This window comes from Salmo salar, chromosome 17 (genome assembly GCF_965601325.2).
Source record: "Salmo salar chromosome 17, fSalSal1, whole genome shotgun sequence".
NCBI classification, from domain to species: domain Eukaryota; kingdom Metazoa; phylum Chordata; class Actinopteri; order Salmoniformes; family Salmonidae; genus Salmo; species Salmo salar.
The window spans coordinates 52,999,274-53,067,975 of NC_138307.1; the positions used below are offsets into that span (position 1 = coordinate 52,999,274).

General features: G+C 43.1%; 1 protein-coding gene and 2 non-coding genes across 4 annotated transcripts; all 3 read right to left on the reverse strand.

The window, feature by feature from the left end:
* Positions 1–21,972: 21,972 nt before the first annotated feature.
* Positions 21,973–22,027, reverse strand: LOC123728338 (U7 small nuclear RNA). Its single transcript, XR_006760224.1, has one exon. It is a non-coding gene; the product is annotated as a U7 small nuclear RNA (small nuclear RNA).
* Positions 22,028–48,476: 26,449 nt separating this feature from the next.
* On the reverse strand, positions 48,477–48,607 carry LOC123728342 (small Cajal body-specific RNA 14). Its single transcript, XR_006760228.2, has one exon.
* A 123-nt stretch (positions 48,608–48,730) lies between these two features.
* LOC106576122 (zinc finger protein AEBP2) lies at positions 48,731–68,312 on the reverse strand. Of its 2 annotated transcripts, none has more exons than XM_014153020.3 (8): positions 67,680–68,312; positions 64,712–64,928; positions 64,089–64,196; positions 60,667–60,853; positions 60,030–60,154; positions 54,222–54,289; positions 52,201–52,314; positions 48,731–50,534 (listed from the first exon to the last, which is right to left on the reverse strand). In XM_014153020.3, exons 1-8 carry the CDS (start codon positions 68,186–68,188, stop codon positions 50,522–50,524), a joined length of 1,341 nt encoding a protein of 446 aa, XP_014008495.1. In that variant the 5' UTR covers positions 68,189–68,312; the 3' UTR covers positions 48,731–50,521. The 2 variants fall into 2 exon arrangements, with proteins under 2 accessions (XP_014008495.1, XP_014008494.1); XM_014153019.3 differs by having other exon boundaries at positions 60,030–60,172.
* Between the last annotated feature and the right edge of the window lie 390 nt (positions 68,313–68,702).

Sequence of the window (68,702 nt, forward strand, 5' to 3'; positions counted from 1 at the left end):
TCAAACGGTCAGAAACAGACTCCATGAGGGTGGTATGAGGGCCCGACGTCCACAGGTGGGGGTTGTGCTTACAGCCCAACAACGTGCAGGACGTTTGGCATTTGCCAGAGAACACCAAGATTGGCAAATTCGCCACTGGCGCCCTGTGCTCTTCACAGATGAAAGCAGGTTCACACTGAGCACGTGACAGACGTGACAGAGTCTGGAGATGCCGTGGAGAACGTTCTGCTGCCTGCAACATCCTCCAGCATGACCGGTTTGGCGGTGGGTCAGTCATGGTGTGGGGTGGCATTTCTTTGGGGGGCCGCACAGCCCTCCATGTGCTCGCCAGAGGTAGCCTGACTGCCATTAGGTACCGAGATGAGATCCTCAGACCCCTTGTGAGACCATATGCTGGTGCGGTTGGCCCTGGGTTCCTCCTAATGCAAGACAATGCTAGACCTCATGTGGCTGGAGTGTGTCAGCAGTTCCTGCAAGAGGAAGGCATTGATGCTATGGACTGGCCCGCCCGTTCCCCAGACCTGAATCCAATTGAGCACATCTGGGACATCATGTCTCGCTCCATCCACCAACGCCACGTTGCACCACAGACTGTCCAGGAGTTGGCGGATGCTTTAGTCCAGGTCTGGGAGGAGATCCCTCAGGAGACCATCCGCCACCTCAGGAGCATGCCCAGGCACTGTAGGGAGGTCATACAGGCACATGGAGGCCACACACACTACTGAGCCACATTTTGACTTGTTTTAAGGACATTACATCAAAGTTGGATCAGTGTTCCCTTAATTTTTTTGAGCAGTATATATAAATAAAGCCCTTTTGTCGGGGAAAGTTAATTCTGATTGGCTGGGCCAGCTCCCCAGTGGGTGGGCCTGGCTCCCAAGTGGGTGGGCCTATGCCCCTCCAGGCTCACCCATCGCTGCGCCCCTGACCAGTCATGTGAAATCCATTGATTGGAGCCTAATTAATTGTTTTCAACTGACTGATTTCCTTCTATGAACTGTAACACAGTAAAATCATTGGAATTGTTGCATGTTGCGTTTTTATTTTTTGTTCAGTATAGTTATGCCCCGGACAGCTTTGTCTTGTCCTTCAATCCAACAAATCCCCAAAATAAGAACGACAAAGTAGTCACTAAAAATGATGTAAACCTAGCACAGAGCAGTTTCAACATTGCTATAGATTTTAAATCTATACACTCTAAAGATTACCACCAGTAAATCCTGCTCTTTTCCCCAGGAGAGAGTAGAGATTTACATTCAAACTGGATTTGTCTTTTATTATCTTCCTTACTGCTCTGCTCTGCTCTTCTCCTTTGCTAATTGTTTCCTTACGATAGAGGGCTTGTTTATGCGTTGGTGGAGCAGAAAATTCTCCATTTCCTGTTTTCTCTCCTGTACTGCAGTGTAAATTACACAGACAGGCCTGTTCACACCAACAGTATGGTTAACATTGTAATGTGCAAGACTGTCCTCCACGGATTGCTGAAATACCTGTATCCCTTGATCCGTGATGTATATCTCTGTGTGCGTACTAGGGGCTTGTTAGAAAGGGAATGGAGTTATTTTAGACTACTTTAGATTATTGAGACATTACCCACGCTCATAATGATTTTGACCTCTGACCTCTAAAGTGTTACAGCTGGTAACAGGTCATTTCCTGCCCCACGTCCTCTATGTGCTGGCTTAGTTGCATTCTAGTCTTCTGCTCCTTTCCTTAGTGAGATGGATTAAGTTGTCCAAACTCCCTAGTCCCTAGACACTGATCTTAGGTCAGTTTAGTAGCCCCTCCCCTATTGGGTAAGCCAATCTGATCCTAGATCTGTGTATATATATGAGCAACCCCGACTATCCAAAGTGAGATAGGAGACTTCCATCCCACTCAGTCAGTGACGTCCATCTCCTCTCTCAGCCCAGACGTTTCAATCACTCTGTGATCTAATCTGCACAGCTGCAGGGAATCCAAGGAAAACCTATTATTCTCACTAGCTGGTCTAAATAGAAAAAACAGCCTTTCCTCCAGGCAGCGTTGCGGTGCGGACCTCTCTTGCGTCAACAGGAGATAAGCCAGGGCTGCTAACCATTTAAGAATCCAGGGATAAAAGGCTGGTTATCAGCAGCTGATTGGGGCTGCTCGCCCCACCCTCCCTCCCTGTCTGTGTCCCTGCTCAGAGACCACTACGTACAGATCAGGTGAGAGAGAGTCTGGAGTCTGGGAACGTGGCGGTGTGTGTGTATGTCTATATGTTTGCAGACACATACAAATGTCCCTGTCCATGTTTCTTTGTGACACACACACACACATGAACTCATCAGAGAGGTGAGAGAGAGTGAGAACAAGTTGGATCCTAGTGGACCCCATCCAATCACTCATTTTCCATCTCCTCCACATCAGTCTGCTGGTCACTCTTTCTCTTTACAGAGCAGATTTTCACCTGACCTTCATCACGACTATAGGGATCATTGAAATAGCCAGGGAGGGGTTCCTACCGCCTGCAAACACACAGAGGAAAGAAGCAGAATGTCATCCAGGATCTCTATACCAGGCGGTGTCAGAATAAGACCCTAAAATTGTTCAAAGACTCCAGCCACCCAAGTCATAGACTGTTCTCTCTGCTACCGCACAGCGAGCTGTACCAATGCACCAAGTCTGGAACCAACAGGAACCGGAACAGCTTCTACCCCAAGCCACAAGACTGCTAAATAGCTAATCAAATGGCTACCCGGACTACCTGCATTGACCCTTTTTGCACTAACTTTTTTGACACATACGCTGCTGCTACTGTTTACTATCAGTCACTTTATTCCTAGTTATATGTACAGTACCAGTCAAAAGTTTGAACACACCTACTCATTCCAGGGTTTTTCTTTATTTTTAGTATTTTCTTCATTGTATAATAATAGTGAAGATATCAAAACTATGAAATAACACATGGAATCACATAGTAACCAAAAAAGTGTTAAACAAATCAAAATATAATTAAATTGAGATTCTTCAAAGTAGCCACCCTTTGCCTTGATGACAGCTTTGCACACTCTTGGCATTCTCTCAACCAGCTTCATGAGGAATGCTTTTCCAACAGTCTTGAAAGAGTTACCACATCTGCTGAGCACTTGTTGGCTGCTTGTCCTTTACTCTGCGGTCCAACTCATCCCAAACCATCTCAATTGGGTTGAGGTTGGGTGATTGTGGAGGCCAGGTCATCTGATGCAGCACTCCATCACTCTCCTTCTTGGTCAAATAGCCCTTACACAGCCTGGAGGTGTGTTTTGGGTCATTGCCCTGTTGAAAAACAAAATTATAGTCCCACTAAGCGCAAACAAGATGGGATGGCGTATCGCTGCACAATCAAATCAAATTTTATGGGTCACATACACATGGTTAGCGGATGTTAATGCGAGTGTAGTGAAATGCTTGTGCTTCTAGTTCCGACAGTGCAATAACATCTAACAAGTAATCTAACAATTCCACAACAACTACCTAATACACACAGATCTAAGTAAAGGGATGGAATAAGAATATGTACATATAAATATATGGATGAGCTATGAACGAGAGGCAAAGGCAAGATGCAATAGATGGTATAGAATAAAGTATATACATATGAGATGAGTAATGTAAGAATGCTGTGGTAGTCATGCTGATTAAGTGTGCCTTGATTTTTCAATAAATCACTGACAGTGTCACCAACAAAACACCCCCACACCATCACACCTCCTCCTCCATGCTTCCCGGTGGGACCTACACACACGGATATCATCCGTTCACCTACTCTATGTCTCACAAAGACACAGCGGTTGGAACCAAAAATCTAAAATTTGGACTCATCAGACCAACAGACAGATTTCCACCGGTCTAATGTCCATTGCTCGTGTTTATTATCCCAAGCAAGTCACTTCTTCTTATTGGTGTCCTTTTGTAGTGGTTTCTTTGCAGCAATTTGACCACGAAGGCCTGATTCACGCAGCCTCCTCTGAACAGTTGATGTTGAAATGTGTCTGCTACTTGAACTCTGTGAAGCATTTATTTGGGCTGCAATTTCTGAGGCTTGTAAGTCTAATGAACTTATCCTCTGCAGCAGAAGTAACTCTGTGTCTTCCATTCCTGTCCTCATGAGATCCAGTTTAATGATGTCGCTTGATGGTTTTTGCGACTACACTTGAAGAAGTTCTTGACTGACCTGCATGTCTTAAAGTAATGCTGGACTGTCGTTTCTCTTTGCTAATTTGAGCTGTTCTTGCCATAATATGGACTTGGTCTTATACCAAATAAGGCTATATTCTGTTTACCATCCCTACCTTGTCACAACACAACTGATTGGCTCAAACTTATTAAGAATGAAGAAATTCCACAAATGAACTTTTAACAAGGCACACCTGTTCATTTTAATTAAAACATTTTTTTAGTTACTACGTGATTCCATGTGTTATTTCATAGTTTTGATGTCTTCACCATTATTCTACAATGTAGAAAATAGTAGATAATAAAGGAAAACTCTGGAATAAGTAGGTGTGTCCAAACTTTTGACTGGTACTGTACATATCTACCTCAATTACCTTGTACCCCTACACATTGACTCGATACTGGTACCCCTTGTAATTATATAGCCACGTTATCGTCACTCATTGTGTATTTATTATTACGTGTTTTACTTTTCTATTATTTCTCTATTTTCTTTCGCTCTGCATTGTTGGGAAGGGTCTGTAAGTAAGCCTTTCACTGTTAGTCCACACCTGTTGTTTTTGAAGCATGTGATTAATACACTTTTATTTGATATGTCACTTAGGTTTGCCATTTAAACTGGATAAATATTGAATAGCTGTGTTTCTTATTTTTGTGAATTTTAAAATCAGGCCTGAGCTGCTCTTGTATCCTTTACCAAATGCCAGTGAAATTGTGACTCAATTAATTAATATGACATAATCAAATCAAATTATATTGGTCACATACACATGGTTAGTAGATGTTAATGCGAGTGTAGTGAAATGCTTGTGCTTCTAGATCTGACCATGCAGTAATATCTAACAAGTAATCTAACAATTTCACAACCGCTACCTTATACACACAAGTGTAAAGGAATGAATAAGAATATGTACATATAAAAATATGGATGAGTGATGGCTGTGCGGCATAGGCAAGATGCAGTAGATGGTATAGAGTACAGTATATACATATGACATGAGTAATGTAGGGTATGTAAACATTATATAAAGTGGCATTGTATAAAGTGACTAGTAATACATTTATTACATCCGATTTTTAATTATTAAAGTGGCTAGAGATTTGAGTCAGTATGTTGGCAGCAGCCACTCAATGTTTGTGATGGCTGTTTAACAGTCTGATGGCCTTGAGATAGAAGCTGTTTTTCAGTCTCTCGGTCCCAGCTTTGATGCACCTGTACTGACCTCACCTTCTGGATGATAGCGGGGTGAACAGGCAGTGGCTCGGGTGGTTGTTGTCCTTGATGATCTTTTTGGCCTTCCTGTGACATCGGGTGGTGTAGGTGTCCTGGAGGGCAGGTAGTTTGCCCCCAGTGATGCGTTGTGCAGACCTCACTACCCTCTGGAGAGGCTTACGGTTGTGGGCGGAGCAGTTGCCGTACCAGGCGGTGATACAGCCCGACAGGATGCTCTCGATTGTGCATCTGTAAAAGTTTGTGAGTGTTTTCGGTGACAAGCCAAATTTCTTCAACCTCCTGGTTGAAGAGGCGCCGTTGCGCCTTCTTCACCACGCTGTCTGTGAGGGTGGACCATTTCAGTTTGTCAGTGATGTCTACGCTGAGGAATTTAAAACTTTCCACCTTCTCCACTACTGTCCCGTCGATGTGGATAGGGGGGTGCTCCCTCTGCTGTTTCCTGAGTCCACGATCATCTCCTTTGTTTTGTTGATGTTGAGTGTGAGGTTATATTTCTGACACCACACTCTGAGGGCCCTCACCTCCTCCTTGTAGGCCATCTCGTCATTGTTGGTTATCAAGCCTACCCCTGTAGTGTCGTCTGCAAACTTGATGATTGAGTTGGAGGCGTGCATGGCCACGCAGTCATGGGTGAACAGGTAGTACAGGAGAGGGCTGAGAACGCACCCTTGTTGTTGTTGATGTTGATTCCTACCCTCACCACTTGGGGGCGGCCCGTCAGTCCAGTCCAGGACCCAGTTGCACAGGGTGGGGTCGAGAGCTTAATGACGAGTTTGGAGGGTACTATGGTGTTAAATGCTGAGCTGTAATCGATGAACAGCATTCTTACATAGGTATTCCTCTTGTCCAGATGGATTAGGGCAGTGTGCAGTGTGATTGCGATTGCGTCATCTGTGGACCTATTGGGGCGGTAAGCAAATTGGAGTGGGTCTAGGGTGTCAGGTAGGGTGGAGGTGATATGATTTTTGACTAGTCTCTCAAAGCACTTCATGATGACGGAAGTGAGTTCTACGGGGTGATAGTCATTTAGCTCAGTTACCTTAGCTTTCTTGGGAACAGGAACAATGGTGGCCCTCTTGAAGCATGTGGGAACAGAAGACTGGGATAAGGATTGATTGAATATGTCCGTAAGCACAACAGCCAGCTGGTCTGCGCATGCTCTGAGGACGCGGCTCGGGATGCCATCTGGGCCGGCAGCCTTGCGAGGGTTAACACGTTTAAATGTTTTTCTCACGTTGGCTGCGGAGAAGGAGAGCCTGCAGGTTTTGGTAGCGGGCCGTGTCAGTGGCACTGTATTGTCCTCAATGCGAGCAAAGAAGTTGTTTAGTTTGTCTGGGAGCAAGATATCGGTGTCCACGACGGGGCTGGTTTTCTTTTTGTAATCCGTGATTGACTGTAGACCCTGCCACATACTTCTCGTGTCTGAGCCGTTGAATTGCGACTCTACTTTGTCTCTATACTGATGCTAAGCTTGTTTGATTGCCTTGCAGAGGGAATAGCTACACTGTTTGTATTCTGTCATGTTTCCGGTCGCCTTGCCATAATTAAAAGCAGTGGTTTACGCTTTCAGTTTTGTGCGAATGCTGCCATTAACCATAGTTTCTGGTTGGGGAAGGTTTTAATAGTCACCGTGGGTACAACATCACCAATACACTTGCTATTAAACTCACTCACCGAATCAGCATATACATCAATGTTGTTGTCTGAGGCTATTTGGAACATATCCCAGTCCACGTGATCAAAGCAATCTTGAAGCGTGTCATCAGATTGGTCGGACTAGCGTTGAACAGACCTGAGCACGGGCGTTTCCTGTTTAAGTTTCTGTCTATAGGCTGGGAGCAACAAAATGGAGTCGTGGTCAGATTTGCCCAAAAGGAGGGCGAGGGAGGGCTTTGTATGTGTCACGGAAGTTAGAGTAGCAATGATCCAGAAGGCTGCCAGCCCGGGTCGCGCATTCTATATGCTGATAAAATTTAGGGAGCTTTGTTTTCATATTAGCTTTACTAAAATCCCCAGCTACAATAAATTCAGCCTCAGGATGTGTGGTTTCCAGTTTACATATAGTCCAATGAAGTTCTTTCAGGGCCGTCGAGATGTCTGCTATGTGGGGGATATACACGGCTGTGATTATAATCAAAGAGAATTCTCTTGGTAGATAATGCGGTCGGCATTTTATTGTAAGGAATTCTAGGTCAGGTGAACAAAAGGACTTGAGTTCCTGTATGTTGTTATGATCACACCACGACTCGTTAATCATAAGGCATACACCCCCGCCCTTCTTCTTTCCAGAGAGATGTTTGTTTCTGTCGGCGCGATGCGTGAAGAAACCGGTAGGCTATACCGACTCTGATAACGTATCCCAAGTAGCCATGTTTCCGTGAAACAGAGAATGTTACAATCTCTGATGTCTCTGGAAGGCAACCCTTGCTCGAATTTCGTCTACCTTGTTGTCAACAGACTGGACATTGGCGAGTAGTATACTCGGGAGCGGTGAGCGATGTGCCCGTCTACGGAGCCTGACCAAAAGACCGCTCTGTCTGCCCCTTCTGCGGCGCCGTTGTTTTGGGTCGCCTACTGGGATCCGATCCATTGTCCTGGGTGGTGGTCCAAACAGAGGATCCGCTTCGGGAAAGTCATATTCCTGGTCGTAATGTTGTTAAGTTGACGTTGCTCTTATATCCAATAGTTCTTCCTGGCTGTATGTAATAAGACTTAACATTTCCTGGGGTAACAGTGTAAGAAATAATACATAAAAAACGAAATACTGCATAGTTTCCTAAGAACGCGAAGCGAGGCGACTATCTCTGTCGGCGCCATGACCCAAGACATATTGTCAGTGGAAGAGATAACTATGCACAAGCCAAGACGTCTGATTTTTATTATGGTGGACATTGGACAATAATGGCAGAAGTTGCACATGGGATGGAGGGTGGACACCTGTGAGTGAGTCTGCACTGAGTAAATCTGAAACTGAGAGTCAACTGCATATTTTCAATTATTTCATATGATGAACTGGAACATTTCAGATCTGGAGAGAACAAACTTGTTATTGAAGCTCAACATTAGAGAAGCCTGAGCAAGAAAACAGTCTATTCAAATCGCCGGTGTGTGTTCATAACCCCAAATGATCTGATTTTCATCACTCTGTGTTTCCAGCCAGAGGCCATTGCCAAGGGAGTGACGACCCAATCAGTTTTCCCATCAACCCATGAAATAAAGTCCCTAATAAGGGCAGTAGCCATCCATGCAGCAAGCATGCCGACTGATGAATAAAACACACACATACGTGCACATACATAACACACTCATGCACACGCACAAACACACACAACCTCAATATCCATCCATGCCTTTCGTCAATATGTAAATCAACACATTTGCATAACTGGCCAAAACAAAAACCCTTGAACATGGTTAGATTGGGGCCAACTGGTAGCATTAGTGTTCTGGATTAGGAGATAGGGGAGGTAGTAGGAAATGAGGGTAGAGCCCGGTTTAAAGACTGATCAGCATGTACACATACAGTATATGCTTATGCGCACACAGACACTAAACCAGACTGTACTTGAGAAGGGGGAGGGTGATACCAAGACTCATCAGCATTGTGTGTTTGACTAAGAGCCCTTATAGTCATCCTGGCATTGAGCCGCAGCATCATTCAACTCTCTGGTTGCTTTGAACATTATGCTAATTGAAATACCTGATTGATATTCAGGATTATTTGTTGTTTATCTCACAACAGCAAGACTAGATGACATGCTCTACAGTCAGGAGAACCATTGTTTTGCTAACCCTCTTACCTTGCCACAAAGAAAAGATGTGGCCTGCACTTTTATTCAATAGATTTACTAAATGTATTCACCTATATTCTTCTTCTTCTTAGACATTTCCCACTGGGCACGCACTGATCTAATCAACGTTGTTTCCACGTTCTTATCTAAAAGCATTCTAGAGACTTACATTATAGAAAAGGATGTAGCAATCACAGGAACATACTCTTGTCAGGGGTTCCATAAAACATCTGTTTTATGCCCAAAAGGCTAAATGTTAAGCTTACTGACACAGAATGAGATGGAATGTCAGCTGTTGGATTTGTTGCATTTGAAAAACTTATCCCAGAATACTTTGGGACAGAGAAAGCAGAGGTCAAAAGGACATGTAAGGATATGTATCTATTGTTATGTTCTTGATCTTTAGCTAAGAGGATTTATGAAGATTATCGCTCTCTCTAATGGCAGTTTAGGAACCACTGCATGTTGACTATAAACATCATGAGTTCAGAGGGCACTAGATAGATTTGTATTACTCTTAAAGTTAGCACTTCTGTGGAGGGATTACATCAAGTTCAGGTCCAAGTTACATAACAAAACAGCACATGACAAAAAGGCAACACAGCAAAATATCCCGACATCAGATGTATGGGAAAGTTGGTGCCTCTCTCTTTGTTCGGGCGGCGTTCGTTGGTCGACGTCACCGGCTTTCTAGTCGCCACCGATCTACGTTTCATTGTCCATTTGTTTTGTCTTGATTGTACACACCTAGTTCCAATTACATTATTATTTATTCCCTATTTACCCCTCTGGTTCCCACATGGTTTGTGAGTGTTTGTTCGTTGTTAAGTGTTCTCTATTTCTGTGAGTTGGAGTATTTTCCCTGCGTGGAATTATTTTGTGGTTTATTTGAGTAAAGTACATTTTTTTTACTCAGTTCTGTGTCCTGCGCCTGACTCAGTCCTACCCGCGGCACACTGACAATTGACAGGGACTTTCATCCATGCAATATCAAATAGAATAAGATAAGGAATAACAATATTTGATTGAATGAAGAAGAGATTGTCGTTTCAATGCTCAGTATGCCATTTCTGTAAGGACCGACGCTGGAGTAGAGAAGCAGGTACAGGGAGTCAAACATTTAATCAGGAACAGACATGAAATAGGACAGGAACAGCGTCAGCACACGGGCATACAAGGACATACAACAATAAATGCTGATGCGGGGAACAGAGCGGGGGACAGACAGATATAGGGGAGGTAATGACAGAGGTGATCGAGTCCAGGTGAGTCCAATAATCGCTGATGCATGTGACGGGGGGAAGGCAGGTGTGCGTAATGATGATGGCAGGAGTGTGTAATGTTGGGGAGCCTGGCACCCTCGAGTGCCAGGGGGGAAGAGCGGGAGCTGGCGTGACAATTTCATCCATTTGGAAAGTATAAACTTGTGTTGTTTTTTACTTTGTGAATATAAGAGTGAGTACCTGAGCAATTATAACTTCCTGGTGTGGGAATCCCAGCAAACAGCCAAGATAGATGTGCTGTATGTTGTCAAAATAAGTAGCAAATTGTAGTTATAAAGGCGTTTCAGTCCACGATTGTCTCAATGTGTCTTGAGAAAGTTTGGAAGAAAAAAAGCTTTGATCTGGTCCCATTTCTGCTGAACAGAGGACATGTTCAACGTTTCCCTTCCTTTCCCATCAACAGCCAACCAGGGTGTTTTTTCCACAGTCAGTCCCAGCCCCAGCCAGGATCAGTAAGAGAAGGTCCAGAAATGTCAGTGTTGTCTAGCTCTGGTGATGTCATTATCAGTTGACATGAAGATTGACGGTTTGGGACAGATAGAAACACTACAGACATTCCCTCAGGACGTTAATGGTCTAGTCCACAGGGAGACATCTGGGAATACGACTGGGACAGAGATTTCAGCTGCAGACACAGATCTGGCTGCTAAAGAGCCTGACACAATCAGACAAACATACTCACTTTACAATATGGCTCAGTTGGTAGAGTATGGTGCTTGCAATGCCAGGATTGTGGGTTTGATTCCCATGGGGGATCAGTACGAACATGTAGGCACTCACTACTGTAAGTTGCTCTGGATAAGAGTGTCTGCTAAATGACTAAAATGTAAAATCATTCAAGTGGAGTTCTATTGTCAATTCAGGAAATTAGTGTTGAATTCCATTTATTGAATAGGAATTTCAACATGTCCCTGAGCCTAAACAGACAGACATTCTATGAAGTCAAAAACATCCCATATCATCTCAGCTGAGGTGCCACTTGTGGACACATGCCATAAGGGTCTGGAGGGACATTTGTCATGCAATGTTCTGACCAAGCATCTCAATGGCTTCTCATGACAATAACCAAAAATGGACACCTCACACATACTGTAATTGGCAGTACTTATTGGCAGCTTCATTTCTGGGGTGTGGACATATTCTATATTTCACAATTTTAGGCACATTCAGTTTCCCATGGAGCTGGCAGACCCCCGATTAATTAGGTGATGTCCTCATTAATCAATGTTTGAGCTAATGAGAAGTGATCACAGTTGTGATTGGTTGACCCTAGAGCTGGCCAATTTAAACAGCTATTTCATGTCGATGTGACTCTAGAGTGAAAACTACTCAGAAACAGGGCGTGCTGATCTAGGATCATTTTTTCATTTTAGATCGTAATTAATAAGATGATTTTGAGCAGGGTGATCTGATCCTAGATCAGCAAACTTACTTTGAGATGCTTTTTGAATACTGTTGAACTATTGTGTCCCTTAGCACCTAATTGTTTTTTGGTGCAACCTGGTCTCACAGCATTTCAAATTATTCTGTACATAAATCCAAGATGCCCTTAGTATGATATGTTATGGTATGTATTAATTTGTGGATGTCCATGACCCATTTCGTATATGTTACGAACTACAATTCGTATTATGTTACAAATTTGCAAAACAGACAATATTTTACGAATTTGCTAAATGTAGTTTATTTCACGATTTGCAAAACGTATGATATGTTAAGAATTCTAGCTAGGTGGCTAACGTTAGCTAACTGGCTAACGTTAGCTAGGCTAGGGGTTAAGGTAAAATTTTGTAGTTAGGTTAAAAGGTTAAGATTCGGGGAAGGGTTAACTAAAAGGGTTCATGTTAGGGTTATGGGAATGGTTAGCTAACATGCTAACTAGTTATAAAGTAGATAAAAAGTAGTAAGTAGTTGAAAAGTTGCTAATTAACAAAAATGCTATAGTTGTCCATGATGAGATTAGAACTCACAACCTTTGGGTTGCTAGACATTCACATTATGCACACACCCATCCACCCTGACCAACTACACACTTTTGTTTTTGCTTTAAGTAACCATCTGCCTTATGCAACCCTACCAAACATAATGTATCAAATTCATTAGTGTCCCAGATTTACGTTTACTATGTTATGGCAAGTATATGAAACCAGGCTGTTTGGTGACACATATACAACACACTCTAAATCACCTTTTTCCCTGCATTTCCCAAAAGCAATAGCCTCATTTACTACCTCAGTAATCTTCAAATGGGGTGTTTGAAATGGCATCCTATAATGGCATCCTATAAGATCTTAATTTGAGATATTTTTCTAAAGCAGGAAAATAGTCCTGCAGCAACAGGAAATGTGAATTATTATTTGGATATGATTAATTATAATTAAATGTACAAGTTTGTAAGGGTTGATACTCCTACTCTGGCCAAAAGTAATGCACTGTATAGTCCAGCACTGTGAGAAAGTCCAGTCTACGGCCTGGATAGCAGTAGTAATGAGTTGATAAAGTTTATAACAGCCCCCAGGACGTTTACAGGCTCTTATGAAGCCGTAAAGACTTCATACCTAGCAGACAGCCTGTCCACCCAGGGTACTCATTAACCTCTAGACATACACAACACTCTACAGGGCTGGGATTGGCTCTGAGGCAAAGAGTTTGATTAGGTTAATGAACTGGCAAAACTCAGAGTCCTTGTATGAATCAGCTCAGAGAGGAGTTTCTACCTGCAGGAAGGGACTGTACCTGGAGGCCTATACAACACCTTTACTGAGCAGAGAGTGAGAGAGAGGGGGAGAGGGAGAGACAAGAAAGAGAGAAAGATAGAGACAAAAGAAGGAGAAAGAGAGAGGTAGAGAGAGGAAGAAAGAGGGAGACAACAAGAAAGAGTGAGGAAGAGTGTGAGAGAGAGAGAGGGAGAGAGATAAGAGACTATAGAGAGAGAGAGAGACAAGAGAAGGAGAGAGAGAGACAAGAAGGAGAGAGAGAGAGGGAGAGAAAGAGGGAGACAACAAAAGAATGAGGAAGTGAGAGAGAGAGAAAAAAAGCAAGAGAGAGAGTGAGAGAGAGCAAGCGAGAGAGCATGCGCGAGAGCGAGCACGAGCGTGAGGAAGAGAGCGCGAGAGAGAGGGAGAAAGAGGGAGACAACAAGAGAGAGTGAGGAAGAGAGTGAGCAAGAGAGAGAGTGAGAGAGTGAGAGTGAGAAAAAGCAAACGAGTCAATAGAACTGTGCCAGGCTTGATAAACTTCAAACCCAGCTCATCACCGCCAGTCATACAGCAACACAGTCATAAAGCTCTCAAAACAGTGTTCATTTGGTTCCCACAGAGGACCTCTCTCTCTGCACCTGCCATCTATCACCTCTCTGTGTACAGTGATCACTCTGAGAACCATATAAAACACTGCAGGCCAATGAACCATGGCACTAATCAAAGCTGCTAACGACACAAAGGCATCCAGCACCGGTACTCCCAGCTTCACTAGAATAGAATCGGAAAGCTTTGGGCCAAACAGTGACAGTGGAGGGAGAGTGAGCAGCAATATTACAAGTTAATTCATTAGCTATAGATTTGGACTTAGTTAAAACCCTGTAAATCACTCAGTATGTTCCAATTACGATAAATGGCTTAACAACTGATTGATATCTTCAACGAGTAGGACGGGAAGGATTTACTTCAGAAGCCCGACAAGGCCCTCATCCCAGTAACTCGCAGGAGAAAGAGACGGAGGTATCGTGGATGAAGATCCAGGTGTCGTGTGAGGATCCGTAAACGAGAGGGTAATCTACCATTACCATTGGTCCTATTAGCAAACGTACAATCAATCTATAATAAAAAAGACAAACTACGATCATGTATATCCTACCAACGGGACAGTCAAAGCTGTAATATCTTCTGTTTCACCGAGTCGTGGCTGAACGACGACATGAATAACATACAGCTGACGAGTTTTAAGCTTCTTCGGCAAGATAGAACAGCGGCCTCTGGTAAGACAAGTGGTTGCGGTCTATGTATATTTGTAAACAGCTGGTGCACGAAATCTAAGGAAGTCTCCAGATTTTGCTCATCTGAGGTAATCTCATGACAAGCTGTAGACCACACTATTTACCAACAGAGTTTTCATCTGTATTTTTCGTAGCTGTCTATATACTGAACCACCACAAACTGTTGCTGGCACTAAGACTGCACTCAATGAACTGTGTATGGCCATAAGTAAACAGGAAAATGCTCATCCAGAGGCGGCACTCCTAGTGGCCAGGGACTTTAAGCAGGGAAACTTAAATCTGTTTTACCTCATTTCTACCAGCATGTTAAATGTGCAACCAGAGGAGGAAAAAACCTCTAGACCACCTTTACTCCACACAGAGAGACGCTCTCCCTCGCCATCCATTCAGCAAATCTGACCATAATTCTATCCTCCTGATTCCTGCTAACAAACAAAAACTAAAGCAGGAAGCACCAGTGACTCGGTCAAAAAGAAAGTGGTCAGATGAAGCAGATGCTAAGCTACAGAACTGTTTTGCTAGCACAGACTGGAATATGTTCCGGGATTCTTCCGATGGCATTGAGGAGAACACCACATCAGTCACTGGCTTCATCAATAAGTGCATCGATGATGTCATCCGAACAGTGACCATACGTAGATACCCCAACCAGAAGCCATGGATTACAGTCAACATCTGCACTGAGCTAAAGGGTAGAGCTGCTGCTTTGAATGAGCGGGACTCTAACCCGGAAGCTTATAAGAAATCCCGCTATGCCCTCCAACGACCCATCAAAAAGGCAAAGCGTCAAATCATAACTAAGATTGAATCATACTACACAGGCTCTGAAGCTCGTCGGATGTGGCATAGCTTGCAAACTATTACAGACTACAAAGGGAAGCACAGCCGCGAGCTGCCCAGTGACACGAGCCTACCAGACAAGCTAAATTACTTCTGTCCTCGCTTCGAGGCAAATAACACTGAAGCATGCATGAGAGCATCAGCTGTTCCAGAAGATTGTGTGATCACGCTCTCAGCAGCCGATGTGAGTAAGACCTTTAAACAGGTCAACATTCACAAGGCCGCAGGACCATATGGATTACCAGGACGTGTACTCCGAGCATGCACTGACCAACTGGCAGGTGTCTTCACTGACATTTTCAACCTCTCCCTGTCTGAGTCTGTAATATCAACATGTTTCAAACAGACCACCATACTCCCTGTGCCCAAGAACACTATGTAACCTGCCTAAATGACTACCGACCCGTAGCACTCACATCTGTAGCCATGAAGCACTTTGAAAGGCTGGTCATGGCTCACATCAACACCATTATCCCAGAAACCCTAGACCCACCCAAATTTGCATACCGCCCAACAGATCCACAGATGAGTCAATCTCTATTGCACTCCACACTGCCCTTTCCCACCTGGACAAAAGGAACACCTATGTGTGAAGGCTATTCATTGACTACAGCTCAGCGTTCAACACCATAGTGCCCTCAAAGCTCATCACTAATCTAAGGATCCTGGGACTAAACACCTCCCTCTGCAACTGGATCCTGGACTTCCTGACGGGCTGCCCCCAGGTGGTAAGGGTAGGTAACAACACATCCACCACGCTGATCCTCAACATGGGGGCCCGTTAGGGGTGCATGCTCAGCCCCCTCCTGTACTCTGTGTTTACCCATGACTGCATGGCCAGGCACGACTCCAACACCATCATTAAGTTTGCCGATGACACAACAGGCCTGATCACCGACAACGACGAGACAACCTATCGGGAGGAGGTCAGAGACCTGGCTGTGTTGTGCCAGGACAACAATCTCTCCCTCAACGTGATTTAAGACAAAGGAGATGATCGTGGACTACAGGAAAAGGAGGACCGAGCACGACCCATTCTCATCGATGGGGCTGTAGTGGAGCAGGTTGAGAGCTTCAAGTTCCTTGGTGTCCACATCACCAACAAACTAACATGCTCCAAGCACACCAAGACAGTCGTGAAGAGGGCACGACAAAACCTATTCCCCCTCTGGAGACTGAAAAGATTTGTCATGTGTCCTCAGACCCTCAAAAGGTTCTACAGCTGCACCATCGAGAGCATCCTGACTGGTTGCATCACTGCCTGGTATGGCAACTGCTCGGCTTCTGACCGCAAGGCACTACACAGGGTATTGCGTACGGCCCATTACATCACTGGAGCCAAGCTTCCTGCTATCCAGGACCTCTATACCAGGTGGTGTCAGAGGAAGGTCCTAAACATTGTCTAAGAATCCAGCCACCCTAGTCATTGACTGTTCTCTCTGCTACCGCACGGCAAGCGGTACCAGAGCACCAAGTCTAGGTCGAAGATGCTTCTAAACAGCTTCTACCTCCAAGCCATAAGACTCCTGAACATCTAATCAAATGGCTACCCAGACTATTTGCATTGTCCCCCCCCCCTCTTTTACGCTGCTGCTACTCTCTGTTTATTATCTATTTATCTATGCATAGTCACTTTAATAACTCTACTTACATGTATATTACCTCAATTACCCCGACTAACCGGTGCCCCCGCACATTGACTCTGTACCAGTACCCCTGTATGTATCCTATGTATTGTTATTTTACTGCTGCTCTATAGCTACTTGTTACTTCTATTTATTTTTTAGGTATTTTTTTCTTAAAACTGTGTTGTTGGTTAAGGGCTTGTAAGTAAGCTTAGGGCTTGTAAGGTCTACACTGGTTGTATTTGGCGTATGTGACAAATAAAATGTTATTTCGATTTCATTAAATCTATTAGTTGACTGCGATTCACCATTCATGTTTAAAACAAGGTTGTTCTTGCATTTGTAGAACACACAGAGAGCATGCATCACAACACACACACCTGCGCACGCGCACACGCACACAAAAAGGAATGCAGATTCCTCCTGGCTCTTGTTATTAGGTCAGTGTATCCCCCAGGCAGTAGCTCCCGTATGTGGATGGGAAGAGAGGCGAAGAGAGGCAGGCAGAGCAGAGGACAGTAAACGGCTGTCTTTGACACTCATCATTATTGAAAGGGAGCATGTTCCCCAGACATCACAGCTTTGCTGACAGAGCTGCTCTCTCACCTCCCCTCTCTCCTCCTGTCCCTGACTGACCTTACCCAGCCTTATACATACAAAGCCATGCAGACACAAACGCACTAATGCATGCATGGACACACACACGCGCACGGACACACACACGCGCGTACTCGCACTCTGCCAAGCATCTTGTGTTGGTGGAAGGAGCTATTGGAGGATGGGCTCATTGTAATGACTGGAATGGAATAGATGGAACAGAGCCAAACATGTGGTTTCCATATGCTTGATGTTTTTGGATACTGTTCCATTTATTCCACTCCAGCCATTACAATGAGCCCATCCTCCAATAGCTCCTCAAACCAGCTTCCTCTGGTCCACACACTTCTCTCCCTTTTATTTTATATTTATTATTTTATTTCACCTTTATTTAACCAGGTAGGCCAGTTGAGAAGTTCTCATTTACAACTGCGACCTGGCCAAGACAGAGACCCTCCTTCCCTCCCCTCCACCCTTCCCCTATTTCCCCGGGTGCCTTCTTTGAAAGCATTCAGCACAGGAGGGAGAGTCCTATCAGTAGGTCCCACAGCATACAGAGTCCTATACACTGCTGTAAGGGTCCTTAGTAGTGCTCTGTCTTTGATGTGGGCTCTCTGGGCTAAATCTGTCCTGGGTGATTTTCAAATAAATGTTTTGAAATATTATAAAACATGCTTAAGGTGGTTTTATTTTGTTCTTCACACTAAAAGGTTGAATGTGAAACTTTAATTGTGAGATTGATTGTAAGAAAAATATGCTAATATTTTCAATAGCCGTTATGAATTTCCATAATATGTTATCATTGAAATGTGTATCAAACTGTTGAGGAGCAACTTTAAACATTTCAAACAATAAAATAATTATCCAAATCATCACTCAAAATAATTATGTTCCACAAAATGGATAATATTTTAGACCCATATAAATAAAACACAGATATTACATTATTGGGTCATTTTGACCTGGCATATGCATTCTTTGGGTGCCATGTTTACTATGCATCCTAGGGTTAAATATCTATCTGTATATTATTCATAATGTCTTCTAAATATAACTACACGGTCTCTGTGTCACGTGTACACCGGTCGCATGAGAATTAGACTACTGCATTGTAATGCAACACTGCTTGCGTGTGACTGCCTCTCTTCTCCTCTGTCAACAGAAATCGTTCTCACTGGAGGGATCACAGTCACACAAGTAAACAATTTCAACACCCATCTCATGAGCAGAGCCCTCCACACTCTGAAATCCAGAGAGACATTTTTGATGGAGGACCTGCAGCATTTATCTCACTCATGAGAGCGAAGGAGGATGAAGATGAAGAGAAGGAGGAAGAGGAAGTGGTGGAGGAAGGAGAAATATTAGGTGGTCTGAAGAGAGAGGTGCTGTGATTTGTTCGCTGTGGGTAGGGGGGGGGGGCATAATTATTTTGTGCTGCCTGCGCTACAGATTACTTATCGGTCTGTTAACACAGGACAAGTAAAGTTTTGTTATTTATAAAAATCTAGTCCCTTCGGAAAGTATTCAGACCCCTTGACTTTTTCTACATTTCATTACGGCCTTATTCTAAAATTGATTAAATCGTTTTTTTCCCTCATCAACCTACACACCTTTGAAAGCAGCTTTGGCAGCGATTATAACATCGAGTCTTCCTGGTTATGATACTACAAGCTTGGCACACCTGTATTTTATTCCATTCTTCTCTGCAGATCCTCTCAAGCTCTGTCAGTTTGGATAGGGAGCATTGCTGCACAGCTATTTTCAGATCTCTCCAGAGATCGGGTTCAAGTCCGGGCTCTGGCTGGGCCACTCAAGGACATTCAGAGACTTGTCCCAAAGCCACTCCTGCGTTGTCTTGGCTGTGTGCTTAGGGTCGCTGTTCTGTTGAAAGGTGAACCTTCACCCCAAGTCTGAGGTCCTAAAGGCTCTGGAGCAGATTTTCACAAGGCTCTCTGTACTTTTCTCCATTCATCTTTGCCTTGATCCTGACTAGTCTCCCATTCCCTGCCGCTGAAAAACAACCCCACAGCATGATGCTGCCACCACTATGCTTCACCGTAGGGATGGTGCCAGATTTCCTCCAGACATGACGCTTGGCATTCAGGCCAAAGAGTTCTATCTTGGTTTCATCAGACCAGAGGATTTTGTTTCTCATGGTCTGAGAGAGTTTAGGTGCCTTTTGGCAAACTCCAAGTGGGCTGTCATGTGCCTTTTACTGAGGAGTGACGTTCGTCTGGCCACTCTACCATAACGGCCTGATTGGTTGAGTGCTGCAGAGATGCTTGTCCTTCTGGAAGGTTCTCCCATCTCCACAGAGGAACTCTAGAGCTCTGTCGGAGTGACCATCGGGTTCTTGGTCACCTCCCTGAACAAAGCCCTTCTCCCCCGATTGCTCCGTTTGACCGGGCAGCCAGTTCTAGGATGAGTCTTGGTGGTTCCAATCTTCTTCCATTTAAGAATGATGTAGGCCACTGTGTTCTTGGGGAGCTTCAATGCTGCATTCTTTGGTACCCTTCCACCGATCTGTGCTTCGACACAATCCTGTCTCAGAGCTCTAAGAACAATTCCTTCGACCTCGTGGCTTGGTTTTTGCCCTGACATGCACTGTCAACTGCGGGACCTTATATAGACAGGTGTGTGCCTTTCAAAATCATGTCCAGTCAATTGAATTTACAACAGGTGGACTCCAATCAAGTTGTAAAAATATCTCTAGGATTATCAATGGAAACAGGATGCAAATGAGCTCAATTTTGGGTCTCACAGTATGTGAATACTTATGTGAATAAGGTATTTCTGTTATTTATTTTAAATTAATTTGCAAAAATATCCTGCATTCCAGGATGAAGCTGGTTGAGAGAATGCCAAGAGTGTGCAAAGCTGTCAACAAGGCAAAGGGTGGCTACTTTGAAGAATCTCAAATATAAAATATATTTTGATTTGTTTAACAGTTTTTTGTTTAATACATGATTCTATATGTGTTATTTCATAGTTTTGATGTTTTCACTATTATTCTACAATGTAGAAAATAGTAAAAATAAAGAGAAACCCTCAAACTTTTGACTGGTACTACATATATATATATATACACACACACATATATACACACATTTCTTTAGGGGGTGCACACCCCTACTTCCTGCGGCTATGGAGAGGTGCAGGTGTGATGGAGAAAAGGAGGAAGAGGAGGAGAAGTCAGGGATGGTGAAGGAGAGAAGGAGATGGGAATCGAGGGGGAGGTGGATGAGGTCGTTTTGGAGTACGATAAATACTACAAGGACACAGCTGGAAGAGAGACACCATACCCTGTCCCAAAATACCACCCCACTCTGACGCATAAACACACACTCGCACACACACATACGGCACAGCGGGCAGGAGGACAGGAAAAGCCTGGTCCATTTACTCATCATCCTTATCGAGCTAATCTGTGGCACAGCCATTACTGCCACACTCCACCCAGAACACTGTCTCTGGATGCCACCAAAATGGCACTCCATTCCCTATATAGCACACGTCTTCTGACCAGGGCCCATAGGGGAATATGGTGTCATTTGGGGCACAGACCCTGCCAGAACCAGGTGGAACAGATCAAATTTCCTTGATTCATAATGGGATGGACCCAGCAGTGTTCACCATGTCCTGGATAAAAGCCTTGGGGCTTTTCACCAAACTAAGTCCCCAGGAGTCATAGGGATTATTCTGGATCTGTAAGAGCTCATCTAATGGGAAAGGGTGTGTGGACAGGATTCATACAGGGTAGTGCCAGAACACTATATTGAGAATATCCAAATGTGAGGCTGTAAGTAGCTCTATCCATGGGTAATAGGGTTATCATTGAGCTTCTAATATAATCCTGATGGATGTTGAGTAGGTGGTTTTTGTATGTTATGTTACGTCAGAGTTGCATTTTGTGATGGGACATTGAGAAAGAATTGGAGACAGACAGACAGACAGACAGACAGACAGACAGACAGACAGACAGACAGACAGACAGACAGACAGACAGACAGACAGACAGACAGACAGACAGACAGACAGACAGACAGACAGACAGACAGACAGACAGACAGACAGACAGACAGACAGACAGACAGACAGACAGACAGACAGACAGACAGACAGAGAGACAGACAGACAGACAGACAGACAGACAGACAGACAGACAGACAAACAGTAAGTCAGTCAGTAAGTCAATCAGTCAGTCACTTAGTCCAACATGGTCAGTGTGTGTCTTTTGGTTGATGAGTGCAGCTGCATCCCACATGAAAAAACATATTATACTATGGTATAAACCTATAGTAGTCAATGTAGTGTTTTTGCAGACTTTACTGTAGTATTTACTGTAGTGTTTTTGCAGACTGTAGTATACTGTAGTATTTTTGCAGACATTACTGTAGTGTTTTTGTTTTATTATCTTTGACCTAGAAGTGGAGGCTTCCTCCTTCAGAAAATCTACTGGAGAAATTCTAAAAGAGCAAATTTTCCATAACCTGTAGGTAGGTATGACTGGGGTCTGAACGGATATCTCAGAACTTGCTCTTTTCTATAACCTGTAGGGAACACAATATAGAGTCTATAATTGGTTTCTCACTTATTGGTGGCAAAAATTGCAATATGGGGGAGGTGAATGGGAAGGGTATATGCTAATGAAATGCTGTAGTATTTCCTAAAGTTAAAGAAGTGTTTGGTTTTGTGGACATTACTGTAGTATTTACTACAGTGTTTTTTGTCTTCTGAATAATACTGTAGTACTTACTATAGTATTCTATAGTATACTACAACATTCCATTCTATAGAAAGTACTATTCATGATCGAGGGATACTACCGTGTGTAGCATAGTATTCTAAAGTATACTACAATTTACTATAGAATTCTATAGTAAGTACTGTAGTATTATATAGTAAACTGTAGTATTTATTCATGTGGGATGGTAGCCACCATCTTGCTTTCCCCTATTACTGTCATGTTATGGTGAAGAAGAACAACAACAGTAACATGAGGGGACAGAGCATATTACTGACTGCGGAGAATGTAAAAAAACACACAGCGTTCAGAAGACAACGACCTCAGGTCTGGGCCAACTGGCTCTGGCAGTATACTTAACTATCTAATTGAAAAGAGCAGTAGATGAGTTCTGACCCACATTGACTGGTTTTATGTATCCTCTTAAGGTCTAATCATGGGGTTTGAATAATGAGGCCGGTTAAGGAACACACACGCACATGCATACACACACCACCTCGATCCCTCCAACATCTCAATCCCTCCAACATCATTTGGCAGTGCACTCTGCTTTCCAGAGCAGGGCTGTGAAACCGGGAGGCCCCCAGGCTCATAAAAGCAGATTTGTGATTTTGCTGTGAGCCAGAATCTGCAGCCACTGTTAAAAAGAGAGGAAAGAAGAGCTTTTACTGTCTTGAGCATTAGAGCCGTACCTCTACCAAAATGAAAACAATTATAGTCCCACTCCCTCCCTCAGTACTGACAAACACTCTTTCTGCTCTGTGAAATGGCTCCTGGACAATACAGTGGAAACAGAGCAATAAACATTCCTCACCAGAGCGGGTTTATGAGAAAATGTTAACCAGGCGGTACGTAGTGATACGGCTCCCAAAAAACAACTACAACTAGAAATAGTGGAGAGAATTTTCAATTTCATTTTTTTTAAGATGGTTGACAAAAAACAAAGCCAGAGCACTTTTACTGTGTTCTTCAATATTAGCAAGCTACCTCAGAATGTGAAGTCTTTGTGTGCATGTGTGTCTGTGTGGGTACGCGCATTTTGGGAATTGTACTCAAACCCCGGGAGTCTGCAGACAAGTTGATTTCATTTACATGGAATCGGTCCCTGAAGAGAGAGCTGTGATGGGGTCAAAATAAGTTCCATAATCTCCTCTTCTCCTCCTGTTATTCCTCCAGGGGAAAAATACAGTATGCTTAACTAAACCCCATCATACACACAGAGTAGAGAACTGTATGACACACAACACAGACTCACACCAGCGTAGTCACTAGACACTCCCAATAGAGCATGATCCGGTACTGGGCTCAGCCTCAACGCTGTGAGAAAATAATTAACACACTGTCCATGGCATCCATCTCTTCTGTTCAAGCTAAGACTGCTTTCAGAAATGTATAAAAGTCCACAAGAATTTCAAAATACAAAAGCATGCCTGTCATCCAAGGGATATTATCGAGAGGATGAAAGAGGGAAAGAGAGGCTGGGGAAAGAGGGATGGATAGGGAACATCTGATGAAATAAGAGAACATGTCCTGAGAATGGTACTGCAAGCCCATCCAGGGCCAGAGAGCAAGAGAGTGTCAGCGGAGTTTTATGAAACATCTGGGAGTCATCAGGAATAAAGAGAGTAGAACACTGGACTCAGCTGTTTCACCATGTTCCTCTCTCTCTCTTCCTCCCTCGCTCTCTCTCTCTCCGTTCTCCTCTCCATCCCTACTTCTTTCCTCCCTTGCTCGCCTGCTTCATATCGACCCAACACCTCCCCATGGGGGCTGGGGGCTTACAGTGACCTTACAGAGTCCGACAGGAAGTGGAGAGAGAAAGAGAGAGAGAGGAATAAAAGAGAGAGAGAGGAAGAAAGAGTTAGAGAGAGGAAGAGAGAATGTGAGAGAGGAAGAAGAGAGAGATGGGGGGGGGGCGCTGAGAGAAGAAGTCACAGACCACAGGCTCTGGTATCTCCCAATCCCATTGACCTACACTGAAAGGGTCAAACTGTGTGGAAAACCAGGATAGCAGGCCATGTTGTTACGAAATCATTAACTAGCCTGCTAATATTGTTGCATTCGCTAAGTCTAGGGGTCTTAGGCCTAGTTAACTGGTCTGTAACCTGATTAAAGACTTGATTTTGATTGTGTGTTTTGGATCATTGTCTTGCTGCATGACCCAGCTGCGCTTCAGGTTCAGCTCACAGACGGATGGCCTGAAATTCTCCTGTAGGATTCTCTGATACAGAGCAGAATTCATGGTTCCTTCTATTAAGGCAAGTGGTTCAGGTCCTGAGGCAGTAAAACATTCCCAAACCATCACACTACCACCACCATGCTTGACCGTTGGTATAAGGTTCTTACTGTGGAATGCAGTGTTTGGTTTTTGCCAGACAAATTGGGACCCATGTTGTCCAAAAAGTTGACTCAAGTTTGCCAAAAAGCCCCTGGAAGCACCTGGATGATCATCAAGACTCTTGGAAGAATGTTCTATGGACAGATGAGCAAAAATTATCCATTTTTGGACGACATGGGTCCCAACACGTCTGCGAAAACCAAACACTGCATTCCACAGTAAGAACTCATACCAACGGTCAAGCATGGTGGTGGTAGTGTGATGGTTTGGGAATGTTTTACTGCCTCAGGACCTGGACCACTTGCTTTAATAGAAGGAACCATGAATTCTGCTCTGTATCAGAGAATTCTACAGGAGAATGTCAGGCCATCCGTCTGTGAGCTGAAGCGTAGGTGGGTCATGCAACAAGACAATGATACAAAACATACTGTCAAGGCTACATGAAAATGTCTAAAAAGCAACAAATTTGAAGGTTTTGAATGGCCTAGTCAAAGTCCAGACTTAATTCCAATAGAGATGGTGTGGCAGGTCTTTAAACGAGCAGTTCATGCTTGAAAACCCACAAATGTCGCTGAGTTAAAGCTGTTCTGCATGGAAGAGTGGGCCAAATGTTCTCCACAGAGACATGAGAGACTGATCAACAACCACAGGAAGCATTTGGTTGCAGTCATTGCTGCTAAAGGTGGCACAACCAGTTATTGAGTGTAAAAGGGCAATTACGTTTTCACACAGGGGTATTGGGTGTTGCATAATAAAACATATGCAAAAGTAGAGAAAATTAGAAGGCACTGTATGTGAAGAATCAGCGAATGTGTTGAATGTGCACGGGCCCAGGGAGACCGTAACCATACGTTGGTCCAGGGCCAGCTCTGTCTCTCTTGACCTCTTGGTTGGCCATTCCAAGCAAATTATTGTTTGTTCAGATGGTGATTAAACATAAACATATACAATAAGGAAACTACAAACAGGCATACCTAAACTAAAGATTCAAAACCAAATGAAGGCCTCATGGCTACCAAACCAACCAACAGCTTCACGGCTTACAAGCTGGCATTCTGACTGACGACCACCTTAAATTAGGAGCACCTGTCTCCTTATCAACCAGGCTCAGAACCTGGACAATGTTGCTGCTGCCCCCTGGGGGAATGGAGTGTGAAGTGGTAGTGTGTTTTCCAAACTACCTAACCCATAACAATGTAAAACACACACATAAACACACAAAGGAGTTTCAGATTAGCCTACTGAGCTGAACTGTTGGTCACCAAATAGATTAAAATCACACACACACACATACAAGTACCAGCAGCCATATTTCAAGCTTACCAGCTTTTGCAAAAGCTAATGGAAAAAGCGGTGTGTGTGCATTCCCCTCTTTACTGAGTGAGTGAGCGGAGCACTTACGAGGTAGTGCCTAAATTACAGCTTCATCTATGGATTGTCGTCACTCGCTGCTCCCTCCTCACCATTAATAATTCAAAGAATCTGCTGTTCGACGTTTAACAGCAGCACATTGCCATAGATGGCTGCAGCGCAGGTCGGTTTATAGCATGTAATTGGAAACATGTCTGTCCTGCTGTTTCCTGTGTGGCAGCGGTCTGATGGTCTGGGCAGCGGGCACGATGTGGACAAGCCCTGCACCGACACTCACAGGGTTATGCTAATGTTACACAGCCTGATGATAGTACAGCTGAAAGAATTTCCATGCTACATTTTCTCAAGTCAGACATACAGGGTGGAAGGCATGCAATGAACGGCTGACTGGGTAGTGAAAACCAATGGGGAGATTCACTATGATATTCTGTATGGTGTTCTGCATAGGGTGTTTCATCTTTCTCACATGAAAGCATATGCTTAGAAAGTATTTCACCTCTTGAAAGATTATTGTACAGAACACACACACCACACATGCACACAATGGTTCATGTACACACCGTTCGTGTCATGCAAACGTTTACTCACATATGCATGAGTGCTCGCACAGAAACACACACACGTCACACGACCCATGTGAACCACCAAACAAACGCACTGCACAAAAAAAGCACGTTACTGCACTCTCCCCTTTCAGCTGCACTGTTACTGTACATCACACACACATACATCACACACACACACATCACACACACACTATACACTTTGGGTGATTCCTCACGAAACAAGAACAAAAAAAGAGCTTTGGAGGGAGGATTGTTGACATATATTTAACATTTGCATCGTAAAGCATAATTGAGAAATAATTAATCAAAGTTGGAATATTTGTGACATTTTGACTTTAGCCAGGCCTCCTTTAAGACTTCATAATGTTTCATCTGTAGATGCTACAAAGCAAAATTAGGTGTCATTTGAAGCTTTACCATTTTCTCTGTAATATGAGTAGTATTATGATTTCAATAATTTCTTACATTCATTTATGTATATTGAAAAATATAAATATGAATATTGAAAATATAGAAATGTTGGTGTTGCAAATGTTTCAATATATTGTTGAAAATAATATACTCCACAGAGTGGAATCTCAGCAAGTTTTAAAAGTTATGGGCCATTTTATACAGAGGAATTGGCACAGTAGGGAATGTAATGAATAACAGCCCTCCTTTTACTTGTATCATTGCACATCCTGCTAATCAACAGCAGAAGGCGACCCTTTTGAATCAATTTTCAAGCGGTAAAGCTTCATATGACACCAATTTTTGTTTTGTAGCACCTACAGATGAAACGTTATGGAGTACTAAAGGAGGCCTGAGTATGGCCAAAATGTCACCAACTTCAATTATGCTTTAAAGATACAGTACAATTGTCAAATATATGTCAACAATCCTTCCTACAAAGGACCCTTTTATTGATTGAATGTCGTGAATTTTTTATTTATTTTTTGTTCTAGTTTCGTGAGGAATCACTCCTTTGTAGTTTTATACATGACGAAGGCACGCTACTGCGGGCCTACTCTCTAACTCTCTGCTGTATGTCAAAACAGAATTAGCTTCAACTGGCATGTATGTCTATGTTATTCATAACACTTTACTGTCATTGACAGCTATTCTACTAGGTGATTCAATACTCATCTATTGGCAGAGCTAACACTACAAATGATGTACCAAATATGGTTGCCGGTGTGCCCGCCACGGAAGGTTTCTTTGAATGTGAATTGGGACTGAAGTAAGAACCAATGGGCTGAGGGAATGGAATTGCATCTAGGCCAATCATAATTGTATGTACAGTATTCTGGCAGAAAATGGCCAATCAGAATCGTATGTACAGTATGAAGGGACAAGAATTGTGCTCTGAAGCTTGTGGACCATGGCCAGATGATGTGTTTTATAACACACTGCTCTCTGCTCTCTTCTCTCTCTAGAGAGAGGCTGGGCCCCTGGGATAAGGCAGCTCACAGACCACGTACATCAATTCCTTATCTAACCACAGGGCTGGCTGGGGGTTAGCTAGACTTAGGCCCAGAGCAGTGTCACGCTCACACACATGCACACGCAGGCCTGGTCATTGTCAAAAGACACTGATCTCGAAGGAGCATGCAAAATGTCTAACACACACACATTAAGCCATTTGTCATATTATTATTGCGAACATATCACAACAGTGGAACACAGAGGGTTGTCTTTCGTGCAAAGGGGTGTCTGGGTCCAGGGCGAGACCTGACGTGTGTGTGTCACTAGGGTGGACTGGTGTATATTTGGTGACGTGTTTGTCACTGGAACAGACTGGCATGTATGTACAGTTGAAGTCAGAAGTTTACAAACACTTAGATTGGAGTCATTAAAACTCGTTTTTCAACCACTCCACATATTTCTTGTTAACAAGCTATAGTTTTGGCAAGTCGGTCAGGACATCTACTTTGTGCATGACACAAGTCATTTTTCCAACAATTGTTTACAGACAGATTATTTCACTTATAATTCACTGTATCACAATTCCAGTGGGTCAGAAAGTACATGCACTAAGATGACTGTGCCTTAAACAGCTTGGAAAATTCTAGAAAATGATGTCATGGCTTTAGAAGCTTCTGATAGACTAATTGACATAATTTGAGTCAATTGGAGGTGTACCTGTGGATGTATTTCAAGGCCTACCTTCAAACTCAGTGCCGCTTTGCTCGACATCATGGGAAAATTAAAAGAAATCAGCAAAAGCTCTGAAAAAAATTGTAGACCTCCACAAGTCTGGTTCATCCTTGGGAGCAATTTCCAAGCGTCTGAAGGTACCACGTTCATCTGAACAAACAATAGTACGCAAGTATAAACACCATGGGACCATGCAGCTGTCATACCGCTCAGGAAGGAGACGGGTTCCGTCTCCTAGAGATGAACGTACTTTGGTGCGAAAAGTGCAAATCAATCCCAGAACAATAGCAAAGGACCCTGTGAAGATGCTGGAGGAAACAGGTACAAAAGTATCTATATCCACAGTAAAATGAGTCCTATATCGACATAACCTGAAAGGCCGCTCAGCAAGGAAGAAGCCACTGCTCCAAAACCACCATAAAAAAGCCAGACTACGGTTTGCAACTGCACATGGGGACAAAGATCGTACTTTTTGGAGAAATAGCCTCTGGTCTGATGAAACAAAAATAGAACTGTTTGGCCATAATGACCATTGTTATGTTTGGAGGAAAAAGGGGGAGGCTTGCAAGCTGAAGAACACCATCCCAACCGTGAAGCACGGGGGTGGCAGCATCATGTTGTGGGGGTGCTTTGCTGCAGGAGGGTGTTGCACTTCACAAAATAGATGGCATCAAGAGGAATGAAAATTATGTGGATATATTGAAGCAACATCTCAAGACATCAGTCAGGAAGTTAAAGCTTGGTCACTAATGGGTCTTCCAAATGGACAATGACCCCAATAATACTTCCAAAGTTGTGGCAAAATGGCCTAAGGACAACAAAGTCAAAGTATTGGAGTGGCCATCGCAAAGCCCTGACCTCAATCCTATAGAAAATGTTTGGGCAGAACAGAAAAAGCGTGTGCGAGCAAGGAGGCCTACAAACCTGACTCAGTTACACCAGCTCTGTCAGGAGGAATGGGCCAAAATGCACCCAACTTACCGTGGGAAGCTTGTGGAAGGCTACCCGAAACGTTTGACCCAAGTTAAACAATTTAAAGGGAATGCTACCACATACTAATTGAGTGTATGTAAACTTCTGACACACTGGGAATGTGATGAAAGAAATAAAATCTGAAATAAATAATTGTGAAAAATTTAGTTTAAGTGTTTTTGGCTAAGGTGTATGTAAACATCCGACTTCAACTGTATGTATGTCAGGGAGGATGCAGTATGCAATGTTTCACTCATTTGTTTCCAGGACAAGTTGAGTTCGTCTGAGGATGCACCCATCCAGTGGTTCACACTCATCAATCAGGATTTCTTATGGATCTGTCAACTGAGGACAAACTGTCATTTGAGGTAATGGGAACATCCTTTCTACTCATTATAGTTGTGTCCCCTTCTGTCGACTTTATTACTGTACTGCTGTGACTGTCCTTTCAGGCTAATTCAAATTCACAATAACCTGTATATTCATCCCAATAAATAAACCTGGCTTTGGCCATTGGGGGAGGGGGGGGGGGAGCAATAAGAAAGAAAGAAAGATGCGTTAATGCACCAATGCTGAATATAAAAAGTAACCAGAGATGAAGCACAGGTCAAAAATAGCCCAGGAGACACAATGGTGATTACGAGGCGATCTCTATTTACCCTAAGGAGATGACAACACTCAAGAAAGTGCAGCAGATAGATGCTTACCGTGGCAGTAACTGAGGTGAGCACTTCTTAACATACACTCTGCATCGCTGGCAGACAGTCACTGGCAATGCCTGTCATCTGTGATGTACACCCACACTCACTCACTCACTCACTCACTCACTCACTCACTCACTCACTCACTCACTCACTCACTCACTCACTCACTCACTCACTCACTCAAACACACACAATGCCTGTATCAAAGGGCCTTCCTCGCTCTCTCCTCCCTCCTTTCAGTCCCACGGTCCTATCAGCATCACTGGCTGTCGCAGCCAATCAGCATGCAGAAGACTCACTGAATGTATCCGTATAGAGCACTCAGCAGGCAGAATTCCCCTATCATCATGTGACGCGCACACACACACACACACAAAATGATAGGCAGATTATTAGATTCACCTATGATATCATGAGTGAGTGAGTCAAACCAAAGGGATGTTATTAGCAGTATCTGCAGGGAAGAGAGCAGGCAGACATTCATGTCTACAGGGGAGGCTTAGTTAAAGAGCATTACGCAAATGATCTACGATAAAAATTTACTTTGGAAACAGTACATACACCGCCACAGGCAACACTCAGATACCATCCAGCAACAACCCTTCAGGGTTTTATGTGTCCGAGATACACTGAACAAAAACAAACGCAACATGTCAATTGTTGGTCTCATGATTCATGAGAGGGGTTGGGTAGGTTACTTTCATAAATGTCATCCGTTACAGTTACCTGTCCAAAATTGTAATCAGTAACGTAATTACCCAAACTCAGTAACATAATCTGATTACATTCTGTTACTTTTAGATTACTTTCTCCTTAAGAGGCATTAGAAGAAGACACAAATGTATGTTAGCAATTGAACGACATCTATTGCAGGATAAATCAATGTTAAAGTTTACATAGCTGGCCATATATGGATGTTCATTTTTACTTTATAGGTTGGTTACGTAGGCTTCTTCTCACCCATCGCTTTCTACTTCATATAATAATACTATTAAATGATATCTTTATATTAAAAACAAAAGTCTATCAGAATTACAGTCATTCCAGTAAATGTTATACCCCTTGATCTTCAAGAATAGGACTTGGAAATATGGAAGTATAGATTAGCCAAACTGTTTTACCTGAGCATAACCCCAAAACTAAGGACTTATTAGCCAGCCCTACTCTGTTGTTTATGATTTTGTTGTCATGGAGGACTGATTGGGCTCATTGATTTGAGTTGAAAAATAAATGCTGAGCTCATGGAATGGCATGCTTTGAGCACTACTGAAAAGTGCTATTTACATGTGAAAAATGAATGCCATATTATGTGTTTACTATAGACCTATTGTTTACCTCTTTGTTGGTGACACTTTGATATCTTGATAATATGCAGCTGTTTAAAGGGCAAATCCACAGATGAAACAATAACAAAACGGTTGCCCCGCCTCTGTTTTGGTAAAAAAAAAAAAAATATATATATATATATATATCATTTATAAGTCCAGAAATGTATGTAGTAACTACAGATTGCCCTTTTAAGTCTATCAAAAGTGTGCAAATTTGAGCATGTGTCCAGTAGGCCTATGGATTATTTTATCAGCATGAGTTAGATTGAGCAATAAAAGCTCCACTTTTATTCCATAGGCTTGGATCCGCACTATGCAGCTGTTGGAAGAGCTCATTTTTCACTGTCTGTCCACTGGTTTCAAAAACAATGACTGATAGGCAGCTTAAACTTCTTGTATTCAACCATTATTATAAATACACATTTAGATTGGTGATCAGCCATCCACAACAACCACAATCCGTGAGGCGCAAATAGCTAAATGAGAGAGAAGCAGTGTGATTCACATCAATGCGCTATGTAGATATCAAGTGATATCCGTATCGCCGTAGACTATACCACTGCTGTCGTCCTTACCTCCAAGCGTTTATTCAAGTTTGATAATCTTGGATGCCGACAGCAGCCGCACCATTGGAAGACATATCTTGGACTGTAGTCTACAAAAGCCTATTCCTGCTCTTTTCCCACGATCCATCAAACGCATTTGGTGTGTAATCATAGTGGTCTCTAACTTGTGGTCAGACTTGCCCAGGTGTAACAAACTTAAACTTTAATGCTGATTTGAATGTCATTGAGAAAGCAGAGAAGTGTCAAAGATTTTTTTCCACAAACATCCTTTCTGAATTTAAAAGTAATCCACAAAGTAATCGTCTAGTTTTTCAAAAGTATCTTTAATCTGATTACAAGCTGGTAACGTAACGGATTACAGTTTTTTGTATTCCCTTACATGTAATGCAAAAGATCCATGAAATGTTCCATATGCACAAGCTGCTTATTTCGTTTAATTTTGTGTGCAAATTTGTTTACATCCCTCTTAGTGAGCATTTCTCCTTTGCCAAGATAATCAATCCACTTGACAGGTGTGGCATATCGAGAAGCTGATTAAACAGCATGATCATTAGATAGGTGCAACTTGTGCTGGGAACAATAAAAGGCCACTCTAAAATGTGCAGTTTTGTCACACAACACAATGCCACAGATGTCTCAAGATTTGAGCGAGCGTGCAATTGGCATGCTGACTGCAGGAATGTCCACCAGAGCTTTTTGCCAGATCATTTAATGTTAATGTTTCTACCATAAACCGCCTCCAACAACGTTTTAGAGAATTTGGCAGTACTTCCAACCGGCCTCATAACCGCTGATCAAGTGTAACCAAGCCAGCCCAGGACCTCCACATCCAGCTTCTGCGGGATGGTCGGAGACCACGCACCCGGACAGCTGATGAAACTGTGGGTTTGCACAGCCAAAGAATTTCTGCACAAACTGTCAGAAACCGTCTCAGGGAAGCTCATCTGCGTGCTAATTATCTGCATGCTCATCGTCCTCACCAAACTACAGTTCGGCATTGTTACTGACTTCAGAGGGCAAATGCTCACGTTCGATGGCCACTGGCACGCTGGAGAAGTGTGCTCTTCACGGATCAACCCCGGTTTCAATTGTACTGGACAGATGGCAGACAGCATGTAAGGTGTCGTGTGGGCGCGCAGTTTACATTATAAACAGAGTGCCCCATGGTGGCGGTGGGGTTATGGTATGGGCAGATATAAGCTACAGACAACGAACACAATTGCATTTGATCAATGGCAATTTGAATGCACAGAGATTCCGTGACGAGATCCTGAGGCTCATTGTCGTGCCATTTATCCGCCGCCATCACCTCGTGTTTCAGCATGATAATGACCGACCGGTCATGTCACAAGGATCTGTGCACAACTTCCTGGAAGTTGAGGCCAAGTTCTTCCATAGCCTGCATACTGACCAGACATGTCACCCATTGAGCCTGTTTGGGATGCTCCGGATTAATGTACGACAGCATGTTCCAGTTCCCACCAATATCCAGCAACTTCAAACTGCCATTGAAGAGGATTGGGACAACATTCCACAGGCCACAATTAACAGCCTGATCAACTCTATGCGAAGGAGATGTGTCGCGCTGCATGAGGCAAATGGTGGTCACACCAGATACTGACTGGTTTTCTGATCCCCGCCCTACCTTTTTTTAAAGGTATCTGTGACCAACAGATGCATATCTGTAAATCCATAGATTAGGGCCTCATTCATTCATTTCAATTGACTGATTCCCCCCGTAAAATCTTTGAAAATGTGTTGATCCCTTATGCCCTTTGAAAACATCAGACACACACGTGAACGTTTTCATACATGATCGTAAATACACGTCATGCATGAATTCCAGCACACACTGACTCAGACACACGCATATAGGCATGCATTCACATAGGCGCACACACATACACGCACACACTTTCTTCCCACCACAGGGGATGGGATCTGTTTTTCCTGCTGCATCTAATAGTAATGATGTTATGGAGATGCACCAAGCACAATGTCCTGTCAGCAGTTGGACTCATTCAAAGTGACATACATTCCCAATTATTTATCTGACAACTGCCTTAATACATTCACTCTGCGGTCGTCTCCCCGTCCTCACTGGCTGACCGGTTTTCCCTTCGCATCCAAAAGCTTACTTCACACATTCCTTGGATTGTGGGTTTAATAACACACACACACACACACACACACACACACACACACACACACACACACACACACACACACACACACACACACACACACTCATGCACACAAACACACTGCAAGAGAGAGTTATGCATGATACCAAGGCCTATCTTCTTGTAACGCCAGTGGTTTACTGTTTTAATAAATCACTAGTGCCATACCATTTGGATGGGGGAAAAGCACGACATACTGAAACAGATATTCGGAATATGAATAAATGGGTTTATTAATTAGAAGAGTTTGAAGAGTTTATGGGTCATATGAGACTCCTTCTGTTAACAACATTTACCGTGCCAACCCCAGATGACAATTTTCTGCAATCATCCACTTTTCGGATTCACATTATAATAGGACAAATCCTTAGAACCCTGAACTTCCTAGAATGTAGAAGCTCATGTTCCTCTTGAATAGAGCTCCCATGATTCTCTACTGTACAAAGTATACAATAGAATAGGTCATTTATTTTCCATTTTGCTTTTAATTAGAACAGAAATACGTCTTCTGCCTTTTCCCCACACCCCGGGAGCATGATGGACATGCATTTCTATTCTCCATAATATATCTGACGGTTCTGTAACATCCTGTAATAAGCTCCTGAGCGCGACCCTAGATCTTCCTCTCAGACGAGGTGGATGTGGGCCACGTCTCACATGTGTTTCAAGGACCAGTTTTGGAACCTCTCTCTCGGTCTCTGCAGCGGTGTTTGATGTTTCAGTTGGGCACACCTCTCTAAACTGGTTCTTCTCTTCCTTTGACATTTCTAAATTCTACCTTTACGCCAATTTATCCAGTATGCTTCAAGACACTGTGAAGGAATGACCATATCTGAACAATGTTCTGACAAAGGACAGGAGTTACATCAACACTCACATACCTAGTGCCTTTTATAGTATTAGTAGTTAACTTCACTTCTGAAAATGAAGGAAACACCTTTCTAATAACATAGGTGTTTTAGTACATGTTTATCTACACTGTAGCCAGGGGCACAACTTTGGTTTTAGAAGTGGGGGGGGGGGGGCATATTATTATAATAATTTGGCCAAGTGATGTACTGGGCCGTACACACTACCCTCTGTAGTGCCTTGCGTTCGGAGGCCGAGCAGTTCCCATACCAGGCAGTGATGCAACCAGTCAGGATGCTCTCGATGGTGCTGCTGTAGAACTTTTGGAGGATCTGAGGACCCATGCCAAATCTTTTTAGTCTCCAGAGGGGGAATACGTTTTGTTGTGCCCTCTTCACGACTGTCTTGGTGTGCTTGGACCATGATAGTTTGTTGGTGATGTGGACACCAAGGATCTTGAAACTCTCAACCTGCTCCACTGCAGCCCCGCGAATGAGAATGGGGGCGTGCTCGGTCCTCCTTTTCCTGTAGTCCACAATGTGGTGGTGTACTCCTCAATGCCATCGGAAGAATTCCGGAACATATTCCAGTCTGTGCTAGCAAAACAGTCCTGTAGCTTATCATCTGTGACATCTGACCACTTATTTATTGACCGAGTCACTGGTGCTTCCTGCTTTAGTTTTTGCTTATAAGCAGGAATCAGGAGGATAGAATTATGGTCAGATTTGCCAAATGGAGGGCGAGGAAGAGCTTTGTACGCATCTCTGTGTGTGGAGTAAAGGTGGTCTAGAGTTTTTTCCCCCTCTGGTGCACATTTAACATGCTGGTAGAAATGAGGTAAAACAGATTTAAGTTTCCATGCATTAAAGTCCCCGGCCACTAGGAGCGCCGCCCCACTAGGAGCGTTTTCCTGTTTGCTTATGGCCTTATACAGCTCATTGAGTGTGGACTTAGTGCCAGAATCGGTTTGCGTTAGAAGATAGACAGCTACGAAAAATATAGATGATAACTCTCTTGGTAAATAGTGTGGTCTACAGAGTACCAGAGTACCTCACGATAAGCTGTAGACCACACTGAGGTACTCTGTAGACCACACTATTTACCAAGAGTTTATCTATATTTCAGGAGACTACTTGGTCTACCGTTGACATTGTGGCCTGTAAAGGCCGCCCAAATGTGTGTGTTTGTGTACAAGACCTCCTTCCCCCCGAATACTTCGGGGTTCGATAGCTCAGATCACTCTCTGGAACTCCACAGGCGTACAAATGTAAATACTAAAATCTGAAAGGTCTTTATTTCCCTAAGGCAACTGAGGAGCAAGACGGATGGAGAAAAAGAGCACAAACACTCTCACAAACACAGAAGTAAGTAACACTGTTCCAGAAGCCTAGGGCCCTCAGCTGGATGAGGAAATGTCTCCCACATGTCCAAATCAACTCCACCTGTTCCTGTTGTTCTATTCTCTCCAAGATATAAACACAACACTACCAAGTCAGCAGGAATGTACAGGCAGTGTGCCACCTTAGTAATCAACAACATTTTATGGCAAAGTATAGGATAATGAAGCTAATGCCTCCAAATGCTCCTAAGTGATTTCATCATCAACAGGATAGTGTACAGGTTATTCATGCTAAAAGAAGCCAGGAAATGACAAGAAGATCATCTGTTTGGATGAGCGACAAGAAGCAGACATCATCGAATGGAGAAAAGGGCAAGGATTCTGAAGACAGACTCAGAGGAAGGAATCAGAGGCTGTAGTAGGGAGAAGAGACTCCACTAAACCAGTTAATGACATACACAGCTTACACATCACTTTGACCCCTCATCCGTAGACCAGAAGGGATTTGGTGATCTGCAGTGCCAGAGCCTGGAATGAACTAAACGACTAGAACTGATACCCCAGAATATGTAGCCAACTACTTTATACCAGGAAAGAGAAAATCAAAACATTGATGTTGGAAGAGTAAGAAGGCAATGCTTCATGACAAATATTACTGTCAATCGAGCATCTTTAAAAATAGAATTATGGGGTATTAGTCATTTGACTGATGGGGAAAATCCTTGTTCGGGACCCAACCATTTATTAATCAGCTGTGTGTGTGTGTGTGTGTGTGTGTGTGTGTGTGTGTGTGTGTGTGTGTGTGTTGTATATATATATCTATATATATAGATATATATATATATATATATATATATATATATATCTATATATCTATATATATATATACACACATACACACACCCAGAAGATTTGTAATACACACGGAAATATGTGCTTACTCAACTACGAACCGAACATAGGGACATAGGACTCGCGAGTGAGTAACTTCAAGTTAATCCACAAAATATAGGGGGCATAGAAAATTACCCGCTGTTTGGAGAAGCGATTGAATATGTAACAATTAAGTCAGCCTGCCTGCACCTCCTCTGGCTGTGGAGAACATTCTCTCCGCTTTTCAACCGCTCCGTTTTCAATTAGTCACCTTTTATTCAGGTAATTTGTTATAATGGCACCCTATTAAATACATCAGAGCCCTATAGGCTGTGGTCAAAGGTAGTGGACTATATAGGGAACAGGGTGCCATTTGTGATGCAGCAATGACTGTCTGGGACGAGGAGCAGGAATGTGGAGTACAAGGATGAAAAGATTACTAGCAGTGGTGTATAGTACTTAAGTAAAAATACTTTAAAGTACTACTTAAGTAGCTTTTGGGGGTATCTGTACGTTACTATTTACGTTTTTGACATCTTTTATTTTACTACATTCCTAAAGAAAATAATGTACTTTTTACTCCATACCTTTTCCCTGACACCCAAAAGTACTCGTTACATTTTGAGAGGGAAACGGTCAAAGTCACACACTTATCAAGAGAACATCCCTGGTCAACCCTACTGCCTCTGATCTGGCAGACTCACTAAACACAAATGCTTAATTTGTAAATTATGTCTGAGTGTTGGAGTGTTCCCCTGGCTATCTGTCAAAAAAAAGAAAAAAAAAGACAATTGTGCCGTCTGCTTTGCTTAATATACGGAATTTTAAATGGTTTATACTTTTACTTTTTAGCAGTTCCACTTACTTTTGATACTTACAGTGCCTTGTAAAAGTATTCACCCCCTTGGCGTTTTCCTATTTTGTTTAATTACAACCTGTAATTTAAATTGATTTTATTTGGATTTCATGTAAATGGACATACACAAAATAGTCCAATTTTGTGAAGTGAAAAAAAATAAAAAAAATCCCCCCAAAAATTCCAAAAAACGGAAAAGTGATGCGTGCATATGAATTTCCCTCCTTTGCTATGAAGCCCCTAAATAAGATCTGATGCAACCAAAGACATTTAGAATTCACATAATTAGTTAAATAATGTCCACCTGTGTGCAATCTAAGTGTCACATGATCTCAGTGTATATATACAGTTGAAGTCGGAAGTTTACATACACCTAAGACAAATACATTTCAATTATGTTTTTCACAATTCCTGACATTTAATCCTAGCAGAAATTCCCTGTCTTAGGTCAGTTAGGATCACCACTTTATTTTAAGAATGTGAAATGTCAGAATAATAGTAGAGAGAATGATTTCTTTCATCACATTCCCAGTGGGTCAGACGTTTACATATACTCAATTACTGTTTGGTAGCATTGCCTTTAAATTGTTAACTTGGGTCAAACGTTTCATGTAGCCTTCCACAAGCTTCGCACAATAAGTTGGGTGAATTTTGGCCCATTCATCCTGACAGAGCTGGTGTAACTGAATCAGGTTTGAAGGGCTCCTTGCTCTCACATACTTTTTCAGTTCTGCCCACAAATTTTCTATAGGATTGAGGTCAGGGCTTTGCAATGGCCACTCCAGTACCTTGACTTTGTTGTCCTTAAGCCATTTTGCCACAACTTTGGAAGTATGCTTGGGGTCATTGTCCATTTGGAAAACCCATTTGCGAACAAGCTTTAACTTCCTGACTGATGTCTTGAGATGTTGCTTCAATATATCCACATAATTTTCATTCCTCATGATGCCATCTATTTTGTGAAGTGCACTACTCCCTCCTGCAGCAAAGCACCACCACAATATGATGCTGCCATCCCCCGTGCTTCACGGTCGGGATGGTGTTCTTTCACTTGCAAGCCTCCCCCTTTTTCCAAACATAACGATGGTCATTATGACCAAACAGTTTTATTTTTGTTTCATCAGACCGGAGGACATTTCTCCAAAAAGTACGATCTTTGTCCTCATGTGCAGTTGCAAACCGTAGTCTGGCTTTTTTATGGCGGTTTTGGAGCAGTGGCTTCTTCCTTGCTGAGCGCCCTTTCAGGTTAAGGTTATGTCGATATAGGACTCGTTTTACTGTGGATATAGATACTTTTGTACTGTTTTCCTCCAGTATCTTCACAAGATCCTTTGCTGTTGTTCTGGGATTGATTTGCACTTTTCGCACCAAAGTATGTTCATCTCTAGGAGGCAGAACGAGTCTCCTTCCTGAGCAGTATGATGGCTGTGTGGTCCCATGGTTTTTATACTTGCGTACTATTGTTTGTACAGATGAAGGTGGTACCTTCAGGCATTTGGAAAGTGCTCCCAAGGATGAACCAGACTTATGGAGCTCTACAATTTCTTTTCTGAGGTCTTGGCTGATTTCTTTTGATTTTCCCATGATGTCAAGCAAAGTGGCACTGAGTTTGAAGGTAGACCTTGAAATACATCCACAGGTACACCTCCAATTGACTCAAATGATGTCAATTAGCCTATCAGAAGCTTCTAAAGCCATTAAATAATTTTCAGTAATTTTCCAAGCAGTTTAAAGGCAAAGCCAACTTAGTGTATGTAAATGTCTGACCCACTGGAATTGTGATACAGGGAATTATAAGTGAAATAATCTGTCTGTAAATAATTGTTGGAAAGATTACTTGTGTCATGGACAAAGTAGATGTCATAACCGACTTGCCAAAACTATAGCTGGTTAACTCTTCAGGGATAGGGGGCAGCATTGGGATGTTTGGATGAAAAGCGTGCCCAGAGTAAACTGCCTGTTACTCAGGCCCAGAAGCTAGAATATGTATATAATTAGTAGATTTGGATAGAAAACACTCTAAAGTTTCCAAAACTGTTAAAATAATGTGAGTATAACAGACCTCATATGGCAGGCGAAAACCTGAGAAAAATCCAACGAGGAAGTGGGAATTCTGAGGTTTGTAGTTTCCAAGTGAATGCCTATCGAATATCCAGTGTCTGTGGGGTCAGGTTGCACTTCCTAAGGCTTCCACTAGATGTCAACAGTCTTTAGAAGTTGTTTCAGGCTTCTATTGTGAAAGGGGAGCGAATAAGAGCACTCAAAGCAGATGGTCCAGGTGAAAGCCTTTAGTTTAGTCACGCGCATGGCCGTGAGAGCGAGCTACGTTCCCTTTCCTTAGTAATGATAACAGTATTGTCCGGTTGAAACATTATTAAATATTTATGATAAAACACCCTAAGGATTGATTAGAAACATTGTTTGACATGTTTCTACGAACTCAAATGGAACTTTTCGGACTTTTCGTCTAGACTTTGTGCCCGCGCTTTGTGCATTTGGATTACTGGACTAAACGCGCGAACAAAAAGGAGGTATTTGGACATAAAGATGAACTTTATCGAACAAAACAAACATTTATTGTCTAACATGGAGACCTGGGAGTGCCATCAGATGAAGATCATCAAAGGTAAGTGATTAATTTTAATGCTATTTCTGACTTTTGTGACAACTCTCCTTGGTTGGAAAATGGCTGTATGGTTTTTGTGGCTAGGCGCTGACCTTACGGTGAAAGCATGATGTGCTTTCACCGTAAAGCCTTCTTGAAATCGGACACAGCGGCTGGAGTAACAAGAAGTGTATCTTTAATCGTATGTATAACACTTGTATCTTATATCAATGTTTATGATGAGTATTTATGTAATTTGATGTGGCTCTCTGCATTTTCACCGAATGTTTGTTTGAGACAATGCATTTCTGAACATAACACGCCAATTTCAAATGAGGTATTTGGACATAAAGACTAACTTTACCGAACAAAACAAACATTTATTGTCTAACATGGAGACCTGGGAGTGCCACCAGATGAAGATCAAAGGTTAGTGATTCATTTTAACGCTATTTCTGACTTTTGTGACACCTCTCCTTCTTTGGAAAATGGCTGTATGGTTTTTTGTGGCTAGGCGCTGACGTAACATAATCACATGGTGTGCTTTCACCGTAAAGCCTTTTTGAAATCGGACACCGTGGTTGGATTAACGAGAAGTTTATCTTTAAAATGGTGTATAATACTTGTATGTTTGAGGAATTGTTGTTTGTTGTTTGAATTTGGCGCCCTGCAATTTCACTGGCTGTAAGCCCGAAAGGTTAACAACAAATTTGTGGAGTGGTTGAAAAACGGGTTTTAATGACTCCAACCTACGTGTATGTAAACTTCCGACTTCAACTGTACACCTGTTCTGAAAGGCCCCAGAGACTGCAACACCACTAAGCAAGGTGCACCACCAAGCAAGTGTTACTATGAAGACCAAGGAGCTCTCCAAACAGATCAGGGACACAGTTGTGGAGAAGTACAGATCACGGTTGGGTTATAAAAAATATCCAAAACTTTGAACATCCCATGACCACCATTAAATCTATTATTAAAAAATGAAAAGAATATGGCACCACAACAAACCTGCCAAGTGAGGGCTGCCCACCAAAACTCACGGACCAGCCAAGGAGGGCATTAATCAGAGAGGCAACAAAAAGACCAAAGATAACCCTGAAGGAGCTGCAAAGCTCCACAGCGGAGATTGTAGTATCTGTCCATAGGACCACTAAGTCGTACACTCCACAGAGCTGGGCTTTACGGAAGAGTGGCCAGAAAAAAGCCATTGCTTAAAGAAAATAATAAGCAAACATGTTTGGTGTTGGCCAAAAGGCATGTGGGAGACTCTCCAAACATATGGAAGAAGGTACTCTGGTCAGACGAGACTAAAATTGAGCTGGTTCAAACCCAACACCTCTCATCACCCCGAGAACATCGGCAGGGACTGAGAAACTGGTCAGAATTTAAGGAATGATGGATGGCGCTAAATACAGGGAAATTCTTGAGGGAAACCTGTTTCAGTCTTCCAGAGATTTGAGACTGGGATGGAGGTTCAATGACCAATGGAGGGATGGAGGTTCAATGACCAATGACCTTACGCATACTGCTAAAGCAACACTCGAGTGGTTTAAGGGGAAACATTTAAATGTCTTGGAATGGCCAAGTCAAAGCCCAGACCTCAATCCAATTGAGAATTTGTGGTATGTCTTAAAGATTGCTGTACACCAGAGGAGCCCATCCAACTTGAAGGAGCTGGAGCAGTTTTGAGCTGGAGCAGTTTTGCCTTGAAGAATGGGCAAAAATCTCAGTGGCTAGATGTGCCAAGCTTATAGAGACACACCCCAAGAGACTTGCAGCTGTAATTGCTGCAAAAGGTTGCTCTACAAAGTATTGACTTTGGGGGATGAATAGTTATGCACGCTCAAGTTTTGTGTTTTTGTCTTATTTCTTGTTTGTTTCACAATAAAACATATTTTGCACCTTCAAAGTGGTAGGCATGTTGTGTAAATCAAATGATACAAAACCCCAAAAAATCAATTTTAATTCCAGGTTTTAAGGCAACAAAATAGGAAAAATGCCAAGGGGTGTGAATACTTTCACGTCACTGTAGGTACATTTAAAACCAAATACTTTTACTCAAATAGTATTTTACTGGGCGACTCACTTTTACGTGAGTAATTTTCTATTAAGTTATCATTACTTTTACTCAAGTATGACAATTGAGTACTTTTTCTACCACTGATTACTAGGCCGGGGGAATGCCTGTTATTGTGGTAAATAATGTGGTCAATAATTAACATTTCAATAACTTTAGATAGCAAATAACAGAATGAGATGGGGTTGAATTACCAAGAGAAAACATGAGATAACTTGGGGAACAAACAGACCATATTATACTCTTCTGTGGCTCTATCTGTCTGTGTGAGACCTTGTGTTGGGAAGAATAGACTGGAATATTATCCACATAACATGGACATGCAATAAGCAGAAATATAAGGTCTGACTTGGTTATATCCAAATGCTCTTATACTGAGGCCTGCTAATAAGCAAATATGTATGTGATACCATCTCTAACAACTCCAGTGGCAGATCACCAACGGTTCAGTGTAGTCAACCAATGGTTCGGTGTGATTAACCAACGGTTCGGTGTGATTAACCAACGGTTCAGTGTGATTAACCAACGGTTCAGTGTGATTAACCAACGGTTCAGTGTGATTAACCAACAGTTCAGTGTGATTAACTAACAGTTCAGTGTGATTAACCAACAGTTCAGTGTGATTAACTAACAGTTTAGTGTGATTAACCAACAGTTCAGTGTGATTCACCAACAGTTCAGTGTGATTAACTAACAGTTCAGTGTGATTAACTAACAGTTCAGTGTGATTAACCAACAGTTCAGTGTAGTCAACCAACGGTTCGGTGTGATTAACCAACGGTTCAGTGTGATTAACCAACGGTTCAGTGTGATTAACCAACAGTTCAGTGTGATTAACCAACAGTTCAGTGTGATTAACTAACGGTTTAGTGTGATTAACCAACGGTTCAGTGTGATTAACCAACGGTTCAGTGTGATTAACCAACGGTTCAGTGTGATTAACCAACGGTTCAGTGTGATTAACCAACGGTTTAGTGTGATTAACCAACAGTTTAGTGTGATTCACCAACAGTTCAGTGTGATTAACTAACAGTTCAGTGTGATTAACCAACAGTTCAGTGTGATTAACCAACAGTTCAGTGTGATTAACCAACAGTTCGGTGTGATTAACCAACAGTTCGGTGTGATTAACCAACAGTTCAGTGTGATTAACCAACGGTTCAGTGTGATTATCCAACGGTTCAGTGTGATTAACCAACAGTTCAGTGTGATTAACTAGCAGTTCAGTGTGGTGTTTAACTATTCTTGTGGGGACCAACTGGGGACATTTTGTTAGTCCCCACGAGGTCAAATGCTATTTCTAGGGGGTTTAAGATTAGTTATGTGTGTGAACCAGATCAGGCTAGCTCTCACAATGGTGATCAATGTCCATATGAGAGAAGAACTCTCTGCAGAATTTCTCCTGGGAGGCTGTGGGATTCTACTGAAGACAACAAGTCATTAATCAATGTGTAATCACCTCTAAATCTGCTCCACTCCACACGGAGAGAACGGTAATGCCTAGCAGACAGACTGAGTCATGATAGGAATGACCACACAGGATGGGAGAGAGAGGGGATAATCAGCGGGGAACCAGCCTGGTGAACAGACTGGACCACACTGGACCACCGCGGACCTGGGTTCAAATAGTATTTGCTTTCTTTCAAATACTTTGACTGTTTGATTGAGTATGCCTGGAACGCATATGAGCAGGGTGGTGTGGAAGAGAAGCACCCATCACACATCTACTGACTATACAGTTCACATTACACCTTCCATAGATCTAGGCCTACAGGCTAAAATCGCGGTAGCCGCGGTAAAGACCGGTTGGCAGCATTGTTTTGTTTGGTCAAAAGTTAAAAACATCTTATCAATAAATTATACACAGAAAGACTGATCAACTCTAGATACGTAGTACTGTTTCAAAGATATTGTCTACCATGAACTAGCATCTTGTCTTTGTTGTTTGAGCTTCTCTCTCCAGGACAGAGAGGTGGTGGTGGAGTACAGCGAGCTACAGGAGGTAGGGCCGTTGAAGAGCTGCAGGAGGCAGGACCGATGCAGAGCAGCAGGAGGTAGGACCGATGAAGAGCCGCAGGAGGTAGGGCCAGTGAGGAGCTGCAGGAGGTAGGACCAATGAAGAGCTGCAGTATCGTGCCGTCTTTTTATATGGAATAAATAATCAAGTGGAATCTTGTAGTCGGTCAGTGCTATCCTTCAAGACTGAGGCCCTAGGTCTCTTTCTTACAGGTGGGGTTTGAACTTTTGGGACTATTATATTGCTTCCATTGTGCATGTGCAAGGCAAGTTCAATCAAGCCTAGCTAAAGTATTTGAAAACAAATAGTATATGAACCCAGGTCTGTGGACCACATAAGTCTTTGGTCATAAGCTGCAGGACTGGACAGACCAAAGTCAAATATACATGTAGCTTATTATGGTAGAGATGAGAAGTGCTGGGCATGTGTACAGCTAGCAACATACACATGACGTATACAGTACAAATACTATATATTTATACATGATGTATACACTGACTGTACAAAACATTAAGAACAGCTTCCTAATATTGAGCTCCACCCCCACTCCCTTGTGTACTCAGAACAGCCTCAATTTGTCAGGGCATGGACTCTACAAGGTGTTCCACAGGGATGCTGGACATTGTTGACTCCAATGCTTGCCCAAGTTGGCTGGATGTTCTTTGGGTGGTGGACCATTCTTGATACACACGGGAAAGTGTTGAGTGTGAAAAAACCAACAGCATTGCAGTTCTTGACACAAACCGGTGCATCTGGCACCCAGTTCAAAAGCATTTAAGTCTTTTGTATTGCCCATTCACCCTCTGAATGGCTCACATACACAATCCATGTCTAATTGTCTCAAGGCTTAAAAATCCTTCTTTAACCGGCCTCCTCCCTTTCATCTGCACTGGTTGGAGTGGATTTAACAAGTGACATCAATAAGGGATCATAGCTTTCACCTGGGCAGTCTATGTCATGGAAAGAGCAGGTGTTCCTAATGTTTTTGTACACTCAGGCTATATTACGTGTCTTCCAAATCCTGTCCAAACAAGCATCAATCCATATCTCCAACTTCATGCAATGGTGGAGCTGGTTATGTTTGTTGTACATGCATCTTTTAACACTAAAAAGAAAAGCACTACATGGGAGTATAAGAGGCATTGGCAAATTCAGAAGACAGAAAAACATACTAATTTGCTATATGTTTATTATGAGCCAAGTGATGAGAGCAACTCACATCCCCAGTATAGAGCCACCTCTGGGAATTGTGGGAAATCCATGATGTCATTCAAGACCACCATTTTCTCCCAGAAGACCACGTTCTTCATTGTTGGAGGACAGCTAGCTATAATCTGAGGCCCCCTGGAAAGATGCAGTTATAAAATATATGTTCAAGCTATAAGTGAAACCCTGTGGAGTTGTTTCCCATGTTAACCCTGCCACAAACATTCTCCCTGTTTATTTAGAGTGGTAAACAGTTATAGATCCACTTTCTCAAAGTTGGTTTTAAAGTATGGGAGAGTTAAACAGTCCGCCTTCCATAGGGGAATAGTTTAAAATCAGATTCTCTTAAAAGGGAGAACGTTTTTATGAGATTTATTTTAACCTAATCGCTAAACGACACAATGTTCTTGGACTGTATTGCGTTAAGATGGCCAAATCCAAATTAGCAGCATATCCAAATCATGATTTATGAGCATCTGGCTAATCAGATCCAATCTGCTTGATAAAAGACAGAGTTTGTGAATCGTATGTAAAAAAAATACCCCTAATGATCAAATCCCAAAGATAATGAATTTGTGTGCATGCAACTTGAGTGTGAATGCATGTATGCGAGTGTGTGAGAGAAGAAAAAAGTTACAGGCCTTGCCATACATGCTTCTGGCCTTACAACACGCAATGTGTGACACGCATGACAGCGCCATGGGAGAATCCCTCAAGCTGAGGTCAAAACGCAGATCACAGAAAAAGGACTTCTCTCAGTAGTGGTTTATCCTACACACATAGCATTAGCAGTTAAAGATTTTCAATGAGTGTTGATGAAATTAGTCTGATTACAATCATGGCGATGAATACAGTGACACCCAACACAGAATGGGCCACATGTGTTTGGCCCACTTTGCCTTACAAGAGGCTACAGCCTGTCACAATGTGCTGGCGTCTGCGTTAGCCTAGATACTCTACCGTGACTTCTGTCCCTCACCCGAAACCACTCTGGATTTTGTGGCTCCTGCTTTTTCCCCCCAATAACTATTCTAGAATTGCAGGCTACTACAAACCACAGCTGACCTTATCACCACAGCCATAGTTACGGAATAATGAAATGACTAGGATCTTTCTAGGGAGAGAGAAGAAACGATTTCAGACTAACTACCCTGAATGATTTCTGCCAGCCTTCATATTTTGAAACCATTAGGAATGGAGGCCCGAGAAAAAGACCCAAGAAGTGATTTTAGGGTTCTTCGTTATTGCCTTTGTTCTTGATATAAGACCTAAATTCTTGATCTCGACAATACTAGTCATAGCCAGAAATCTGGAATGGCTAGGGATCTTTTTTTTTTTATTCACCTTTTTCTTCCTTCCCAACTTGCACCCGACAAATCAAAGCTGTTGGATAACTAGCAAGTAATATACTGGTTCATAAAGAAGTGATTAATCCAACAAATTCCCAGTAGGAATCTGGCACTAAGACGGAAGCATAACCCGTTTTCAAATGTGTTTTCTACATCTATGGATTTCAGTGACCACCAGACGACATTGATCCTGTAACGCTAACAAACCTAACGTCAGATCTCGTCAGTTGGTGAGAAATGATTGATAGATTAGCGCTAGCCTAGAGGCTTCATGATGTTATTGTAGGATTCAGAGTGGACTGATATTGCTAATATTGTTTTTGATCAATGTTTTGTTGTTCCATACCTCAATATTCCAGAGGTGATGTCAGCGGTCATTGATCACTTTAATTATCAGTTGCACTTGTCCTAGATGTAAATAACATTCTCTAATCCAACTTCAATGCAGTCAGTTCATTATGGACAGTCATGCGAGTTGGACATACATCCCTGTCCAAATGAAATGCATTCAACAAAACATGTTTTGACAGCACTGTGTACACACACACACACACACACGATGCTGAAGGATGACTTATTGGGTGGGTCGTAGGTCCGTCCGCAGCATGCTCACAAATCTGCTCAGCAAATCAGTCCCAGATGCCCCTACCGCTGCCTGCTGCCCCTGCATTCCTCCCAAACAAGCCTGTTACACAGCCTCCCAAACACCATAACAGCCTTGCTCTGGATCAACACACACTGGCCTGGTACACAGCCTGAACACAGCTAAAGAACAACCCCAGAACAGCACTCACAAACTAGGCCAGAGAGACAGCGAACCATGCTCTACCAACCAAGTCACAGAAAAGTACAGATGTGTATGGAACCATCGCACAGGGAGTCCAATAACTTGCTAGGTCCTGTCGGTGAGCACCAGTATCACTATCTGTGGTGTCATGGTCAACAGTACACTGCTCAGTACTGCAATGTTAACAGAACCAGAATCTCTATAGACATCCCACCCATGCCGGATTCAAACCAACAACCCTTTTGTATATAGTGCAGTGTCTTAACAACTGGTCCACCAAGCCACTGCCTAATGTCAGAGGCAATTATAAGAGATGACAGGTTTAATTCAACATTTTATTCCAAAAAAACCTGTGATGCCATGTTATAATGGACCTCTACACACACACTCACTCAGATAGTTATTCAGACAGACCGTGAAGAACAGTCCTTCTGTATAGTTCAACACGATCATCTCCAATCCCTGCGGACTCTAAGGGTTTGAGGTTTGTTAGCCAGACTGACAGAAGACTGGAGAGAGAGGGATTAATAATACTGTTATTACTTGCCTATTGCCAGCAGCACAAAGATAACATACAGAAACACACACACACAGGCCTTACAACTTCCTGATCGTCTTAACTATCAGAAGCTGCGACAGTAAAACTCACCTAGCTAGTGTCAGACAGAAACAGGGTGTACTTAACAGCCTTTAAAGAAATAACTAATTTTCCTATTGCATTATGTACAATTATTAGTTTAAAAAAAAGAAAAAAGAAAATAAAATTTTAAAATGGAGCAGAAATAATAAAACATCTACAGTACAATTTCCAGGTATAAAAATATATTACCAATCTCCAGGAGTATTTACAAAGACACGTTTCTCTACAAAATGCAACTAGGTCTCTACAACATCAAGTAACTGTGCTGTTAAGCTCGTAGTCTAGTTGTATTAACTAAAAACATTTTTTTTTTTAAAATGGCTCAAATGTTTAGCACCTAGTATATAATACATTTGGCCTACACTACATGACCAAAGGTATGTGGACACCTGCTCGTCGAACATCTCATTCCAAAATCATGGGCATTAATATGGAGTTGGTCCCCCCTTTGCTGCTATAACAGCCTCCACTCTTCTGGGAAGGTTTTCCACTAGATGTTGGAACATTGCTGCAGGGACTTGTTTCCATTCAGCCACAAGAGCATTAGTGAGGTCGGGCACTGATGTGGGGCGATTAGGCTTGGCTCGCAGTCTGCGTTCCAATTCATCCCAAAGGTTCGATGGAGTGGAGGTCAGGGCTCTGTGCAGGCCAGTCAAGTTCTTCCACACTGATCTTGACAAACCATTTCTGTATGGACCTCGCTTTGTGCAGGGGGGCATTGTCATGCTGAAACAGGAAAGGGCCTGACACAAAGTTGGAAGCACAGTATCGTCTGGAATGTCATTATATGCTGTAGCGTTAAGATTTCCCTTCACAGGAACTAAGAGGCCTAGCCCGAACCATTATTCCTCCTCCGCCAAACTTTACAGTTGGCGCACCTCATTCGGGCAGGTAGAGTTCTCCTGGCATTCGCCAAACCCATATTCGTCCGTCGGACTGCCAGATGGTAAAGCGTGATTCATCACTCCAGAGAATGCGTTTCCACTGCTCCAGAGTACAATGGCGGCAAGCTTTACACCACTCCAGCTGACGCTTGGCATTGTGCATGGTGATCTTAGGCTTGTGTGTGGCTGCTCGGCCATGGAAACCCACTTCATTCTCCTGCCAATGTTTGTCTACGGAGATCGCATGGCTGTGTGCTCAATTTAATACACCTGTCAGCAACGGGTCTGGCTGAAATAGCCAAATTCACTAATTTGAAGAGATGTCTGCATACTACTGTGTATATATAGTGTATTTTCAGAAACCATTGAAAAGAAATACTAAATTCACTTCATCATTTGGAGGAATTTGACATTGAACAGAAAGTGAAAAGAGCAGAAAGTGAAAGAAAAAAGGGGAGAATAAAAGAGGTATTGAAATCTCTGGTCTTCTCCACTCCTGTCCAGACAGGATATGACATAGGGACTTCCTGTGCGAGGTGACATCGTCAGGCTCCTTCTGAGTCCCTTTTGATTGGTCCTTCTTAGTCTCTAGAAGAACATCCTGTAACGACAGCGGCACTTTACATTCATTTCCAGTTATGCATCTTGTGTATGCATGTCATGACTCTTAACACGGTCCACCTCCACCCACAGTCATTCATGTACTGTAAGCATTCCTCTACATGTTCAGAATGTTATACATTCCACCGAGGGTTTTACAGAACTATGAGAGGATACCGACTATTACATTTTCATACAGGAGTAATAAAGGCCCAGGGAACGACTTTTGTGAAGAAAAATATCTATCAGGGGAGTGATGGTGGGGGTTGCATTATAGTGGCCAGAAGGGTCAACAGCAGGGGATGACACTCAAGATGCAAGATGGCATTGAGGGAGGGAGGTTGGTCAAGAAAGGGATGGAATGCTTCATCTACAGCTAGGATTTTCTACTGGCTGACAACAGTGACTGGCGCCACCTGGTGGGGAAATAAATAGCAGTCACGTCATTCCTGAATGTCGAACGCTGTACTTCTCAGATTACTCCTGACACACAAATCATAATGACAACACACCATAACCTGACCTTACTGAATGTGAGGCACGTCAGGATTCCTCCTCTCAACATCCCATACGAGACAGAGGGGAGGAGGAGAGTGGAGGAATGCGTGTTTGAAAACAACAGGCCAAGGAGCCAGTGAGTGCTTCAGGGGTTAGGTTAGGGGTCACCCAGGAAAATACTACTTGAGTAAAGGTATTTGGTTTTAAATGAACTTAAGCATCAAATGTAATTGTTAAGATTATTTAAGTATCAAAAGTAAAAGGTATAAATCATTTGTAATTCCTCAAATTAGACAAACCAGACGGCACGATTTTCTAGTTGTTTTTAATTTAGGAATGGTCAGGGGCACACTTTACAAATGAAGCATTTGTATTTCAGAGGTAGTAGGGATGACCTGGATGTTCTCGTTAAGTGTGTGAATTAGACCTTTTTCCTTTCCTGTTATGCATAAAAAAGTTTAAAAGTTCTTTTGGGTGTCATGGAAAATGTATTGAGTAAAAAGTACATTATTTTCTTTAGGAATGTAGTGAAGTAAAAGTAGTCAAAAATATAAATAGTAAAGTACAGATAGTCCAAAAAACAGCTTAAGTAAAAAAACTTAAATTACTTTACACCACTGAAGGGAGGGGAGGGGGTTCTTCAGGGAACCATACCTTCTTCACTTTGCCTATAAAGCATTTACATCACTGCTTGTAAGAATAAAAAGAGAGGAAAGACTAGCTACAACAAACTCAAAGCAGCCGGCATTCACATGCAAGGCCGACGTGGGGTTCAGGATCACGTCTCTCCACAGCCATTGGGTGTTCATATTTAGCTCTGTGCTGCATGGCCATCCATTACAGGAAGACTGTAACCATCATTAATTAGCCGGGTAAACACAGAGTAGCACTGGCCCTCAGGGATCACTGGGGCCAGTACTGAGTCTAGGAAAACACACCGGCTGTGGTAGCTACGCTCACATTGTTGTTGTTGTGAGTCAACCAAAGTATGAGTTATGTGCACATCCACAGGCACGCACACTATTTAGAGAGTTAATGATTAGTCCTAATGGTCTCTGCCTCAAGATTTGGCAACCCACCCCCCCAGTGCATGCACGCACGCACACACCACACACACACACACACACACACACACACACACACACACACACACACACACACACACACACCTGTATATGTTGGGGTCCAGCAGGACGTGTGTCTCCTGGGGCAGCTGTGAGAGGTGGACCACCTTGGTCTTCTGCTGCGGCCGGTCACTCTCATTCACCCACACATCAGGTAGTCTGGAGAGAGGGATAGAGAGATTGAGAGAAAGCAAGAGAGGGAAGGAGGAGAGAGAGAGAGAGAATGTGAGAGCACAAGGGAAGAAGGAGGAGAGAAGGAGGAGGAGAGAGTGAGGGAGAAGAGGTGACAGACAGTACAAATCTTGTAATTGGCACCGTGGCCTCTCTGAGCTGGTGTCTGACTGGCATCTAACAGAAATGGGTTAAGAGGAGATTGCAGTGGTACAAATGCATGCTTCCTAAATTGCTTGTCTAACTAAAGAGCGCATTTAGGTGTTATCTGTGGGAAACATTGGGAGAGGATCAATGCCAGTACTGGGCTCCTCTCTACTCCTGCTACAGCCGTCACTGTGTGCGTCACCAGGAAAGCATCCCAATGAACAAACAGAGAGAGAGAGAGGATGTGGGGGAGATGTGAATAAGCGGTGCCTGGTTCATCATTAGCAGACTGCTTGGCTATAGATCATAGATTCAGAGAGGGGCAGATGAAAGCCCTAGGGGGAGGAAAGGAGAAGGAAAGGAAGAAAGTGGATAGTGGATGAAAGGAGAAGAGAGAGGTAATAAAGAAATGGAGAGGCGAGAGGGGACCTTACCCTTGCAGAGGGATGAACCCAAGTGGACAGAGCCAAAACAAAAACTGCAGAAAAGCACCCAATAAGATGCTAGGAGACAGAGAGGAAGGCCTCAGCTGTCTCCTGTTACGGTTTAAATCACAGCAAATACAATGCTCACTGTACACATAGGGTGCTGCTGCAGCTCTGTAGCCGAGTGCTACAAGTGACTACAATAACATCTGGTACACATTCTCCATGGTAGTGTGGGTGATGGTTGATTTTACAGCAACATGGTCCTTAGAGAGACATATCCAACTCTTAACCAAAACACTCTCACAGCTTCTGAAACGAGTGCCGCAATACGTCTCTTGCTCCTCCTCCCTTCTTCATCCAAACCCCAAAACAACAAAAATTCCAAAGAGAGAGGTTTATTTTGGACATGTACCATGAAAGCGAGCATCGTTTTGGCTTATAGCCCGTTTCCTGACCCAGAAAGTTGTTTCTATCGGAGATGAGCTCTCTGGGAGAGGGGTTTTAGACAGAGCAGAGCTGAGCTGACAGCCAGTTCCTCCAGCTGAGAGACTAATGGCTAGTAAGGAGGGCTGCACAGGGCTTTGTCTCAGTCTGAAGTGACTTCCTCTCCTTCTCTCCTCTGGCTGAGAGACTAATGGCCTGAGGAGGAGTAGGGCTACACAGGGCTGCATCTCAATAGTGTGAAGTGGCTTTCTCTCCCTTGTCTCCTTCCCTTCAATCATTTTCCTGATAATATAGTACGACAACTACATAGCTAACTTACAATATTCCAGTCTGAAATGCACACAGCTGGTTATGATAGCTGTTATGATAGTCAAGGGAGCTCTTGGTCATTAATTCTCTCCTCAACTGGGCCACTGATCAAAAATTTACCTATGAGACTACACCAAAGGAAAAGAGAAAGAGTTAGAGAGGGATGAAAGGATGGATAGAGATCACAGGGGAGCTCCCACGAGACGAGTGAAGTCATCCAGATCACTGACCCTTCTGGATGGAGGAGACGCTAACCTGGGTATCCTCCTGTGTGTGTGTGTGTGTGTGTGTGTGTGTGTGGTGCAGTGGTAGGGTCACATGTGATTGCCAGCCTCCTGCCCACAGCCACAGGACAAATTGACTAACCACCACTAAACTCCTGCTGACATTTACAGAGCAGGGGAGGAGAAGGACAGGAAGAGAGGAGGGGGAGGATAAACCTCTGCTTGCCAGTAGTACAGGAGAGAAAAGGGAGCGAGGGGAGAGAAGAGGACTGTGGCCTTGTGTCTGCCAACAGGAGAGAGATGAAGAGCAGGATGCGGGGAGGAGAGGAAGAGGGCAACTCACATGTCCTCGGGAGTCCAGTGGAGGAGGACTTTAACCTTCCCAGAATCTTCCTTCCTCCTCGCTATTACCTAGAGACAGAAGAAGAGAGGTAAGACGCCACCCAGTAACAGAGACATTGGGAAAACAACACATTGTTGTTGAGGTCATACTGGAGAGATAGTTGGAGAGACACACCCACCATCCCTAACCAAAGGCCTGATGCTGATGGCAAGTCAGTAAAGGAATCAGACACCTGGCTCCAGTCAAATTGAGCCAGACTCAAATCTGTCCTCCCTCCCACTCCGTAGACGAACACTGTTACTTCACTGGCCTGAAGACGCCAGTCCAGCCACTAAACATATACACACACCCTGTGTGTGGTAGGAACAATACAGCTCCCAGACTGACGTTAGTGCATTCCACAGTGAGTGAGTGTGTGTGACCCTGGACCAAGGTGAAGACTAGGAATGCTCTTTATCTTTAGAAACACACAGATGGATGTGTGCTTACACACACACACACACACACACAAACGTAAGTCACAGCGTGAAAAGACATCACACTAGACTCTCTCCCATGGTTTTATTTGCTTATTGCTTTGGCTTAGAGAAGGGCCTGCTGGGTTTGCCTGGCTACCCAAAGTCCTTGCTTCAGCCAAATGCGACGCCACACCCACGGACGTTCATTTCTTCTCCGCAACGAGTCTGGATCCGAGTACCTCCCCGACGATGTCTAGAACGCAAACGCATTCTAACCGTTCTGATTGGTCCCAGAAACTGATGGGTCGGGCCAGAGCCAGAACATAACGTGGGTAAAGCGGTGTTTTGGAAATGCCATTTGCTTTGATTAGAGACGATCCAATCGCTGATGACTTTGATTTGTACAACCCCCATCATTTTGCCATCCCCACAAATGACTTCAATGATGGCAGTCTCAGACTGAAGTACGAAGTGAACAGAGCAGCGGAATAATTCAGTCGGAGTCGTCGCGCAACTGCTGGGTTCCTATTCTGTCTTTTTCTCTTGATTTCTCTCTCTGTAATAATACTGGTAGAAGCACTCCAACTGCATGTGTAGGGGAGAGATGGAGGAGTGAGGGAGGACAGAGACTGGGAGAAGGTGAAGAGGTCTGGTTTTTAAGCGGCTCCAACAACAGGGCTGGCTGGGTCTGGACTCAGGCATGCACGTCAGAGCAGTGTGTGTGTGTTTGTTTGGTGGGAGGGTTGCTGGCAGTTCCCTTTATTAGCAGTTTAATTAAAAGGGGCACGGGAGTCAGTGTTATTCTCTGGCTGGGCCCTTCATTTTCAGCAGGCCTCAACACTGCACACATTAACTCCATGTAAGTTTAAACCAGACTCTGCTGGTGATCCGTCAATTTTGGAAAACAACTTGTGTTCAGACAAAAATTAGATTGTGATGCTTTTAAAAAAAAATCTGCATTTAATCTCAGCAGGCTTTTCATTTGAAATAAATGGAGGTTTAATTGACCCTGGTCAGCCAGTCGACTGCCTCCCCCTCTCCCAGCCTTTAGCTGGCTCAATGGAAGTTCTGTCAACTTTTTGCAAATCTTTGTTTTCATTTCAACAACTTTCTACTTGTGATGTGCTAGACGCCTTGCGCAAGATTGCTTGATCCAAAAGATCCATTCTTGCTGCAGTTTTCTGCTCCTCTGATTGCAGAATCTTTAACACATGTTTACCTGAAGTATTTTTGGTGCCATCCCCAGGGTCTGGAAAGTGACCCACATACTCCCCCCTTCAAAAGTTGGTGACGGGTCACCTAAGTAATTAGAGCCCCATGTCCAAATTCTTGCCTAGCAAAAATGATAGAACCCTTGGTAAATACTCAGATCCTTTTTAACTACGAAATGTATTGTAATTACACAACGGGTGGGTCTAACGGTGTCTGTTCCACAAGTTACCACGGGTTAAAGCGATGATGTTGAACTGCTTATTTTCTCTGTTCCATTTCACTGTGCAATCCACTGTCCAATCAGCCCAGGCGGAAGTAGGGGTGCTGAGTTAAAAAAATAAAAATTATAATAATAATACACAAAAGTAGCACACTGGGCCTTTACTAGTATTAGTGTCGGGACTATATATTTACTAGTATTAGTGTCGGGACTATATCTTTACTAGTATTAGTGTCGGGACTATATCTTTACTAGTATTAGTGTCGGGACTATATATTTACTAGTATTAGTGTCGGGACTATATATTTACTAGTATTAGTGTCGGGACTATATCTTTACTAGTATTAGTGTCGGGACTATATCTCATGGAAGGATGAAATAGTATGAATAAATGTATCAAAATAACACTCGTGAAAATATGTCAATCATTTGAATATGTTGGTAACCCGTTGTATAAAAGTGATAATGCCAGAGAAGCTGGTGTTTGGAGGATATATTTGCGCGGTTTGCCGTCCCTCGATTAGGTCTCGGTCCTAACACCCGTGCCAATATATCCTCCAAACACCGGCTTCTCTGGCATTATCACTTAAATGCAAACCAGTCAGGTTTCAGACCAGGTTATAGCACCATCTCTGCTACTTCTTTGGTTTTAAATTATGTTCTTAAATTGTTTGGATAAGAAGTAACACTGACTGGCCATTTTTGTTGACCTTTCTAAAATCTTCGACAGTGTTTCACCCATTACTTATCCAGAGGTTTTCATCAATTGGCCTGGACCAGGCTGCGTTTAGCTGGTTTGAAAATGATGTAAAGATGCACCATGCAGAAACCACTCCGCCATTTCCTGGTTGCTAAAATTCTAAGTTTGTCTAATTTCAGTTCCTTTAATAGCAGTTTAATTAAAGGGGCATGAAACCAAAGTGTAGAGAATTATTGTACCATCTAAACCACTGAAATAGATTTTCCATAACCAAAAACATTGTATTTTCAGTTGTTTGAATCAGTTGTACAAAACCTAAAGAAAGACGCAAAAAATTTAACTTAAGAGCGGAAAGCATAGAAATAAAGCACATAGAACAGATCTACCGTATCGTTGACTTGCTTTCAATGAGAATGAGAGCTCTATAACTCACAATTCTATGTGAATTTGGTTGGGTCACCCAAAAAGTTACAGATTTCTGCTTTAAAAAAAAGGACAGAACACAGTGTGTATTTACTGATGGTGTTAAATCAGGTTTTCTTGACATAAAGGGTGTCCTACAGGGATCAATTCTTGGTCCGGTTATTTTCACATGAACAATATTGGTTTATCTGTAAAAAATTATAAAAACATTCACCTGTATGCAGGTGACAATCTGTCGCTATTGCCCTCCAAGAAGGTCTTTGCTGAACTGACATTGGTACTTAATGCAGGTAAAACCAAGAACATGTTATTTTTCAAATCACATAAAAATCTGATGATTTATGCATAAGTACTTCGTAGGGGTGTAATGGTACACGTATTCGTACCGAAACGTTCGGCTCAGGGACCTCGATTCGGTCGCACTGAACCCGAATGAATACATAAAAACAAATATTACAAAATAAAAAATACTACGTCTTTAGGCTATGCATACGCTGCGTAGTAGGCCTATGCCGTAAATCTGAACTAAAACAAACATTTAAGGCTATTCCGTTAAAACTAGCGCCTAGGCAGACATCAGAATCAAAATGACCTTAACTGGCGCATTTCACATTTTGTGAGGCGCAGCCAAGGACTAGTTCTGGGGAGGTCGATAAACCAGAATTGGAGGATCATCAACAATCGTTTAAATGTCCAGTTTGGGAACATTTAGGCTTCCCAGCAGATTACAACTGGTAAGGGCAGAACATTGCGGATAAAACGTTAACAGTATGTCGCCACGCTCAACAAGAATAGCCTATGCAGCTGCCAACAACTCAAATTTGTTGACACATTTACTCTGACATCACCCGAGTACACCGGAGCAAGACGGAAACGCAAAGAAACACCACATCGTCTCACCTCAGCATTCAAGCATTCCTTGGCAGCTGACTCTGACCGGGGCAAATACATTCATTACAAGAGCGATAAGTAGGCTGTGTTTATATTTTTTACAATCTTTGCTTTTTAAACCACGAACATACACCCATTCACGGTGATTGAGAATAGGGGGTTTTAGCGACTTGTGAAAGAGCTTTAGACTCGTTACGAACTTCCTCCTGCACCAATTTAAGCAAACAGGTTGTCCCTGCTCTATATAAGCAAGCCAAAGATGAAGTTCAGAATGAATTGGCCAACGCACCCTGTGTTGCGCTTACTTATCAGTGACAGACATCACATTACCCTGGAATAGATGTACTGTGCTACAGACATGCCCCTTCATGAGCGTCACAACTGCGCATCTGGCACTGAAGGAGACGGTGTCATGGTGTGTTCGTAACCAAGTGGGAATTTACCACATAGAACTGGGGAAAACCCACTTGAATGGCCCTCCAACTGGTAATTACTTGTGGGAAACTTGTCAATGATCTGAAGCACACACACTTCTCCCACATGATTGCCTCGGGTGTCGCCTACTAAGGAAATGGCCTTGAACAGCATTTGACAGTTAAATGCAACAAAACATTAATAAAAAAGCAATCTATTGTGGGTAAAAAAAATAAAAATGTTTACAAGCATGATAGCTGTACTTTTAGTTTATGATTGACGCAGCTTGTTGGCAATTAGCTACTGGCATTTCTCAATGAGTTCAAATCACATGAATGCATCCAACTGGTATTTATGACTTCACAACTCGTAAATTCCCACCTCCCAGAAGGTGACAAATGCAGCATCAGAGTGGAAACTTGAGAGGAACAACATAACAATCCTGTCACAACAGAATGACAGGAATATTGTGAATGGAATTTCATTTTCCCGCTGTACCGTAACTGAACCGTGACCCCAAAACATACCAAACCGTGGGTTTGATGAACAGTTACACCCCTAGTACTTTGGATTGTGCCCTCATTGATCGTGTCCCCTCTTATGAATATCTGGGCATCTGGATGAACAAAAAGCATGTTGATGAATAAGTTAAGAATTTAATTATTCAAATAGGCTTCCAATATATGGACAAATCCTGACTTTCGTTAAATAGCAGAAAACAAATCCTCCAGTCAACATTCATTCCGGTTATTGACTATGGCGATATGTCTATATGAATGCAGCTGCCACTGTACTGAAGCCGTTGGGCACAGTTTATCACAGTGCATTATTACGGGCGATAGGTTCCGTACACATCATTGTATTTTGTATCAGAAAGTAGGCTGGCCCTCCGTGAAGTCTCGTAGATCGAGGCATTGCGCTCTTTTTTGTCTATAAACTGCCATCATACCTTACCTCATTGTTAAACTTCAGACGTACAAGTTACCAGACCCGGACTCAGGGATGGGTAACCCTGGAGAGCCCTTCAATCTCCACCGAATTAGGGAAATCTGATTTGAGTTTTTCTCCAAAAGTCCTTAAAGTTACGAGTTGGTGCTTCTAGAGCAATTCAGGCAGATGTTAGAGGGCCTTTTCACTGAAGAATGTGTTTGTTTCATATGATTGTGTTTACTTTTCACATAGTGTAATTGATGTGTGTATAGAAAGATCTGTATAATAGTGTAATGGCTGTGTACTGATGTGCTCATGCAGGCCTCATCTGCGAAAGACAGCGTGGTCTCGGCATGACTCCCAAAATACTACCAAACTCCTCTGTACAGCTGAGACCGTAATACTGTAGGTCTGTCGTGCCGTCTGCTGTCTGAACAGTGAAGTACAGTGTGTGTGTGCAGTACCATGCATAGTCTGCTGCTGCTGCTGGATCCCTGACCACGCTGTGGAAGATGACGGTGATGGTGTGTGTGTGTGTGTGTGTGTATACTAGTACTAACCATGCTGTGAAACACCACACTGTGTCCGTTGCCCAGGCTCTCTATATGTGTGGCCAGGTTGAGGCAGATGGCCCGGTGTCTGATAGCATCCATGGTCTGGGCATCAAAGAAGTCGTGAGGTCGTGCTGGAGGGACAGAACACACTGGGGTGAGAGAGGGGGAGCGTTAAACTGAGGTTCATAGGTCGGGAGGTCAGAGGGGATTAGCCAATCAGATGGATCTGACCCTCGTAGATATTCATCATCAAAACGTTTCCCACCACCCGATTGGTTAAGACGCTTGGTTTGAATGCCAGGCGACCGGATCAGTGAGTACATGATCGGTTTATTGATTGTTTGTATGATTGAGTGTGTGCCCGTGCATATCTGTGTGTGAATACACATGCTTGGATTTGTGGGCGCTTGTATGTGCGCTTGTATTACCATCCTTATGGGTACCAGAAATTCCCAAAAGACCCAGAGGACAAAGGCTATTTTAGGCTTAGGTTTACAGTTAAAATTAGGGCAACAATTAGGGAAAATAGGATTTTTAATGGAAATCAATTTTAGGTCCCGACAAGGATAATAAAACATATGCTGTGTGTGTATTGCGTGTGTTTATATGGGCGTGTGTGTGTGTGTGTTTCTCGGATACGTACGTAACGACCGCCTGCGTTTGTTCTTGAGTTTCCGCCTCTTGTTAAGCCCCGCCTTCGAAGGTGAATCCTCCTTCATCTTGGCCTGATTGGCCAGCTTGTTGGAGTTCTGGGAGCTGAAGTGGGTGGGTACGTGGCGCGCTAGCCCCCCCTGGGAGGCAAATGTGGCATTGCAGCCCCCCACCACACACTGATAAAGATAGAGACAACACCGGTGAGAACACAGACTAGTAGATTTAACAGTAGATCGCTTATACAACAGCACTTACATATAGAATAACAGTATCGGTCATTCTATTTGATGAAGTCTAGGTGATTTCTATTTCAATAATAGCTCAAAGGGTTTAATACAGAGGAAACTGTAGGTCTGGGTATAGAAGCACAGTTCAATGGAACCATTCAATATAATATCATGCATTAGCTTTACACAGGATAGTGTGTGACAAGTGTATTGTGTTGGAGATCATTAGAATCATTCTAAGACTAGAATAATCTATAGCACATGACATGTACATACAGTAGGTACGGGGCCTTCAGAAAGTATTCACACCCCTCGACTTTAGCCACAATCTGATGTGCTACAGCCTGATTTTCAAATGGCTTCAATTGAGATTTGGTGTTACTGGCCTACACACAATACCTCATAATGTCCAAGTGGAATTATGTTTTTACAAATGTTCACTAATTAATTAAAAATGAAAGCAGAAATGTGTTGCGTCAATAAGTATTCAACCCCTTTGTTATGGCAAACCTAAATCAAAATCTAATTTATTTACATAGCGCTTCTTACATCAGCTGATATCTCAAAGTGCTGTACAGAAACCCAGCCTAAAACCCCCAAAAGACTTCCAGTTTGGAGTGGCGCCATTTCCGTTCCAATTTTCTGGAAGCTTGCTTCAGAGCTCGTGTATTTTCTGTATACCAGGGAGCTAGTTTCTTATGACAAATGTTTTTAGATTTTAGGGGTGCAACTGCATCTAGGGTATTGCGCAAGGTTAAATTGAGTTCCTCAGTTAGGTGGTTAACTGATTTTTGTCCTCTGACGTCCTTGGGTAGGCAGAGGGAGTCTGGAAGGGCATCAAGGAATCTTTGGGTTGTCTGAGAATTTATAGCACGACTTTTAATGCTTCTTGGTTGGGATCTGAGCAGATTATTTGTTGCGATTGCAAACGTAATAAAATGGTAGTCCGATAGTCCAGGATTATGGGGAAAAACATTAAGATTCACAACATTTATTCCACGGTACAAAACTAGGTCCAGAGTATGACTGTGGCAGTGAGTAGGTCCAGAAACATGTTGGACAAAACCCAGAGTCGATGATGGCTCCGAAAGCCTTTTGGAGTGGGTCTGTGGACTTTTCCATGTGAATATTAAAGTCACCAGAAATTAGAATATTATCTGCGATGACTACAAGGTCCGATAGGAATTCAGGGAACTCAGTTAGGAACGCTGTATATGGCCCAGGAGGCCTGTAAACAGTAGCTATAAAAAGTGATTGAGTAGGCTGCATAGATTTCATGACTAGAAGCTCAAAAGACGAAAACGTCGTTGTTGTTCTTTTTGTAAATTGAAATTTCCTATTGTAAATGTTAGCAACACCTCCGCCTTTGCGGGATGCGCGGGGGATATGGTCACTAGTGTAACCAGGAGGTGAGGCCTCATTTAACACAGTAAATTCATCAGGCTTAAGCCATGTTTCAGTCAGGCCAATCACATCAAGATTATGATCACTGATTAGTTCATTGACTATAACTGCCTTTGAAGTGAGGGATCTAACATTAAGTAGCCCTATTTTGAGATGTGAGGTATCACAATCTCTTTCAATAAATGGCAGGAATGGAGGAGGTCTTTATTCTAGTGAGATTGCTAAGGCGAACACCGCCATGTTTAATTTTGCCCAACCTAGGTCGAGGCACAGACACGGTCTCAATGGGGATAGCTGAGCTGACTACACTGACTGTACTAGTGGCAGACTCCACTAAGCTGGCTAACAGTTCAGGAATAAAAATGTGCTTAAGTCACATAATAAGTTGCATGTACTTAAGTGTTTAACATGATTTTTGAATAACTACCTCATCTCTGTACCCCACCCATACAATTATATGTAAGGTCCCTCAGTCGTGAATTTCAAACAGATTCAACCACAAAGACCAGGGAGGTTTTCCAATGCCTCACAAAGAAGGGCACCTATTGGTAGACGGGTAAAAAAATAAAACAAGCAGACATTTAATATCCATTTGAGCATTGTGAAGTTATTAACACCCAGTCACTACAAAGATACAGGTGTCTTCCTAACTCAGTTGCTGGAAAGGAAGGAAACCGCTCAGGGATTTCACCATGAGGCCAATGGTGACTTTAAAACAGGTACAGTGTTTAATGGCTGTGATAGGAGAAAACTGAGGATTGATCAACAACATTGTAGTTGCTCCACAATACTAACCTAACTGACAGACTGAAATGAAGGACGCCTATACAGAATATTCCAAAACATGCATCCTGTTTGCAATAAGGCACTAAAGTAAAACTGCAAAGAATGTGGCAAAGAAATTAACTTTGTCTTGAATATAAAGCGTTATGTTTAGGGCAAATCCAACAACACATTACCGAGTACCACTTCACATTTTCAAGCATGGTGGTGGCTGCATCATGTTATGGGTATGCTTGTCATCGACTAGGACTTTTCTTTAGGATAAAAATAAACGGAACAGAGCTAAGCACAGGCAAAAATCATAGAGGAAAACCTGGTTCAGTCTGCTTTCCAACAAACACTGGGAGACAAATTCACCTTTCAGCAGGACAGTAACCTAAAACACAAGGCCAAATATACACAGGAGTTGCTTACCAAGACGACATTGAATAATGTTCCAGAGTGGCCTAGTTACAGTTGACATAAATAGGCTTGAAAATCTATGGCGAGACTTGAAAATGGCTGTCTAGCAATGAGCAACAACCAACTTGACAGACCTTGAGGAATAAAAAAATAACGTGCAAATATTGTACAATCCAGGTTTGCAAAGCTCTTAGAGACTTACCCAGAAAGACTCACAGTTGTAATCGCTGCCAAAGGTGATTCTAACATGCATTAACTCAGGGGTGTGAATACCTCTGTAAATTAGATATTTCTGTATTTCATTTTCAATACATTTGCAAAAATAAATAAAAATATGTTTTCACTTTGTCATTATGGGGTAGTGTGTAGATGGGTGAGGGAAAAAAAACATTTGAATCCATTTTGAATTCAGGCTGTAACACAACAAAATGTGGAATAAGCCAAGGGGTATGAATACTTTGTGAAGGCACTGTATATGACATGAGGATGTGGTTTGCAGAGTCAGTGCTTTGATGTTGTGTGTGTGACAGTGAAGGGAGAGTGAAAGAGCGAGAGACCGAACAGGAAAATGGAAGAAAGGAGGGCGTTTCCTCACCTTGAATGGTTTGTCTCCGCTGTGTGAGACCATGTGTCTCTGGAGCCAGCTCTGACTGGTCGACGGGGTGTTGTAGACCTTGCAGCCCTTCCACAGGCACACAAACACCTGGCGAGAGGACAGCAACACTGTTAAACACACGTATCTTCACAGGTCACTCACAACCTAGCTCTTATGAGTTACCCAAGATGCAATGTGAGAAACTAAAATGTCCTACGAAATCCTACTATCCTAGAGAATTGTAGTAGTTGGCAGATGGACATTTCATATATAAATTCAATGACGGACCATTTCTAACTTAAGCACCTAGAAACTCAATCCCCCACAAACTGACCCCCGCCCCCTCTCTGAACCTAAAGTTCCAAGAGAGATAAAACATCAAGCTGTCTTTGTACAGCAGTACTTCTCATCTGGAGTTAGTTTAACACAGGATGTTTGGATTATCTTCAAGATGGAGAAGAAGAGGGGGATTGATATTTTGAAGACAGGGTTGTGGTGGTGGAGAAGACGAGTTGGAGGCATAAAACTAGAAGGTGAAGGAAGAAGGGGATAGAAGATGGTGAGCAGGCAGGAGGACAGAGAAGATGATTTAGGAAGTGAAGGAAAAATAAATAAATAAATACCCCTCCTCGTTGTCCGTCCACGTGCACGCCCCTGATGTGCTCAGCCAGGTCTGGGCTGGTGGTAAAGAGGAGCTGGCACTGGTCCCAGCAGCAGGTGTATGCCACACCCTTACCCACCGACGGGGTGGCAGTGCCAGGGCCGTGCCCGTTCATCATGGCAGGTGTGGAGCGCCCGCTGGACGCTGTGCTCTCCATGTCCATCAGAGTACTGCTGATACTGGGAGGGAGGGAGGGAGGTAGGGAGGGAGGGAGGGAGATGGGGTCAGCACAGAGATCTGTTGTACTACATAAATCAAATGTTATTAGTCACATGCACCGAATGCAACAGGTGTAGACCTTACCTTGAAATACTTACTTACAAGCCCTTAACCAACAATGCAGTTATGAAAATAGAGTTAAGAAAATATTTACTAAATAAACTAGAGTAAAAAAAAACAAGAGTAACAAAATAACAATATTGAGGCTACCGGCACCAAGTCAATGTGCAGGAGTACAAGTTAGTCGAGGCAATTGAGGTAATATGTACACGTAGGTAGGGGTAAAGTGACATAGATAAACAGTGAGTAGCAGCAGCGTAAAAAAGGGGGAGGGGGTCAATACAGCCATTTGATTAGCTGTTCAGGGGTCTTATGGCTTGGGAGGGTAGACGCTGTTAAGAAGCATTTTGGACCTAGACTTGGCGGTCTGGTACCTCTTGCTGTGTGGTAGCAGAAAGAACAGTCTGACTAGGGTGGCTGAAGTCTTTGGCAATTTTTAGGGCCTTCCTCTGACACCGCCTGGTATAGAGGTCCTGGATGGCAGGAAGCTTGGCCCCAGTGATGTACTGGGCCGTACGCACTACCCTCTGTAGCGCCTTGCGGTCGGTTCTAGTCATAGGTTTGGACAGCCTCAGTCACTAAATCTTGGTGATTTACTGCATTTTTAGCATGTGCCGACACTGCTCTTCTACAGACGGTGCCACTTCTCTGGGGCATATGAGGTTTAGTATGCCTGGTCTACAAGGAGGGATGTGAGGGTGTCATGGCGGATTTTAATCTCATGCCACTATAGACGTTTCTCCCTTCGTCCTCACACACAAAGCTTCTCAGAGTGCTCTAGTGACTCAGTAATGCTACCATGTTGGACTGAATGAAGAGAAAGTGACACACACACACCTCGTATGGCTGCCTGCCTCCAGCTGCTCCCCTGCTCTGTTCCTGAGGTCCTCAGTGCCAGCAGGGGAACAAAAGTTACATTGAGACCATGCAGCTGCCCAAACAGCAGAGCTCTCTCCTCCATTCACTCCCTCCTTTCTGCCCCGGCTAGACAAAGCAACGTGCCAGGATGGGAGAGGGCCGAGGGGGGAAAGGGGGCAGAAAGAAGGGGGGATCCTCTCTCCTTCAGATACTACACTTCAGCTCCTATAGCCCTGTTGTAATACAGGGTCTTCAGCCTTTGTGCTAACTGGGTTTATTTTGTTGGCTATCCGCTACAGGTCGTCGCATGGCTACAGACAGAATCTACTGGGATCCAGAAAGGGGAATTATTCCACTATTCTAGCAGCAAAAGGAAAAGGGTGGATATCGGGGTGTGTGAAATGGTTGAGTTCTCTGCTTCCATTTGAATAAGAAAAGTATGTGTATATCGTTATTTTCTGTTGGCTAGTCTAGTGATATTCAGACATCGTGTACAGGGGAAAATATGTATTAGTATATGGCTGATAGGACCCTAAATCTACACTGGACTTTTGCATACAGGCTTTTGCATATGTGTCTGTGTGTTGACTTCTATTGTTACATGCACATAAAGAGTCAGGTTCAAAAACACACACACATGTAACCGGAACTCTGGATAGTGTTAGGAGAATCAGATCGGCGAACTCACCGCTTCGGCGGGGCCGCGGCAACCCTGAGTAAATGATTTTAAGTTGCATTGTAAGAGAGTTGAGCAGCGAGTTGCATACATCATTACTCATTTCTAACACCTTTGATCTGATTCACTCTCTCGTTCTGCACTAGTTTATGATCCAGTGGAAGTTCCATCTTGGCCATTTCACATAATGGCATGGGGAATTCTGGGTACACATCTAAATATCTCAGAAAGACTTGTGTGCGTGATTCCCTCATGTGCATGTGGGTGAGAACCTGTGTGTGTGTGTAGGACTCATCTGAACACAGACATCCTGTACCTACAGCCACAAGGCCAAACCAACTAGAAGGTGATGAAGAGTTGTGTTGACCACACTGACCTGTCTGTAAGTGTGTGTGTAGATATGTTAGAAGTAGCTCTGTGGCGAAACACCACCCTTCACATGAAAGCTTGGTTGGCTTGTTAGTGTGTGATTATTGTTTTCTCTGTCTCAGTGCTCCACTTGTGAAATTACTCATGGGACTTTCACCAAACGGTTTTCAAGGATGCATGCCAACTTGGACGATCTTACTTAACTCACTGAATTGGTTCATATGATAAAATCAAGTCTGAAATGTTCATATTGCTGGTGTGTCTCTTTTTAAAACGTGGTTTCGTAGTAGCGACGTTATTACACAATGAGCATCGTGGTGGCCAAGTGGCAATGTAGGCCATACATGGACATTATGTCCAGATGCGGGTGCACGTGCAGCGTGGAACCATTCCGTTGAAAACTAAAGGCAAACCTAGGCCTATTCAACTATCGGTTAAAACTATGCATGTACCCAAATGTTGTCTGTTGTCAACTGTCCATAACGCATCGTTGCGCATTTGGATGCTGATGCATTGTAGCAAAACAAACCCGATTGTTATGCTAAACTGTTGTTTGGCAAAAGACAAAAGTACGGAGATATCACACAACGCTACATAATTGCAAGGATAGTGAGTGCAACTTGTAACAATGTAGCTTGATCACAAACGTGAACATCTTATCAAGATGGAATAATTGTTGGAGTGGGCTGGCAACATTGTTGCGCTGCTTTGTATTCAACATTTGACTGGGTATTAGTAATCCACAGACCTGTCTTCCGAATCCATTCGACTGAGAGGTTCTCCATCCGATGAGGATATCTCGACACTGGCCCGTCTTTTGATTCCGTGGTCGGTTTTCTCCGTGGATTCCTCGCTTTTGGTCTTGTCGGAGCTAGGAGGCGAGGACACACTCTCCTCTCTTTGTTCTTGATTCAGCTCCACGGTGCTCTCCTCGGTTTCGGTGCTGCTCGCAGGGATTCCCTCCACGGGACTTTTAACCGGTTCAGACAGTTCACAGGCCGGTTCGTCTTCTTTGTTGCCGTTTTCCGTGGGTAAACCCGATTCTTTGGCGACTTCTGGTGCGACTGAAGGCTTCTCCTCTTCGCTGTCTCCGTTGCTCACGTCCATTTCTGTTCCGTCCTCGTTGTCACCCGGTTCCTGTTTCGAGTCTATAGGGCCCTGCTTATTATTCCCGTTCTCTCCCTTGTCCAATGTTCCATTGAGCTCGTTTGCCGGTGTGGAGTCTTGTTCGGTATCGTTGGTTGTAACTGCAGCCATGTTCACAGCTCTTAGTAAGCTATTTTGTGTTGTAAGCTACTACCCCCACAAAGTTGCTTCTTTCTCCCAATCGCATGCGCCGCTTCGCCATGAGCGTTCAACCGGGACGCGAGGGGAGGAGGCAGAACCATGACGTAGTCCCCCGCATTGTGGACCGTTCCACGTGTTCCAGAGAACTAGTGTTATATTTGTTTTATATTTACTAAAAAAAAGTGTTCCAGAAAACAGAACATTGACATAATTTAAAGTGAAACGTTAGGGCCAATCACCCATTAACACATTTCAGTCATGAATCTAGACAATTCTTACCACCATACCGGTGCTCCACTCTATTAGTAGGCCTAGCGTATGTGTAATTGTGTTTTTGTATAAAGCCTAGATTTTCATGCAAATTCATCATATTTTATCTTCTTCATGACCTCCAGGCCTTATTCTGTTGTACCGATTCCATGGTACAGGGTGTATGAGTTGATATATAAAACAACATTAGATTCAAGACTTCGTGCTTTTCAGC

Coding starts and splice junctions, on each gene's coding strand:
- LOC106576122 (XM_014153019.3), bottom strand. CDS start 68,188: ATGGCTGCAGTTACAACCAACGATACCGAACAAGACTCCACACCGGCA. Junction 54,290..60,029: donor GTGTGGTGTTTCACAGCATG/GTTAGTACTAGT, acceptor TTCTGTCTCTAG/GTAATAGCGAGGAGGAAGGA. Junction 52,315..54,221: donor CACTGGACTCCCGAGGACAT/GTGAGTTGCCCT, acceptor CCCTCTCTCCAG/ACTACCTGATGTGTGGGTGA.